The sequence below is a fragment of the Coptis chinensis genome, chromosome 8, assembly GCF_015680905.1.
Source record: "Coptis chinensis isolate HL-2020 chromosome 8, ASM1568090v1, whole genome shotgun sequence".
Lineage (NCBI taxonomy): Eukaryota > Viridiplantae > Streptophyta > Magnoliopsida > Ranunculales > Ranunculaceae > Coptis > Coptis chinensis.
Window position 1 is genome coordinate 35,640,958 of NC_141463.1, and position 72,089 is coordinate 35,713,046.

At 38.6% G+C, this 72,089-nt stretch overlaps 3 protein-coding genes and 1 pseudogene across 5 annotated transcripts in view; 3 read left to right on the plus strand and 1 right to left on the minus strand.

Moving 5' to 3' along the window:
* The first annotated feature begins 30,050 nt into the window (after nucleotides 1–30,050).
* LOC147481300 (arginase 1, mitochondrial-like) lies at nucleotides 30,051–34,129 on the plus strand. 3 transcript variants are annotated; one of them, XM_086581118.1, is made up of 7 exons: nucleotides 30,051–30,380; nucleotides 30,472–30,644; nucleotides 30,713–30,872; nucleotides 30,941–31,074; nucleotides 31,823–32,032; nucleotides 32,789–32,899; nucleotides 33,498–34,129. In XM_086581118.1, exons 2-7 carry the CDS (start codon nucleotides 30,498–30,500, stop codon nucleotides 33,756–33,758), a joined length of 1,023 nt encoding a protein of 340 aa, XP_086437244.1. In that variant the 5' UTR covers nucleotides 30,051–30,380; nucleotides 30,472–30,497; the 3' UTR covers nucleotides 33,759–34,129. The 3 variants fall into 3 exon arrangements, with proteins under 3 accessions (XP_086437244.1, XP_086437245.1, XP_086437243.1); XM_086581119.1 differs by lacking the exon at nucleotides 30,051–30,380 and having other exon boundaries at nucleotides 30,387–30,644; nucleotides 33,470–34,129; XM_086581117.1 differs by lacking the exon at nucleotides 30,051–30,380 and having other exon boundaries at nucleotides 30,387–30,644.
* Nucleotides 34,130–34,516: 387 nt separating this feature from the next.
* LOC147481301 (general transcription and DNA repair factor IIH helicase/translocase subunit XPB1 pseudogene) lies at nucleotides 34,517–36,258 on the minus strand (annotated as a pseudogene).
* Nucleotides 36,259–41,812: 5,554 nt separating this feature from the next.
* On the plus strand, nucleotides 41,813–42,271 carry LOC147481302 (uncharacterized). Its single transcript, XM_086578894.1, has one exon. It carries the CDS (start codon nucleotides 41,813–41,815, stop codon nucleotides 42,269–42,271), a length of 459 nt encoding a protein of 152 aa, XP_086435020.1.
* Nucleotides 42,272–60,392: 18,121 nt separating this feature from the next.
* LOC147481303 (uncharacterized) overlaps nucleotides 60,393–72,089 on the plus strand; it is a 21,486-nt gene continuing 9,789 nt past the window's right edge. The window contains exons 1-4 of the mRNA XM_086578895.1: nucleotides 60,393–60,431; nucleotides 60,476–60,784; nucleotides 68,126–68,200; nucleotides 68,274–68,820. Of these exons, the coding sequence (XP_086435021.1) occupies nucleotides 60,393–60,431; nucleotides 60,476–60,784; nucleotides 68,126–68,200; nucleotides 68,274–68,820 (970 nt within the window). The remainder of the gene's footprint in view (nucleotides 60,432–60,475; nucleotides 60,785–68,125; nucleotides 68,201–68,273; nucleotides 68,821–72,089) is intronic.

A 72,089-nucleotide genomic window follows, 5' to 3' on the forward strand; every position in this document is an offset into this window, starting at 1 on the left:
TTCAAACACAAAGAAACCACCCACCCCTTCATCATAAATTGACTTGTTCGATCAATTGAGATTTCCCTTCGACCGCCAAAAACAAGGGAAGAAAGACGATCCAAAGATCAATCATCAACCAACCAAAAGGTACAAACAAAAAAGATAAAAGCATGGAAATACCAATTTTGCAGCAGTTGATGTTTGTAATCTGCGACCGCTGTTATCAACCGCCACTTCACCGCAATTATTCTCAACAACTCCACCACTGGTGTTCCAAACATTTTGCAGTTGAGAACCCCCAACAGACTCATTTTCCAATGAACTTATGCTTAAGACTTCATTGGGCAGGTCTTCTCCCTCTTCACGTTCTTTTCAATTTCAACAACATTCTTCTCTGGCAATTTGCCGAGATAAATCATTATCATTAGAAAGTTTTGTCTTTTGGGTCCTGGGCTTCTTAGTAAAGGGTAGAATCTTCAAACGGACTTGTGTGTGGTCCTCGCCTGCTTCACTAGAGGTTCATGTCGTGGTGACTACAGGTTTAGTTGATGGTTGCCTCTTCCTCGCCGATTCAGTATTGCCCAAAACTTGCTTGGTGTCCGATTTTTCTTTTTGCTTGGTGAGACTTCTCCCTCTTGGAACCTTCTTTGCCGACGATTCTGCAAACGCATCATCACCACAAATCCTCCGGTACCACGCTTTGCCCTTTCAGTTCCCTCAACTACCACACAGTCCAAGAGCCTTTGCTTGAAAGCTCCCATAACATCTCCTCAGCTTTTCGCTTAATCACCGTCATTACAAGATGAGATTCATGCCAACATACATCACTCGATACTTATTCGAGATCGATGGGACCAAAGAAACAGAGGAAGATAAAACATTACCTCTCGCTTTGCATTGCTTGATGAAAAAAAATGTCCGTGAGGAACCTCCGGTTATCGCCAGCCTTCTCTCTCAGAACAAACAACCCAATCAAAAACACTTTTAATAGAAACAAACAAGGGATCGATCCGCATACTAACAAAACAAATTTACAACTTAACCTGAATCGCATCTCTCAGACTCTCATTGCTTGCACATTCCGTGGAACTTGTAAGTCATTCACCACATGAACTTTTCTCATGTTCTTCAAACCGGGTCCCACTTATCGTCTCCGCATGGTTTTCCTTGCAACTTTAACCCACCCTAGAAACCAGGGAAAACGCTCCTATCCAATCGGTATGCATCCAAAGAGGGAACGGAAGGAATATCCACAAGGTGAAAGCAAGTGCACACCCGCCTAGGGTGTGTGTAAACGGCTTCTCCCCGAAAACTTTTAAACCGCTTCTCCATTTCAGTGTTTAGATGCTCCACACCAGCTTTAATGCCTTCGAAGTAAGATAGCCCCATGGAAATGCATCAAACTGTTCCAAAACTTGTGCAATGTCGACATGAAGTACACTAACTCCGCTCGTAGACTTTGAATAAAAAGCCCCACCACAAACAATCTGTCAGCGGTATATGTCATTCCTAGTCGCCTTATTCCTCCAGATCGACTTTGTCTTAGCTAACATCCGTGTCGGGCCAAAATCTCCGTTAGCAAAACATCGCCACAAAGAATCGCTACCAAGTTTGGTTGTCCCAAATACCTTAACCGAAGGCGCGAGGGCACCGCTTGAATCCATCCGAAATACCAAGGTCGGTCGATCAGGACAAACCCAAGAAGAAGGGGCCACGTCCCACTCCTTGAAAGTTAAGTATACCTCTTTTAATTTGTAAGTCGCTGGTAAAATCCTCTTTGCAACACTTCCACAATCGATTGCAAAGGGCAAGCATAGTATACCTTTTATCACAATGGATCTATCAGATATTAATATCTAGAAGAAAACCAAAAGGTGATTTCCTGAAATCAACCCTTTCATCTATATCAAATGTCGAAAACAACTTATCCTCGAAAGCATTTTCGACAAAGATCGACCGGTAACCTTGATACCACCTCGAGAGGTCGACCGCCTTCAACTTTTTAGGCTTATATTTATACACATCTTTCTTCATCCTAGAAAAAAAATAACATAAAACATAATAACATTTTTCTTCCTAATTAGCCAACAGTTTCACCAATCTGAAATAGTAAACATTGTTTCCCCAATCAAAATACCTTCTCTACCTCTACCAATAACTACAATAAGATATCTCATGATCAAATGTAATTACCAAATTCGACAATGAAAATAACTAAAGCAAAGACTGCCTTATGTGTGTTGTATCACCGTGTGGCGATATTTATCTATATCTATGGAACAACCTTGTACCAAAACTTAACCTAAAACGTAAAGAAATAATTGAAAACTTGACATGAAAGAGTTATTTACCTCCGGTGGATGTATGTTATAATGATCTATCCTCTCAAATTGAAAGTTTTTTTCAAATTGAGAAGACAGATCATTATAACCTAACACCCACCGATAGCCAACTCTATCATAACCTTCCTTTCAAATATTTTTCCCTTATTATATTTGTCGATGCTAAACCTTTTACCCAAACTTAACCTAAAACGTAAGGAAATAACACTACACATTTGTTCAAGAAAAAAAAAATATGGGAAAATGGTGAAAATATAAGGGTTCCAAAATATAATTGCACAAATACTTAATACAATCACGCCAAATTAAAATAAAAACTTGAAGTGTACCTTCCACCGCAGATGCAAATCGGGTATACAATTTCGCTTTCAATTTAGGGTTTGAGTCCGGTGTTTCATTAGGGTTTCAATTTAGGGTTTTGGAAAATTGAAGAGAGAAAGCCTCAAATAAGGGTTTTCGGGTTGGAGAGAGAAAAGGTCCTTTTGGACATTTGGAGAGAGAATATGCGAATCGTTTGGGACTTAATCCAAGTCGTTTGGGATGGTGTGGCCAAGTCGTTTGGGACTTAGTCCAAACGACCTAGCCGGGTCGTTCATATCGCAATTGAACTATGAACAGTGATTGTTCATAGTTAGGTAGCTATGAACTCTCACTGTTCATAGCTACCTAACTATGAACAATGAGTGTTCATAGTCCATACTGAACGTATATGAACAATCCGTATATGAACAATCAATGTCTCAAACGACATATAATTTAGGGTCTTTTAACTAAATGGCCGTTGAGCTATGAACAATGAGTGTTCATAGTCCATACTGTACGTACTATGAACAATGATTGTTCATAGTCCATAATGTACCTACTAGAGTATGAACAAAGCGTGTTCATCCCTATTGGAGCTATGAACAATGGATGTTCATATCTCATGACTACGAACAATCATTGTTCATAGTCCAATTGTGGTATGAACATAGAATATTCATAGTTCATGACTATGGACATTGATTGTTCATAGTACAGTATGGACAATGAACAATCACTGTTCATAGTCCAATTACGATATGTACAAAGAATGTTCATAGCTGATGACTATGAACAATCATTGTTCAGAGTCCAATTGTTTAAATTTTGGAACAACGTGATTTCAATTTTCCAAAATTTAAATCCGATTTAAATGACAGAAATTTGGGTTGAAATGTTGGTTGAAAAGTTGGCTTCAATTTTCATTTGGAAAAGCAACTGTTTTCCACATTCGACAAAGATGAAACCAAACATTTCAAAAAGTTTCCATTTGGTTTTCTCCTTGATATGAATTCAGTTGATGTGGAAGGCGGTGAGAAAACTCATTTGGTTACCCACCCAAATTTGATTGTTGAGGTTTTGGAAAAGAAGATTTTGGCAATGACTTTCAACATTGGAAACCGATATTTGACCGTGGAGGAGTGAGTCGAGGCCAAGATTCTCATATATATCGCTTGTTATGAAAGACAAATAAAAAAATCCGTATATTTGTATATCAGTTGTTATGAAAGTGTAATATCATAATACAAATAGGTTGTTGAAGTAGGTAATAAGCATTACCACTGACACAGAAACCAGATAAACCTACAAAGAATAAATTCCGAAGGTAACATGAACATCAATGCTTGCATAAACTAGAAAGATTGATGTCACCCTAAATATATGTAGTACATTACAAGATATTACTTAATTTTAAATAAAAATATAAGCTCCGATAAATATAACATGAATGGTGACATCAACTATGGGTTAAACCGAAGTTGCGTGGAAGTCCGACATGAATGGGAGAATGGAGGATTGCCGGTTAGTTGGGATTTTTTGACAAATACCAACTTCTCTAGACTGAAATCATACCAAAGGATCTTGCCGCTAGATTCAAAAACCTGCAATATTTTTTCGTGTGGAGTAGGTCGACGAAATACGGTGTGACGGTAATTGTAGTGGTAGTATGGGGCCCGGTATCCAAGGGAGGATGCTCGAAGCCGACGACGAAAAGGTATTGAGGCGCCACAGAGGATCAATGCTAAGGCACATGGTCGCAGACGAAACCCTACATGCGGGAGAGAATGAGACCGCGAGATGGAGGGATGTGGAGGGCCCTGGATGGAGTAAGAAACCGATATAAAGAGAAAGAGGAAGAGGAGAGAGAGGAGGAAGAAAAAAAAAAAACGAGAGAGAGGGAGAGAGCGCCATCGAGAAGAGAGGGGGAATAGTGCTTTAAGATCTAGTGAATAGTGACAGCAAATAAAGGCGTAAGGGTGAGGGCAACCGAATTGGTGCAGCCGATCCAAAATATAAAGTGAATTTGAATAAAGTTAGAACATTATTGAGATTTGCGGTAATGTGGTTGTAACAAATGGTGTTGTCTGTGGGGACCCGATTTCAAACTTCTAGCCGTCAAGTTCTAATAACACTCACTACTATTCACTACTATTCGAGCCGTCATGTCCAATATTCAGTGATCAAAACCCATCAAAACTAGCCCAAACACTCACCTGGGCGTGATGATCAGCAAAATCCACTACCCCATCTTCCATTTCCATAATCAAAGCAGGCATTTCATACCCATCTTCACTTTAAACCTTTTTAATAAATCCAAGCAATTTGTTTTAAACCGTGTTGACCAATTTAAATTTTACAAGATGAGCCGGTTATGTCAATTTATGTGGAAACCGGTTGAGTTTATTTAGATGTATGGGGTGAACTTGAGATTATGAAGAAAATGGAAGTGAGATATCACGGAAAGCCGTGGCGAAAGGGTCGCTGGTGGCTTCGACAGTGGGTTTGAGTCAAGTCAAAGCGGAATCGGGGCTTATGTTTTCAGTGTGAACAGTGGGTACCGCCGGTGTCGTGATAAGATTGAGGCATAATTGAGTTTGGAGCCCGAGAAGAGTATTGTTGGGAATTTCGGGGATGTATTGAGTTTGGAGTGAAGCGTATGGGTGATCTAGACATTAAACCATTTCAATAGCACGTTATCGAAAATATCCTTCTATATTGCCGATGACAAAAGCAGCTCAACTTTGTTCTTTATGGCAAGCTTGTTTGGAGACTCTAATTGGTATCCGTTTAAAAGTTGTTCAACTGCGATGCGAGGATGAGGAAGAGAACATGAGTTAGTAATCGATGAAGAGGATAAGAAGTTGAATGGTCATGGTCTCAACGAAGATTTTTTCTCACGAGGTCTCAATAATCGGGTGTACTTCTCTGAAGGAGCGAATGAATATAATCCTAGTGAGTGGATTATGTGGTAGAGGAGCTATGGAACTTCAAGAAAACCATAAAGCATCTTCGAAGGAGGCTATCACTTTGTTCTGCCGAAGATGTTGCCTAACTAGCAAACTTGATGGTGGAATAGAATTCCTTTATCTCGATCAAGCCGCCGTAGTTCACCATCAAGTTTGCTAGTTAGGCAACATCTTCAAAGAACAAAGTGATAGCCTCCTTCGTGAGATGCTTTATGGTTTTCCTTGAAGTTCCATAGCCCTCTACCACATAACCACCACTAGATTACATTCATTCAGCTCCTTCGCAGAAGTACACCCGATTTTGTAGACCCTCGAGCCAAAATCTTCGCTTAAGACCATTCATTTCTTATCCTCTTCATCGATTACTAACTCATGTTCCTCTTCCTCATCCGTACCGCAGTGAACAACTTTAAACGGATACCAATTAGAGTCTCCCAAACGAGCTTGCCATAAAGAACAAAGTTGAGCTGCTTTGTCATCAGCAATATTAGAAGGATATTAGAAAAATAGATTCAATATTCGGTTGAGATATATTGGGTATTTCCATCTCGGTGTACCCAAAAAACGATATATATATATATATATATATATCGGCAATTATTTTGGCCGGTTCAATTACATACCCTTCTATCAAGTAGACTATGAACGAGGCAATCTTCATAGCTCATCGAGCTCCAAGTGCAAACGAAGTCGCCCAGGAGCCGTTGAGTTGAGCTCGAACTATTAGTAGCATCGACGAAGTCGAGTCGAAGCCTCAAACTCAATATTAAGCTCGAAGTCTAACTCAAGTCAAGCTTCTGCATGTGTGAGTCGATCGAGTTTCAGTATAGCAAAACTCGACTCGGGTACTCGGGTAGCTCGATGACCAGCCCTACCGAATATTCTTTGTTCATACCACAATTGGACTATGAACAATGATTGTTCGTAGTCATGAGCTATGAACATTCTTTGTTCATATCGCAATTGAACTATGAACAGTGATTGTTCATAGTTAGGTAGCTATGAACTATCACTGTTCATAGCTACCTAACTATGAACAATGAGTGTTCATACTCCATACTGAACGTATATGAACAATCAATGTTCATAGTCATGAACTATGGCCATACGAGGCAATAATTCATAAAATATCGATATCGGTTTGCTAAAAAACCGGCTTATGTCATATTTCGCGAGCAAGTGACTACTATAACATAATATATATATTATACGTAAAAGTTATGGCACTCCCTGTGACATAATACATTGACTTTTCATATTCGGAACTCTACTGCATGGGAGGCTGACAAGAAGAGGATAAACAAATTTGGTTACAAATAAATTGTCGGGATAATATAGCCTAGGTATAATTGTTTAAACCACTCACCGCTTCGACGTATTACACATCATACCAGTCAAAATTTTGTTTTGTATGTCGATGTATCGGATATATTGTCTATTATATTGGAAATACAAATCAATATATCACCAAAGTCAACAATATTCGGGTCAAAGCCAACAATATCTGCTAAAGCCAAAAATTATATCAGATATATCGGTCGATATATATCGTTATATCTAAAATTGCAAAATATATCGGAAAAAATAGATTCAATATTGTTGAGATATATTGGGTATTTCCATCTCGGTGTACCCAAAACAATATATATGAGAATAACCTTGCTTTCCCTCAACTGAGTCAACGGCTATGAAACGGTAGTCGCGATAACATAGCTTCATAACCACCAGCTACACTACATTGTGGCATACATACAATACAGTGGTCTCACTTAAAATTTACCCACCACTCCAAGTTTTGAAACCAAAATGTAACATGCAGTAATGTTTACTCTTAAATATAAGGATCCGTAATTATAATTGCATTTGGGAAGTACATTATACGCATACTTAAAAGTTTAAACAAATATTTTCGTTGTCAGCATCATCACGGTTGGACTATTAACATTCAGTGTTCATACTCCATGTGGACTATGAATCCCGAATGTTCTTACTCTTGTTGAACTATGAATATTCAGTGTTCATACTCCTAGTGGACTATGAACATTCAGTGTTCATACTCCTAGTGTTCATACGTCTTTGCACCTGAACAGAGGAGGGTTGTCATTCGACTCCCTAACTAGTCGAAAGCAATCTAATATCGGTCGGGGAGCAATCAATGAAGAGAGTGGTACGATATATGCTAATGACTAAACGAGAACATAATCAATTTTTTTGTTTGTAGCAGTCCTAATCAAATAGCAGACATAATGAAATAGCCTAATCAATTGTAGAGGTTTGGTGTTTAGGGGACAACGACCTGATGACTTGGTACGAACTGGTGGAACACGACCTGATGTGTGGACACGTGTACTGGGTGTAGAACGGAGGGTACTTACACAGCCCCCTTTTATCCGTTCTTTGGACAGCTGTTGTGGAAAAAAGGAAGGGTAAAATAAAGTTTTGGAACACGTGTTGGACAGCTGGTTTGTTTAATTAGGTTTTGAAAAATGTGCGGCGGTTTGTGGGCGAGTTATCATTGCTGTCATGGGAATGCGAAAGGTTTTGTCAGTTTTCGAGGTTTGTGCAACATTCACTGTTCATAGTCCAACAAGAGTATGAACATTCACTGTTCATAATTCAATGGTATGAACAATGAATGTTCATAGTCAAACAAGAGTATGAACATTCATTTTTCGTAGTCCAATAGGATTATTGATGTAGAGAAGAACTTATAAGTTGTAGATTTTCACAACCTACACTAAAGCCCTGCTGATTTCTTGTGAAATACCGTGGATTAATGGCTTCAAGGTTTGTGGATTCACACACAAGGAATACCTAATATTATTAACTCTAACCAAAACGAAAAACCCTAATAATGGACTACCAAATTTTTGTATAGGCGGAATACCCTAATTACCACAAAACTCGAAATTTTCCAAAAATGGAAAGTTTTGGGATAACCACATATTAAGAAACTACTAATCAAAATAGAACTAACCTTAACCCACCAAATCGAAAACGGACTCTCCTATCAAAAGATATAGAAAAAACAAAACTTTCCTAAAACGGCAAAAAACGCGATTTTGAAGGCCTAAACGATGGATGCTTCACGCGGGGTTATGCTTATTTTGACGTTTCCAATCAAATATGGCCGCTGCGTCCATGTCTTTCCGACTTTGTTTCCGCTTTTCAGTTAATTATTGACATATGCATCATATGCCAAGTTCATTGACATATGCATTGGCAAACTGTACTGCGTCAACTATGAACACTGAATGTTCATAGTCCAACAAGAGTATGAACATTCAGTGTAAATAGTCCACTAGGAGTATGAACACTGAATGTTCATGGGTCAATTTGAGATACCCCCCTGCTTTGAGCCACTAGGAGTATGAACACTTAAATTCCACTATGTAGTATGGAGGACAATAGAGTAGCATTGAAGATAAGATAAGAGAGTGAAGATAAGATAAGGGTATAGCCATAAAATATATTTCAACCCGTTACAAATTTTTGGCGAGAACAACAAATTCTAAGAACATTCAACAAGCATTAAAAATGTCATAACTAAATCAAAATGAAAGAGAGATGAACCTACTCTAAAGCCTACGATGGTTGGCAATGAAATTTCTAGTGGAGGAGTTGTCAACAATGGGAATTGGTGGCACTTCGTTACATTTTCTTTTTCGGTTTTGGGTGCTTGATCCTCCTGGTGTTCGTGGAGGCATATTTAAAATGACGGTTTAGAACATTGATAGTTAGGGTTTAATGATAATTGTAATCTCCATGAAGTCATTGCTACATATGATATCCCAAACTTTATAAAAATGTTATAAGAGAATGTTTGAAAACAAAAAGTTTGTGCAAAACGTGATTAAGAAACATTTGTCGAGATTAAGATGTGTATTGACAGTTTGGACTCGGGTTGCTTTCGTTCCATTGCCAATTCACTAAATTAATGCAAGTTCAAACAAGTGCCAAAATTAGCTATAAAAAGCAGATTCAGAGTACAACTGCAGAGCATCATAAACATACTCTAACTTGTGTTTACAAGAGAAAAAAAAATATCTTTGCATTTCTTGATGACAGAATATCCTTGCTAGTTCGCCATCCCGAATTCTTATTACTTAATTAAGATAGCTTGTTCTAGAACCCATCAGTCCCTCGTTCACTTTGTGCTTGTAAAGGCAGCACCGGTGTTCTTTTGTCACAACACAAGTGATAAAGCTCACCGCCCGGCTTCGATACGCCTTTGGTTCCTACCTTAAACCGACAAAGCACTTACCATATTCTTGCATTTTAATGCTATTTATAGAGCACTTAACAAAAACTAGTTAATACCATTTCTGACATATTCTAATACATTCTGCAATTTATGACAGTATATACACATACACAAAATAGATATTAAAGCCAAAAAACCCCGTCAGTACAAGGATAGTTACGAAAGGTCTAAATCCATAACATTTTTGGAACCCTTTTTATACCACTTCACGATCCTTGGTTCGATTATAGTTGCCCAATCCCAAGCTTCTGTCCATGCAAATGACTCCCACCCTGGAGCAAGTGGCAGAATAGGACTATCATCTTCAAGCACGAGTTTCACAAAATGTGTGCCTCCTCCAATGTGGCCTATTGCCGCTATCCGACACGAAGTTGGATCAGAGCGAGTCCACAAAGGAAAGTATGACATACATTCTTTCTCTCCAATGACGACAAGGACACACTGAAAAGTATTAGCGGCTAAAAATCCCATTGAAGGAAGTTCAAACCATTCTTTGGGGTTCATCGTATAATTATGTGTACTGCAGGCAACATCTATTCCTCCAAGGCTCCATGGAAGCCGAAAAATCCTAGTCTACTTCATTAACACTCAAACTCACAAAGCATTATAATTAGTAAAGTATGCCATTAAAAACGCTTCACAAAAAATTAGTATATACAAATAATTGTCTATATCAATATGTTTGACATACATGATAGTATGTCATATGAATAGTCATATCCAAGAGTATGTCATGAGTATCAAATCATACTCCTGTGGTTAGATTCTTTATAAAATCCCATGGAATATTGGTGAATTCAATGGAACCATTATGTTTCGACCGCCGTGATCCCAAATTCAACTCTGTAAGGCCTACCCGAAAGCAGATAAAATGCTTTATCTCAAGATCAAGTATGTTGAATTGTTTGATTCAAAAGTTTGAAATGGAGAAGGTTGAACGACTTGGACTTGGCATTTTATGATGAACGATCGAAGCAAGGCCCGGTGGCCGCAAAAGGATATCTTCAACGGTCTCTTTATGAGGAAGGCATATTGGTATTTAACATTGCCCTCGAATCTTGGACGAGGATTGGGCTACCGCAGACTAAATCCCCACAAAAGTCGCATAAACCGTTGTTTAGTTTAATGGTACTATTGGCTATTATGTTCAGGTTCCTTGGGGTGAGGAGAACAATGCTAATCGAAATTAGAATTTAGGGTTTTACATGATTACGACAACGGGTTGTGGAGTGAACCAAGGACGATTCGCTGGACAAATTGTATTCACTATTCACTACATTACCGTTACCCATTTTTCAGTTGACCTTCCCACAAAAAAATATTGCAGTTTTTGAATGCAACGCGGTATCCTTCGAAACGATTTCAGTGAAGAGAAGTTGTTATTTGTCAAAAGAATCCCAAATCCATCGGCAATCACTCCATTCTCCCATTCATGTCGGACATCAATCTTTCTAGTTTATTATCGATTCTCGTTTCTTACGCTTGTTCTTTAAATAAACAATGTAGCCGTATAATGCCAATGTAAAACGGTTATAATCAAATTAAACGAGAACATAATCAATTTGTTTGTTTGTAGCAATCCTAATCAAACAGCAACTATAATGAAATAGCCTAATCAATTGTACAGGTTTGGTGTTTGGGGACAACGACGATGACTTGGTACTTAACCAGTGGAACACGATTTGATGTGTGGAACGGTAATCGGTGTAGAAACAGAAGTACTTACACAAGCTCCTTTATTTTAGGGCTAAATCCATCGTGGGCGATATGTATGGTAATCACATCTGGGGCCACTCATCCACAGGTGGGTTGTGTGTGTATTGCATCATCGGTAATGATCCAAGGCCCTCACATCCTCGCCGCGATACATCTTGAGAGACCATGATGCAACTGTGATGCAATACACCGCCATCCTTGTGTGAGTGGGTCTGTGATGAGAGGGCGCACGATACATCTCGCGCACAGTAGATTTAGCCTAAAATAAAGCCAAAATAAAGTTTTGGAACACGTGTTGGACAGGTTTGTGGGCGAGTTATCATTGCTGTCATGGGAATGCGAAAGGTTTTGTCAGTTGTCGAGGTTTGTGCAGGTAAGGGTTTTTGCCTTTACGGTTTGTGAAAGGTTTTCGTCCCTTCATTCTTCAATCAAAGGAAAGGAAAGAGCTAGAAAGAAAGAAATTTTTCCATCCTTTGCTATCAGGTCGCGCCGGCTTTTAATAAAAATTTCTTTCTTCTTCTTTTATTTTGCAATGTCAATGACCGGTGATAGTTCGAGGGAAGTTTATGTTGATCAGTGGATTGAGAGAACTTTGAGTGATGAAGATGTTAGGGTTCGTGAGTGGAGGTGAGGCTTCATCGCGCCTTTGCCATTGGTACTAATCGTGCAAGTCCTCATCCTACGAGGAGGAACCAAAGGTATATTCACAATAATTTTAGATCTTCCCAACTCCTCGATTAAATCAAGAATCAAAAATTCCGTGAAATTTTCTTCCATTAACCAACGCAGATTTCCCCACTAGCCCTCCGACCGCGGATAATTTCTCGCAAAATTTCCTTCCAAATCACCGTAAATTTCACTCCTCTCTCTCTCCAGTCTCCACCACGCCACCAAACTTAAGTAATATATCATTTTGGAAATCATTTTATTTTGGAGCATTTGTACATCTTTATAGAGCTTTAGTCCGGGCTATTAAATCGCTGAGTACTCCCTCGAAAGTAATCGGTGAAAGTACCGCGAACTCACCGCTTAGCCGACCCGACTAACAATTTAATCCCCTATCACAATCGGCTCAAAACTCCTCAAGTACCTACCGACAGGGCCCGATTAGTCGAAAGTAATTGTGTTCACTATTTCAATGTTAAACATTGAACTCAACATTTTGTCGATTCGACCAACCCTCGATTCGTAAAGTTCTACACTTTAATCATATTTATTTTAGTTGATTGAGGTTTTAATTGTTTATTGATTGATTGGGTTCTTAATTGGCTTCATTATGTTGGTATTTCAAAGTTAAATATATTTAATAATTATTTGTAAAGAAATAGTGTTATGAAAAATCATGCAATTAATCCCTAATCGACATATACCTATTTCACTACCGCTTCTTCAAGCTTAGTAAATGATTTAACCGCGATTTTTTTAGTAGAGGTAGGGTGGTTGATTGGTACCTCGCAGAGTTATAAAACTTTTTATTTCAGGTTTAATATGGCCTTGACAAATCGAAGCGGAAATGGTCTGAACTTTCAAGAAAGAAATCAACGATCAAGGCCGTTTCTAGGTAGTCTAGGTACGAGGCGCATTCTTTCTTGAATCAATATATCGATAGAGGCAAAAGAAGAGCGCCCGAATGGAAGCAGAGCCATCAGGATTCCTCCCCAAATGCAGAAAGGATCAACTTAGTAGATGAAGAATTAGTCGCTTGGGCCATGGTAAGGATCAAAATGGGTCCCCTTTTCGGTTGTCATTTTGGTTTATGGATTATGAAGAGGATAAATGAACTATAACGCATTCTTAGTTGGTAACTTGGTAAACACATGTATTGTTGGCGCCATTTTTTATGTCGTACTCACCGCCGTATTAAGGTTATCAACCGACGATTAAGTAAATATGTCTTTTATTTAGAAAGAAGGCAAAAGGTGATGAACAATGTTCAAGTCCCATCAACTAATGCTAAGAGGAATCGACAACGCGATCAACAATCAATCCAATGCTAGGAAACCGCGAAAAATCACCGGAGAGGGTATGGAAGAGGCAATTCATGGCATGGAAACCGCATAGCTGGAAAGTGGTCGTAATATGAAGAAACAAATTATGGGTTCTAGTGTTGAACATACGAAGAAGCTAAAAAGATCATTCTTTGAATTAGAAAAAATGTGCCCGACCTAGATAGCATTACTTTCATTAAAGCTTTAGAGCCCCTTGATGATGACAAAAAGCAAGGGTGTTTATGGTGTTAAGGCCGAGAGGCGTAGGAATGGTTGCTATATCATCTAGCCAAAAAATGATTTGGAATGTGGGAACTAAAGTGGTGATCCATTTTGTGTTTGTTATCGAAACCGCATATCTTTTCAGGGGGTCATTCGGTGCTTTAGTTAGTTTTTTGCCTATAAATTTAGAATGTGGATACCGGATGCTAATGTGATTATCCATCAGATATGGTGCCTAAAATGTATATTTTGTTCGATCATTAGTTGCTTTGGTTGTTTATGAGTCCCATTTAGATGACTGTGGACCCCAATTTGTTATAGAGACTCCCAAAAACAATTATTATAAGTGTGCCATTGGTTTCAAAATCTAAAAAAATAATTATTAGTATGCCATTGGTCCCCAAAATCAATTTGAAACCCCAAACTTAAACGAGGCTTAGTCGTTTGGACTGACTAAGTCCCAAACGACTTGACCACACCGTTTGGGACTTAGTCCAAAACACCCCGCCGCCACCGGTTAAGAGCCCAAAAACGAACTTTTATATTTTTTAAAGTTCAAATCCCAAATGACATGGTTACATCGTTTTGGACTAAGTCCAAATGGTGTGGCCATATCGCTGGAGACTTAGTCCAAACGGTGTGGCCATATCGTTGGAGACTTAGTCCAACCGGTGTGGCCATATCGTTGGGGATTTTTCTAAGTCCCAACAGTGTGGCCATTTTTTTCTAGTTCAAATCCCAAACAACATGGCCACATTTTTTGGACTCGATCCGCACGGTATGGCCATGTCGTTTGGGATTTGAACTTTGGAAAAATTTAAAGTTTTCGGGTTCTTGACTTCCTGGGGTAATTGGTCGTTTGACTAAAGTCCAAAACAAGTCGTTTGGGATTTAGTCCAAACGACTTGGCTCCGATCGCTTGTACCGAAGTCTCAAACGACTTGACCACACCGTTTGGGACTTAGTCCAAACGACCGGGCCCGGTCGTTTGTACTAAGTCTCGCACGACTTGGCCAAGTCGCTTGGTATCTGAATCCCAAACGACCTCCAGCCGGTCATTTAAGTTTGGGGTTTTCAATTCAACTTTTCGGGGACCAATGGCATACTTGTAATAATTGTTTTTTTAGATTTTTGAGACCAATGGCACACTTGTAATAATAGTTTTTTGTGGAGTCCCGCCCAACACAAATTGGGGTCCGTATAACAAATACTTTAGATTTTAGAATGTGGGGACAACCGACAAAGAGTGATGATCCATTTTGTCCATGTTGTGAAAATGTCAATTTTGTTAAGGATAATTTCATGAGGATTTGATTACTCATTAGGTGCTTTGGTTTTTATAACTATGTAATTATTTGGAGATACTCATGACTTAATGAAGTTAGAATTTATTTTGGATTTGGTACTTTGTTGTTATGTTTCTCTGAAAAGACCTCAAAGAAACCATCTAAAAGTTTTCTAACTCTCTCACAAAGGAAAATGTCATATCTAACTTTCTGTGACGAAAAGTCATTTTTCTCTAAATTAGATGCCATTACATCTCTCTCATCTCTCTCTCTTTCTCTCTCCACTCTTTCTCTCTCTCTCTTCCTAAGAATCATATGAAACTTAAATTTGATGCAACTAACAAAGATTTCATTGCAACCTTTTCGGAGTTCCATACTTTTCTTTTTTAAGGGAAAACGAAAATTTGAACCAATTAACAAAATCCATATTCAACCAACACTTATATTTTGGAATTATTTATAGTTATTTATAATCATCCACTTATCAGAAAAAGCTAGGATCATCATCATCAAGTAAAAATAGATCATCATATTTATCATCACTATCCAAAATGCTATTGTGTTAGCTATTGTATTGGACTCCACCCTACTAGAAAATTTTTCTAACTCGCACTATTCATTGACGCCAAGGCAACATTCATTCTCCAAGGCTCCAAGGGAGCCGCGAAAATCTCAAAACTCACAAAGCATTATACATAGTAAAGTATGTGATTAAAATTCACTAAAAATTAGTATAGACAATGCAAATGTATATATATATCATTCTCGTTTGACATACATGATAGTATGTCATCCGAATAGTCATCCAATAAAGTATGTCATAAGTAACTTGACTTAGAAGGTACTATGTTTCATAACGTTATATGTGATTATAAAGAACATACATAGTATCTACATACCCAACGCTTGTTTTAATGTATTATGTAAAAATAATTAATGGAGCGATAATTAAGAGGATAATTAATTGTTAGATCTTAATGTCTGCGTAGTTTATATGGGCTTATAAATAAGAGTAATACTTCGTCACACTCCAGAACTATGATCAATCACCGTTCATAGTCCAATTGTGATGTGAACAAAGAATGTTCATAGCTCATAATATGATTAACTCTTAATATCACTGTTCATAGTCCAATTGTGGTAACTCTTAATATGATTAACTCAAAACCAAAACTGAAAACTCTAATACAGACTACCAGCCTTTATATAGGCGAAAATTCCTCGATTACCACAAAACTTGAAAATTTTCAAAAATGGAAAGTTTTGGGATAACCACATATTAAGAAACTACTAATCAAAAATATAACTAACACACGGTGGCCAAAAAAAAACGGACTCTCCTATCAAAAAGATATAGCAAAAAACAAAACTTTCCTAAAACGGCAAAAAACGTGATTTATGAGAATTTCTAAACGATGGATTTAAGGCCGAGAGGGTGGTGCCCCACGCAAAGCAGTGGGTTATGCTTATTTTGACGTTTTCTGATCAAATATGGCCGCGTCCATGTCTTCCTCGGACTTTGTTGCCCGCTTTTTCCGGGTTCATTGACATATGCCAAGTTCATTGACATATGCATTGGTAAACCAGTCTTGCATTACATATGCCAAGTTCAATGACATATGCATTGGCTAATGCATCATCAATGGTTGTTCACATGAACAATGAGTGTTCATAGGTCATGTTAAGATATGAACAATGAGTGTTCATAGCTCATATTGGGGTTTGAACAGTGATTGTTCATACCCCAAATAGGTAAGAACAACCACAAAGATAATCACTTTCATATATCAAGTAAGAGGGTCGGAAAAATACCAAAATGCACAAAGCATGTGCACCCTTCTAACACATATCATAGATTATGTATTAACCTACAAACCAAGCAACCTAGCAACCAAAAATACTTTACATTTCACAAATTACGTCTTATTTTTCTCTTGGACAATTTCGAAGTCTTATTTTCCACAGTTTCTACACATTCTTCTAGGATTGTTTAGGGCTATTTCTCTTGGGGATTTCCATCTCTCTCGCTTTCTTCTTCCTCCCTTTGTTTGAGAAATGTTGGGATTCAAAATCAATATCTGAAATAAAGATTTGAAGTCAAAATATATATTATATATATATTTTATCAAATTAAACATTATAATAAATCAAATAACATTAAACACTAAACCTATATCAAATTAAACATTAATATCACAATCATAACCCCGTGGTGAGGTATCAAAAGAAAGACTCTTCAACTTCATTATATTCGCTCTTCCTTCGCTCGAAGCTATATTCAACGTTGAGACACGCTTTAGCCATTTTATCCATCTTTTCTATAAAATATGAATAAGCCTCAACACTACTCCCCGCATCGTAAGCCACTTGAGAAGCAACCTTGATACAATGAGCCACTCTCGAAAAGTTCATGGTTTTCATGGCCGCCACTAATCCAAGATGAAACTCCGGCCTATCGTGTGTGTGCTTTTGCATCCACCGCTTCAAAAGAAAAAATGCCTTGGAATCTCTTCGATTTAACGCTTGAAAAATCTTTAACATGTGACCACAAAGTAACCCCATAAACTGAAAATACTTACATTCACGGTCTCCCTAAGGTTCCTCTATTGAAACTCACTTTCCAAACGGACTTCTTCTCGGGGTCTCGAATTTCACCATGTAGCTTCCGGGTTCCATTGTTGACAATCTCGCGTCCCCATCAATTTTGTACTCCATCTTTGCCTTCTCTAATTGCTCCTTAAATATATTGAATGCATTAATCGTGATAGACCTTCGCAAAGCATGCATAAGGAGGAAAGCATCTTTTAGCCACAATTCGCGGAACTATGCTCATGGTCATGTAATCAAAGATCTCTTTCATTCCTAGCAATCAAAGCCAAAGATCTCTCATTACCATGTATAAACTCCATCAAGATAGTGCTCGAATTTACTTAATTGGTCGTAACGAGAATTCATCGATTCACTCCTCCGGTCCCTATGCATACCCAAGCAAAAATGTGTCATTGAGATAACAAGGAACCCATTTCTCCCCGATATTATACATTTCTCACAACCAAGGATTTGCGCACAACTCATTCTTCTCTATTATTGTACATCGTCTTCTTTCAAAACCAGCAATCTTATAATGAGGAGAGACCCTAGCAAAAGGCCGAAGCAATGGTGGGAGAATAGACCCAATTTTGTTTATAGGTTAGAGAATCAACACTCTACTTATTTCAGATTTATTTCTTAAAATTTAGGAAATGTATGTTGGAGTGGTCTACCCAGGCCCTCACAAAATGTATATGTTTTTTTCTTTGCTATCTAATACATACAATTACCCCTTTTAGCAAAAAAAACGAGGGAGAGAAATAGTGTTATTGAATTAGGTTACCGGTGTCTCAATTTTAGTAAAGGATAGCTTCTCTTGAAATTTCTGCATAATATGCCAAAGACGATGAACGATGACGAAAGTATCGGGGAACACTTTTTGCAATGGCTGCAAGTCATCGCTCTATCCCCGTAAGTGATGATTGGTTGCATGACGACCACCCATGGCTGCAAGCCAGGCCTTAAACAACCATATGAATGTATCTTCTCGTCTCATCAAGTAACGGTAGCGCGAAGCAACCAAATAAGCGAATCGGTTTGCATGCTGATTGACTCAAGTAAAGGGGCAAAAGGCATAGAGTATGCATTAAATGCGTTATGTGGTATCAAAGAGACAACATCCCAAATACTCATCTTCGCACTTTCGAGACCTCCCATCAACCCAGAAAAAAGTTCTATCGCAGTCCCATTTTTGATCTAGATTAATAGCGTAGTAAAACTGGGGATTCTCGGCACTCTTACGATAAAATATTTAAGCCGCGGCGGTTGCATCACCTTCTTTAGGCATCTTTCTAGTCAAACCATAATGATGGTTCCAAAGCAATCCTTATTTGTAATGCTAACCCAACTTCTTCCCCACTAAAAATAACCGGCAACTTTACCGGGTAAACCGTGGTTCACCAAAAATCCTAGCTCATCGTAGTAAAGTATGCCATTAAAAACGCTTCACTAAAAATTAGTATAAACAAATAATTGTCTATATCATTATGTTGATGATAGTATGTCATCGAATAGTCCATAGCCAAGAAAGTATGTCATAAGTAACACCCTTACGAAGGTATTATGTAAAAATAATGATGTATGTGATTATAAATAACATACATAGTATAGTATGTCATGGAAAATATCATAGCATACCGTCATATAACAAAGTACATACCCAACGCGTACTAATGTATTATGTAAAATAATTGTAAATATGCTTTTAATTAACATACATAGTATAGTATGTTATGCAAAATTTCATAGAGTACAGAGTCACGTGGTCTACTACCGGTACATAAGAATTAAGGATAGTTTTATAAACAGAAAGTATATCATACTTTATGCCAAATATATGCAACTAGAAATGGCATTGTGGAAGCATCGACATATGCAGATGAGATGTCAACGATTGAGTTTTACCTTTATAAAGTATGTCACTTAAAGTAAGTGACATACCGACCAAATCGATTTTGTAAGAAGTGACATAACATATAAGTATGACGGTTATAGTGTCATATCTACTCGCAGAGCTTATATAACGACATTATATGGGCTGTAATTGAATAAGCTATGCACAACACTATATAACAAAGAAAGTTTATATAACGACAATGTATAAGTCTGTCCAACAAAGAGTATGAACATTCGTTGTTCATAGTCCGACAAGAGTATGAACATTCATTGTTCATAGTCCAACAAGAGTATGAACATTCATCGTTCATAATTCAATGGTATGAACACTGAATGTTCATGGGTCAATTTGAGATACCCCCCTGTTTGAGCCACTAGGAGTATGAACACTTAAAGTCCACTATGTAGTATGGAGGACAATAGAGTAGCATTGAAGATAAGATAAGAGAGTGAAGATAAGATAAGGGTATAAAATATATTTCGACCAGTTATAAAATTTTGGCAGAGAACAACAAATTCTAAGAACATTCAACTAGTATACTGCATGGCAGTGGGGAGTGGAGCTGAGCGGGGAGAGAGAGTTGGGTGAAGGAGAAAGGGTATGAGGGGGCTTAAGAAAAAATGAGAGAGAAGTTGAGGACAGAGACAGAAACCAACCAACTTGGTTTTGTCCGCACCCTTCGCTAAGATCGTTAGCTCTACCTTTCGACAAAGCATGAAAAAATGTCATAACTAAATCAAAATGAAAGAGAGATGAACCTACTCTAAGCCCCACGATGGTTGGCAATGAAATTTCTAGTGGAGGAGTTGTCAACAATGGAATTGGTGGCACTTCGTTACATTTTTCTTTTTCGGGTTTGGGTGCTTGATCCTCCCGTGTTCGGTGGAGGCATGTTTAAAATGACGGTTTAGAACATTGATAGTTAGGGTTTAATGATAATTGTAATCTCCATGAAGTCATTGCTACATATGATATCCCAAACTTTATAAAAAATGTTATAAGAGAATGTTTGAAAACAAAAGTTTGTGCAAAAGCGTGATTAAGAAACATTTGTCGAGATTAAGATGTGTATTGGACTCGGTTGCTCGTTCCATTGCCAATTCACTAAATTAATGCAAGTTCAAACAAGTGCCAAAATTAGTTATAAAAGCAGGATTCATAGTACAATCGCAGAGCATCATAAACATACTCGACTTGTGTTTACAAAGAAAAAAAAAATCTCTTTGCATTTTCATTGATGACGGGGAATATCCTTGCTAGTTCGCCAGTCCCGAATTCTTATTACTTAATTAAGATAGCTTGTTCTAGAACCTATCACCCTCGTTCACTTTGTGCTGTAAAAGGCAAACTAGTGTTCTTTTGTCACAACACAAGTGATAAAGCTCACCGACCTGAAGCTCGATACGCCTTTGGTTCCTACCTTAAACCGACAAAGCACTTACCATATTCTTGCATTTTAATGCTATTTACAGAGCACTTAACAAAAACTAGTTAATACCATTTCTGACATATTCTAATACATTCGCAATTTATGACAAGATATATACATACACAAAATAGATATTAATGCCAAAACCCCTCGGTCAAGACAAGGATAGTTACGAAAGGTCTAAATCCATAACATTTTTTGGAACCCTTTTATACCACTTCACGATCCTTGGTTCCATTATAGTTGCCCAATCCCAAGCTTCTGTCCATGCAAATGACTCCCACCCTGGAGCAAGTGGCGGAATAGGACTATCATCTTCAAGCACGAAGTTTCACAAAATGTGTGCCTCCTCAATGTGGCCTATTGCCGCTTATCACGGACACGAAGTTGGATCAAGAGCAGTCCACAAAGGAAAGTATGACATACATTCTTTCTCCAATGACGACAAGGACACACCGAAAAGTATTAGCGGCTAAAAATCCCATTGAAGGAAGTTCAAACCATTCTTTGGGGTTCATCGTATATGGAACTCGTACATCGTAGATTTGTCTTGATCGCTTTTTTCGTTCTTCTCCACCCATCATTGAAGTATAATCTGCCTCATGGGAAATCAACTCTGTCAACATAAGAGCCCTCACAGTAATCCATGCATCACCTCCATTAGACCCTAAGCATCGATGCAAAAAAGGCTTAAATCCACAATGTCCATTCGGTTCAACATCTTGCCAATCCACAATGAAGTCTCAGATCAATGGATTTAAGTCACGTAGCCCATCATCCCATTTAGACCCAATTTCGGGTAAATCTACAAACACTTGAATATGAGTTCTTCTTGGTTTCTTTTGCATGGTACCAACTTCTTGGCTTTACTATTCTTGCTTTCTTCGGTTACAATTTGTTCCTCAACCGTTTTGTGCATACTTTCGAAAGGCGAAGGCTCTCTCTTTGTGTCCCTTTTATCTTTACAAGTCTTCACACCAATTTTATTCCAGGTGGCCTACCCCCACATTGGTGTTGACGGAGGCTCTCGCCTGAAAGTTGCCTTTGGATCACCTAGTTCTACACACTTTTTCAAGCATCAAAACCTTTTTGTTCATCGAGGAGCGTAATCAAACTTCTTCCGAATCTGTGCAAGCTCGGCTGAATATCAAAGTTAGGAAGATCAATCGGAGTGCTACTAAAAGTCGTCTCCACCAGGGTGTATCAAAGATAAAGGGGATGCTTCCCCTACCAATTAGAACAATTTCACATAACTCATGCGCACAAGGAAGCCCATACATACCTTTTGTAAACACAACGACAACGAATTTCATCTCGTCCCCAACTCTAACGGACCTTATTAGCTCTTTTGCTATCAAATCCAATGCATCTCTAGAAATGTACCCTCTAAGTTGCACATGTGTTTTGTTTGTAACGATGATCCCGAGATTCAAGCTCCTATTAAAGAACTTTCAATTTACGTCACTTGGTTTGTCGAGATTATTAATCAAATTAAAGTTTCTCGAAGTTACCATTATTGCTAGAACATGAAATGCCTCTTCAAAGAGGAATGCATACTTTCAATTAGGTTCTTGCTTTCGAAGTACCAAAATGCATATGGAGATCTATCAAGCCGAGACAAACCTTTCTTTGTGCCCGAAAAGCCACCGGGTCTTCTATGTATTCCACAACACCATAATGATCTCCGTATTTTCAAGTTTAAAACAACGTGGGTGTTCCAAGTACTCAACTTCAAGACGAAATGTTATGTTGTTTGAACATAAACATAAATTGTTCATACTCAACAAATTTCTCAAATGTTTTTTGGCCTTTGTCTCGATGTTCCTCCGATGTGAACTTCGACACAAGAAGTGTGACTTCAGGAAACATTATAGCTATCGTGATTCATAAGTGCCAACTCACAATCGGTCGTAATTATCTTTTACGTAAGTAGCTTTGTAGTCCGAATATCACGCAACCTCTTCAAAACCCATAGGTAAGAACCTTCTTTCTCAATCTCCAAATACCCAAAAGCAATACAGAATGTCTTCATCGTGGATGTGAACCCAACAACTTCAAACAATGGCATCTTGAAGACATTCGTCTTGTACGTGCAATCCATGACAATGACCTCGGAAAAACACTTTGCCAAATGAATTGATTGGGGATGTGCAAACAACAAATCTCTACATTCACCTATTACTGGATTATCCCTATGAAACTCTGTGTACCCAAATTCTTCTAAATTTCTTAGAAATTCTTGCATTTGGTTTCTTCCACTCAACCGAACCAACTGATTCTTGTGACGATAATTGTATAAAGTGCTTTTGTTTGACAAATTATTGTCATCTCTGTTTCAAGAGGGTAAAATTTCAGCGGTTTAACACCACTCAAAGACAAATCCGAACAATCAATTTTTCTTGACTTTTAACCTTCAGAGCCTAATGCACGACCAATAAGATGCTCCCCTAATAGTATGATTATGAGTTCCACACATAACACTCAAGATCCATCCACCTTCGTTTCGTAATTCCCCTTTCAACACAAATGGATGACCACATTTCTTGAATGGATTGCCTATATTCTTTGGTTTTTTTGTTCAATATTTTCGGCTTTACGGATGGTCTAAATTTTCCCTCCTTCGCATGAACTCAAGAAAACTCTAGGTCTTACGCCCAAGTCGAATTATCGGACCTTGATATCACAACCACAACTCCAAAAATATACTAAGTATCGAACACCATCGGATCAACGAGTGACGATCTTGAAGACCTGCGTAAACCCTTGATCTTAGATACTATTGACGAAAATTGTTTTTGCTAAGTTCTTGATAAAATAAATAAAATATACAAGCTTTCAAATTACATTATTACCTCAATTGTTGTAAATGATTGGTCATATCGGGATAGCTAATTTCAACATTGTTGTAAAGTTCATCATCGAATAATAATTTGAAAGTAGTGTTAAAGTGACTCCATGTCACTTTTAACACTAATCAAAGTTATCATTTTGATTTTGGCGGAGAATTTATCTTGAGCGTTGCTTCCAAAGACATGAGTCCATTCTTAAAGTGAAAATTTGGTGGGAATAACAACAATTTTGTGGGTGACTCAAGACTAACCTAAGAGAACAACAGAGGGAGGGGGAGAAATTTCAGAGAGCATGAGTGGTAGGAGTGTTCATGGAGTAGTAAGTACGGTGAAGAGCTCGTTTGAATTACAATGGGGTGTGGAGAGAGTTATTTAAGGTTATAATGGTCATATTAACAAAAATGGGGTGTGGAGAGTTTGAGAGTTATTTAAGGTTATAATGGTCATATTAACAAAAAATGGGGGTGGTGAGAGAGAGAGCAACACCAGTTTTTTGGAATAAATTTGTGTGTAGAGACAATCGAGTGTGACGAGTATTACTCATAAGTTAATATTTCATAGAGTACAGAGTACGTGACCTACTACCCGGTATTGCATTGTAAAAAGCATGGATATATGTTATAAAAAATGTCATATAGGATGTAGTATATCATACTTTATGGATGGTATAATAAAACAATTGTTTAAGAGGATAGTATGTCAATAAGAGTTTTATACGTTGGGTCTCATGTTTAGCAATCACAATTAGATATATGTCATACTTGAATATTATGTTACTTTTTATAATATATGCTAGTATGAGTTTTATACTGATTGGTAGTATGTCATAAGTTCTACAATCAGCGATATATATGATACTATATGTCATACTCAAATGTTATGTGAATCGATGATAGATATGACACTATATATGTCATACCGAATGTTATGTCGGTTTTTATAATATATTCGTTTGGTAGTAGAACATAAGAATCACGAGATAGATATAACACTATATTTGTCATACTAGAATGTTATGTTAACATATGACATATTCCTCTGCAAGCTCCAACCTTCGTTATGTTCATAGTCCAATTGTGGTATGAACAAAGAATGTTCATAGCTCACTACTATGAACAATCATTGTTCATAGTCAATTGTGGTATGAACACTCATTATTCATAGCTCAACACTCATTGTTCATAGCATTGAGTGTTCATAGCTACCGAACTATGAACAATCATTTTGTTCATAGCTACCGAACTATGAACAATCATTGTTCATAGTCGAATTGTGGTATGAACAAAGAATATTCATAGCTCATGACTATGAACATTGATTGTTAAGTAATGCGCATGATACGTAAAACATACCGAAAGTAGAATTGTTCATAGTTCGGTAGCTATGAATAATGAGATGTTCATGGTCCCTTTCTCCCCCGCATTACAATCAAGAATTGGTTTCTTAATCTCATTCGTAATTAGTACTAATCGGGCAAGTCCTCATCATACGAGGAGGAACCAAAGAAGTATATTCACAATAATTTTAGATCTTCCGACCTCCTAGGAGTTATGTCATATAATTTTAGATACTCATCGATAGATATGACACTATATATGTCATATTCGAATGTTATGTCACTTTTATAATATATGTCAATTAGAGTTTTATACGTTTTGTAGTATACTACAATCACATAGATATGACACTATATTTGTCATACCAGAATGTTATGTTACTGTTTATGGCATATTCCTCCTGTTGTAGCAAACGAAACGAGATCCATTTATTTATGAACGACATATGTCTGGCGATGGTCTTGTCTTATGGTGAGGGACAACCCCAACATCCCAACAATAAGAAACAACATAATATACAAACAATGCTTGTCAATATAGGCATTATAGAATATTGCTCTATTTCATTGATTAAACCAAAGAAAATAAGAAAATAACACCATAGATACCGCTACAAAATAATTTAGAAGCCAATCTTGAAATCTTCACCATTGTGCGATATTACAAAATGCTTACAAAAATCTTGTTAGAAGATTAGCAACAACTGCTCTAAAGCTTAGCAAACATTGTACTCCTCTTTCCTAACGCCAACCATCCGTAATACAGGGAAAAAGACTCTCCGTCGTCACTATAAAACTTTCCAACATTGAATTTCTCCGAAACCTTCCTCCTCCCAACCTCATCCACGGAAACGCTTATAAGTTCAACAGAGAAAAATAGTCACTCTAATGGTACAATCTAAGTTTAGTTTACTCCCTACTAGAAAAATTACGCCGGTAAAAATTGTGTCATACCTTCCAAATCGGACACCTACACTTTGTGTGCTCGTAGATCGACACTTGCTACATTGCTTGGTCTTTTCGAGATCCTCCCGCTTCATTACCAACTTCCACTTCGCCACCAAACAAGCAACATTACTTTGAACCCCATGAAAATAACAAACAAGAAACATTTTCTTGCATTTATAAAAAGAAGATAACGCTAAAAAATTATCACTTACATCCAAGATCTCTATTTAACCCGTCATCATCCTCACTCACATCGGCAACTCCTGCGGCAAAGACTTTCGACATAGTTGCACTTAGCACTTGGACACGAAAAGCGATTGCACCACAAGAAAGATATTGACGAATACAAATCAGAATCAACAAACTTTTGTAACTATTTAATGTTAACGGACAAAGTGAAATATGGCAACGGTATAAGAAACTTACCCCATCGTTTGGATGCAAAAGTGGACATGTGGGCCTTGTGTGCCCGACGATACCACAAATTGGCCACACTTCTTTTTCTTGTCTCATTCGACCTTTCAATCTACTACGTTTATCGCGGCCTACCCTTCGATTTTACGTGTGGTGGATCATTAACAAATGGACGATGGCGGTTTTAGGTGGGGTGAAAGGCATCTCTACCTCGGCGGTGCCTTTAGAAGACAGAATGCCATCCATTATACCACTTTACGGTGGAATATAAGGCATTTCAAAGGGAACTTGTGGACTGCCGCCGGAAGCTCTAGAAAAAGATGATAACATGGATTTAAAACTTCATTTTTTTGGTTTGTTTGAGAGGCCCACAAACATATCTTCTTGCATTTCCCTATAAGCTCACCGCGTGGACGAATAATGGAAGCGACTTTAAGAAAAACTTGGATCGTTATTTGGAATGACAGATTTAGCAACTCGTGTCCATCTCCTTAAAAACAGCTCGAGGTATTTCACGAAGGTCCTCGTGTTTGTAAACCGAAATGATATGTCTACATGGAAATCTAAACGAATGAAATAGCCCACATGAACATCTAGCATCCCGCTTCAAAAGGTTGTATTCCACACTCGTCTTTTTTGCTGTTCGGATGACTGATGGATGGTGTATACGAATATTATCACCCACATCACGTTTATCTTCTACGGTGTACATCGATTCCTCTTGTAAGCGCTTCATAAAAAAGAAAAGCATTTCGAGTATAGATGGATTCTGCACGCTTTGCATATTCAATCAAGTGACTACCAATGAAAGGCTTCGTTAGCGGTCCTTACCTTCTTCTTCGTGCTCTCGGTGACGGATATTTGTAGCGCCAATTCCATTTTCCCAAATAGCTCAAACAGCGCATCCGGGCTTAACATGATGTATTATAACAGAGTTAATAGACTTCATAACGTTGGTTGCTTCGCAGAACCGCCAAAGAACTCACCATGAAGATACGATTCGCCCTAATTCGCCCGTTTCTTACGTACCTTCATCACCCATGTGTTATGACTAACTTCGTATTTTTTCCACTAGTGTCTCCACCTTTCTTTGAACTCTCCCGAGACATTTCATAAACATAATAAAATTTGAAACTCATTTGCAAATCCAGGGATTTTGACATTGGTGATGCAATTTTTCAATACGTGCCAAGAGCACGGCCCGGTGTTCGAATCCGGAAGAATAGATTTCAAAGCTTTAATCGGCCGCGTCACCATCAAGAATGATCGATTTAGGGTGTTCACCACATATTCGTCAATAAATGATTTCAATACCCACTTATAAGTGTCGTCGCACTCACTTATGATTAGAGCAAAACCAAAAACTATAGTCTGTAGGTGGTTGTTAATTCCAGCAAACACAATGATCGGCATCTGGTACTGATTGCTCCTGTACGTTGAATCAAACAACAACACATCACCAAAGCTATAGTAATCCAGGCGGGAGGTGGAATCCGCCCAAAACAGCCCAGCCAACTACCCACTCGCATTTAACTCATAGTTGTAATGAAATAAAGGATCTAACTTCACCTTGTCCTCTAAGTTGGCAAAGCGGTGTGTTGGGCCGCCATCAATCTGATGACTTCTCCTTTCTTTTCCCATTTTGTTATACAAGTCTTTTTCAGAAACCAACATTAAGGAAACCTCCAACTATATGTGCATAGTGACCCATCACTTGACATTTTCTGAACACCGACATCATTTAGGCGTAGCAAATTAAATTCCAACGCCGACTCACATTTCTATGTGACCGGAAGAAACATTGAACTTCGGATACCGCATACAAGTGGATGTGTGTGTTCCCAATAAACTCTTTCACGGTCCAAAACTTTGCTTGAATCAAAAAACAACAACAATGTAGGCTTTACAATTGAACCTAGTGGCTGTCACGGGTGTTCTTTTGGGTGTCATCGATTGGAGTTTATCGCATGTCGTTGACCTTGGGATGAACACACAAATCTCCGCTTTAATAGCAACTCCATTTGGATGAATTCTATAAACATCCTTACGAACACCGGGAAGCCAACCGATTTGGCATACTCATTATAAATAGTGTAGGCCTCGTCCGAGGTCTTGAACCGCATAGATAAAAATGTTGCTTTGTCTTCTATATAAGCCCTATATGTATCGGACTCTTCAAAGATCGCTATCACTATCTTGTCAATATTTTCATTCTCCATCGGAAACAGTTGATTCCACATCCGAGAATCACTTTCATCATACCCAAAACTTTGAAACATAGACTTCTAAGAAACTCTTCATCATCATCGAGCCTTATTCGATTCGTCATAGGACTATAGGAGCCTACCTAAATAAAGAAAAAAACTTTTTTAGTACAAAGCGACCTAAATATGAAAAATTCTAATGTACCTTAAAGAGAAGAGGAAAGATTAAATCGACTTCAATTGATTGGATGATAAACTAACCTCAATGTTCGAACGTATTCAATCCATGTAGTGTTGTTGGTTCTTTGTCACTCTTTTTTGCTCTACTTCCTTGTCAGTAAATTTTAGAGAGTGAAAAAAGTAAATGATTGACTATGAATTTAAGAAGAGGTGAAAGGGGTGAGAAGATTTGGGCGCGCAATCTAATTGAGAAGAATAGAAAATACGATAAATTGGGGATGAATGAAAATATGTGAAATGCCAACGCTACCCTTAGGTGGGCGCCGCTCACCGGTTCTGATTGGAAAATATGTGGTCAGGAATTGTGCGTAGCCATACATCACGCGCACTGAATACATGCTCATAATATATATCTAATAATTTTTTTGGCAAATAAAGAAGTAGTCCGGACCTATTCGCTATATGTCACTAGGGTTCGAGATCTCAACAGATTCTGAGATTGATCTCATCAGAGCTGTGTTAACTCACCGTCGATTCAAATCGAGATGATGTGTGTGTCTCGATACGGTGAATCTCCGAGATATGTGTGTGTGCGTCGAGATACGAGACGTGTGTGTGTGGTACAGAGATCAATCTCTGTACCCGGTTATAGAGGAACCGGACTCATGTCACTATATTTGAACATTCCAGACCGACCTACACCTGTAATACGTATTAAAACCAATTTGGTTATTCCATATAATATTTTCTTAAGTCCATTCTATGACGTCTGGTTATCGTTCGTTAAAGTTTGTGAGACGAACGATGACAAAGTCACTGAGTAACAACGAAGATGAATTAGTTGTTAAGTCTTCTGAACAAGTCCTTGTTAAAATTGATACTCGTCTGTGTGCTTGCGATTCTCCTTTACATTTCAAATGAATAACATTTTTGTGGATTTGTCCCATATCGTTAAAATTTTCAAGCGCTGAAACATTGAAATTCATTAAAGTTTAAAGGAAATACTAGGGCAGAAATATTGATGTCTCCAATTGGAGATTGATCTTCCATCGTCCGATCTTACACTTATGGATCGGGGCTGGAGCAATGAATCCTGGATCCGCAATCTATCTGACCGAAAAGTTGGTCTCGGGGACTGTGTTACACATTCTACCTCGGGTTCACTTCGTCACACTAACCAATGTTTATCCATTTCGGGCCAGGGGAGTTGTTAGCGTGGTGCGACTTTTGGTTCTCCCCTCGCGACGAATCCTCATTTATTGATCGTCCATACATGTGATGACCCATACCCCCTTGGAAAAACCACATGTCACTCAACGACTCAACTGCTTGATGTACTTGATTTTAATTGGTTAAAACAGAAAAAACCACGTGCTTCCTTTCTACGCACCAGCACCAAATAACGAGTAACGAGTCACGTCTTTGTTACTTGATTGCACCCAATCTATCTCTTTCTCTTCACCAGGTACGTCTGTGTGTTTAGATGAGCGTTTTTAGTTGTGTTCATTATATATTTGAGTAATCCAAACATGAAAATTATGTATTCTGTTTTGTAGACATTATTATTATTATTATTATTATTATGTGGAAAATAATAGGAAAGAGGGGAGTTGGTCATTTGCATAAACTAAACACAGAAGCAAATGTTCCAGCGTCGATAATAGAAAACGGTCAGCAACGTGTTATAGATGCTTCACTTACACTTATACGTGAAAGAGCTAAACTCAAGGTATGTATAATATCTAATATCTATCTTGAATTTTTATTTTCTTGAAACTGATTTATTATTGACATCAGGGGGAGCTTGTTCGGGCATTAGGTGGTGCAGTAGCATCAACATCACTCCTAGGAGTTCCTTTAGGCCACAATTCATCTTTCCTTCAAGGCCCAGCTTTTGCTCCTCCTCGAATAAGGGAAGCCATTTGGTGTGGCAGCACAAATTCTACTACGGAAGTAGGTACGTATTAAAAACTTGTTTGTTTTCTCAGTAATGCATACTGTTGAACTGATAGTTATGAAATGCAGGGAAAGAGTTGAAGGATCCAAGGGTGCTAACTGATGTTGGTGATGTCCCTGTTCAACAGATTCGAGACTGTGGTGTAGACGACGACAGATTGATGAAAATCATTTCTGATTCTGTCAAGCTAGTCATGGAACAAGTAAGTCCGGTATTTCCCCAAATAAATTTACTTAAAATCCTATATTTTAATTCACCAACTTGACTTAAAGATGTTGTACGGTTTGGATGAATCTTAGGAATCTTTTAAACAATTCAAGTACATGTATTATACTTATGGTTAGAGTAAGAAATTGATTTGTGATAGTGGTTCTAAAAGTGTGCGCTTTCTGAAATATATGGTTATGAAAGATAATTGGAGGGTTTTTTCAGTGTTTGTATTTGGGTGGTCAATCTTGTTGAATATTCTTTCAACACATTCCTTGCAATTTGAGAAAAAGGGAATCAAGCTATAAAGGTGATAAGAAATCTTGATCGCTATGAAACTCAAGTAATGCAATCTAACAGAAAGTATCCTTCTCCTACTCCCCTAGAAAGCTAATATGGTGATGCATGATTTATCATTCGTTTGAGTTGTCTCTTTTAACAAGTTTTTATATTAGTGATCCCATATAGTGCATATCAACCACATCAGGATTCACACTAGACTGTCTTGTTAGTATTATGGGTATGAGTCCCTTATGTACGGGGGCAGTTCCTTTCTGACTTCCTTAACTTTTTCTTACCCTTATGATAGGTGTCATCTCTCTCTGTTAGTATAGCATCACTTTTGCTTTAGATTTTGACTCGCTCTTGATCCAATTGTGAATGTTCTGAAAATAAGATTTTTAACGTTGTAATGGAAAATATGGAACAGTCATGGCTTTTAACTTGTTTTGATTCTTCTTTAGGATCCATTGCGCCCATTAGTTTTGGGTGGCGACCACTCAATATCTTATCCTGTTGTAAGAGCCGTATCTGAGAAGCTTGGTGGACCTGTGGATATTCTTCACTTAGATGCTCACCCTGATATTTATCATTGCTTTGAAGGAAACAAATATTCACACGCTTCTTCTTTTGCCCGAATAATGGAGGGTGGCTATGCAAGACGGCTCCTACAAGTAAATCCTTACATTCAAAATTCACTCTTTCAATATCTGTAGGCCTGTAGCTATTGACATATGTATTTCTACTGCAACCTATAGAATCTATAACAACTATTACATGTCTAATACTGCAACTTTATCAAAAGCAGGGGTTAGTTATAGATTTATATTTCTTACTTGTATTTCATTGCAGTCCGCACTACATCTCTCTTAAGTTAGCTTGGCATTACATGTGTTTTCCTCATGGAGGATAGAAATTTCGATTTGTAAATATATTATGCTTTTAGAGATTCAGTAAGTTCGTCATACTGCTGAAGAACATTTTGTCCTTACAAATCTTTTATGCAGTGGGTAAATCCTTCCTGTAACATTCTTTTTTGCCTCGATACTAAGAGCTCCAAAAACTAAGTGTTGATTGAAATGTGAGAGGTTTTGTTTTTGTCAAGTCACAATCTATTTCTGGTGTTTGATGAACTTTACAGCTCAGCGAAGTCTGTTTGGATTGAGTTTTTGCAAAAATTTAGATATTTGTTTTGCAGAACGTAGTGGGCCCTGTGAATGAATTGTTTGAGGACCTTCGCTGAGCACATCCTATTACATACTTTCATATTTGAATTTCTTTTGATAGATTGCCGAAGTAGGGATGCTGATAAGAACTTATGATTTGATTTTGGTCATTGTGTACACAACATGAGCTTTTTGGCTTACTGTATTAGGGGCAGACCACATGATGGTTATATGAACCTTTCAACTTCTATTTTTGTTTTCTAGGTTGGTATCAGGTCAATAACTAGTGAAGGACATGAACAAGGGAAAATATTTGGGGTGGAGCAATATGAAATGCGAACTTTTTCGAGGGACCGTCATGCTTTGGAGAATCTGGTATTTGTTTAATACTGAATCAAGTGTGTCCTACATGAGCTTCAATTGAAAGAAAAAAAAATCGATTAATATTATGTATGCCGTTTAAGTTTTTTATATTTCTAATTACGAGGATTATATTTGAACAAAATACTATTGCATTGTCTAATATATTGTATTGGTGATCAGTGTATCTCTCTCCCCCTCTTAATTCTAATTTTGGAAAACGAGTTGAGTTAATGTGATGATGAGATCTTTAGTGGATGACATCATTAAACATCAGAACACAGAAATGTTGGTGTTTAAGTGACAAAAAGATTAAGAAATGAATGTATGCTGTATGTATCTGACTCTTTTAGTTTCTTGATGTTAAATATATACATTCTTAATTTCTAATTGATTGATCAAACCTCTGTATCTATGTCTCTTAAATATGATGTTTGGAAAAGGAGTTGATTTGATGCGATTATGAGATCCTACTAGGTAACATTGTTAATTAGCAGAACACAAAAATATAGGTGTCTAATTGACAAATAGATGTGTGAAATGAATATGTATGCCTAAGAAGACAATGTCTTATATGAAATGTAGTCTCACATGATTATGCACTGCTGGACAGAAACTAGGGGAAGGCGTAAAAGGTGTATACATTTCTTTGGATATTGATTGTCTCGATCCTGCATTTGCTCCTGGGGTGTCACATATTGAGCCAGGAGGTCTCTCTTTCCGTGATGTCCTGAACATCATCCACAACCTCCAAGGTGATGTTGTAGGTGCAGATGTTGTTGAGTTCAACCCACAACGAGACACAGTTGATGGAATGACTGCAATGGTTGCTGCAAAGCTTGTCAGAGAATTGACTTGCAAAATATCAAAATGATCCACGCTGCAGACTACATGAACTTCAGTTGCTACCTGCATCTATTTCTTCTGGTGGATAGACAGTTTGGCATCCTACATCTGGTTTAGATTAAATTGTTTTTCAAGTTTCTCTGAAGGAATAGTAGACATTCACAACCATGAATCTCTTAATATCTTAATTTTGAACTATTGTGGAACAAGTCACTGACATTACTATTCTTCTGGATCTGTCTCTCAAATCTCTCCAGATTTTATAGTTTAGCTGTCCCTTACCACATTAAAGCAGCACAGTACCAGTAGCATCAGTTGCAATGTTGTTATGTCCTTGGAGATTTCAGCTGGAATAACATAGTGAGTCTGAGGTACGATAAATAAAGTTCCATTTCTTGACATATTGTTTATAACATGATCATGAATCCTGACCGGAAAGTTATCAAGTAGTAATAAGTGTTACAGTGTTACCTAACTGTCTTTTTCTGAATAATGCAATGGCTATTTTGATTAGTTCCCCCTCTTGAATTTCAGAAATTTGAATCTCTAAATTAATCTGTTGGTGTTAATTGATCTGACTTAAACTTTGAAGAGAGAATGTTGGGGTCTAACATCATGAAAGTTCCTTTAGTGAGAAAATTTGTAGAACATTATGTACATAGGTAAATACAGGGCCTGAAGTTCCTTCTAGTGATATAATTGTTGAATGCAACATACATATAGTACATGACCTGACGTTTCTGTTAGTGATGCAATTGTTGATACAATACATACTTAGTACAGGCCCTAGGCAAATCGCTTTTTGAACAAAGCATGTCGCTTGGATGGACCCTTAGCCTTACTTTTGACTTTACCCCGCGTTGACTGTTGGTTATATCGTCTGCATCTTCTAATAGCTCAGAACCAACCTTATCATCACGTGCAGTCATCACCTTATGGAGAAGTGCCATTTGCTCATCACGCCTGCTATAGCTCAAATCCGGCCCTGAATCAGCTGGAGGTAAGTTTGTGGGGATCTTAAAGCTATACCCTTGCTCCACCAAGAATTGTTGCCTTTTGGTAGAGTAGTACATCTCCTCTGTATCTGTAGATACAAGGGAGTAGAAAAAAGCATTGTACTCTTCTTTCCCTACAGCCACCTGTCCATGAGGCCGATCCTTTGCTCTCAAAACACGTCCCAGTCTTTGGGCTTCCTGTCGTCTTGAACCAGCATGCGAAGAAATCTGGATTATAACATTTGCTTCAGGAATATCTATGGAATTATCCCCCACCTTTGAAAGGAAGACGGTGTTAACATCTGTACTGTTCTCGAATTTATCCAGAACTATTTTTCTATCATCGTGGCAGGTAGCACCATATATCATAGGTTTATGAAGCTTTATCGCATACTCGGTCAGTGCAAAAAGTTTATCAGAGAAAACAATAATCTTATGCCCACGCTGTTGTTCGTGATACCGTATCGGAAACTCACAAGCCCTGAACTTATTTGGATTCATTGCTTAAAAGTGCATGCTTTTTCTTTGAATTTTCTTTCTTCGAGTACTCTTCCATGAACTCCTTTGTCATTGGACACCGTACTTCGGTACATTGAACATTAACAATGAACCCACACTTAACCAGATCCAACCAATTTGTTTCATATAATTTGGGACCAATGAGGAAGTTGAGATCACTTATACGATGATCTTCTCTCACAAGTGTAGCAGTGAGGCCGAGTTTGCAATGAGATTTGGTTATGCTGATGACTTTTCGGAACACTTGTGCAGGAACCACATGCACCTCGTCCATGATAAGCAACCCCCATTCTCTATTTCTTATCTCTTCAATGAGCTTCTCAGACTCTTTAGATCGTATACCACCAAAAGCAACCATGTTATAAGTGGTCACAACAATGCCTGCATTACGGTGAAGATCTTCTTTATCATCAGCCGTAAAACGACATACTTCATCTTCTTGAATGGTAGACCAAAACTTCAACTGTTCGGTCCATTGGTCCACAGAAACAGCACTTGTAGCGATTAGGCAAAGGCAGCTTTTACGACATGCTGCAGAGACACCAACTAGCGACTTTCCTGCTCCACAAGGCAGTACAATAATGCCAGATCTCGCTCTCCCAGTACCAAACATTTTACTAAGGCTCTCTTCTTGGTATGGTTGTGCCTGTATTTGAGGCTTAAGTTCAATTTTGAGATCTGGATTAACTGTGTCATTTCTAAAGTCGTATTCTTCCAACATTGGAAAATTCAGGTTACTTGGTAAACAGCGTTCCTTGACAGTGTCGACCCGAGAGGGATCAATTTCAAAAGAATGCACTTCTTTCTCTACAGCTGCCAACTCAATTCCGTTATGCACCTCATGAGGAACACCCAGCACTGCACGAAGTATGACTTCGTCCCCAAGCAATGTCTTCAACAACACTGGAAAAGTGGATTCGACCAAAATACCGGTTCTTCTTGAACACTAGTTTCACCTTACCGTAATTAGAAGTAGAAAGCATGGATGAAGTCAATAATCTTCTTGGGTAACATTTGTTAGAAGAATGGATTTGCACAAATCTATTGAAATATGAATGAGTAATTTGTCTCCCAAGTTATCCTACATGGATTTTTCTTGAAATAGTATGTAAAGTGAGAATTTTTTTTTCGAAAGGGTGCACTGGTTCGAAACAGTGCATTATGCCAAAAATATACGACCTTTCGAAATGTGTACTGGTTTGAAACAGTGCATCATGCCGAAAAGGTGTGACCTTTCGAAATAGGCACTGGTTCGAAACAGTACTTTATGCCAAAATGGTGTGTTCTTTCGAAACATGTGACTTTTCAAAGAGTTGCTTATTTTTTCCCAAGAGTCACTGTGTTGTTTGGACCACTCACCTATAAAGTAGTGGATGAATTTGGAGAGAAAGACACACCAGATCACACAGAGTTCTAATCTTTCCCTTCTCCCTCTGTTTTTAGTCAAATATTATGTTGTGTTCGCTGATTCTATAGAATTGAAGTGGTAGCTTCTATAGAAGGAAATCCGTTCTATCTTGGGAGACAGTTTTCCATCAACCTTCAAGCATCGTGAGGAAAAAAATCTGTCTTAAGGACATATTGTATCTACACTAGGTTCGGATTTAACTAAGAAGTACAAGACATTTACAAGACAAAATGTTTATATAGTTTGGTAATTGGTAAAGATTAATTACAATTAAGTTGTATATTCCTAACAACATTGTCTTACATAATTTGTTCAAACCACTAATAATGGTTTCACTTTCAATACCTGTATCAGCCTAATTCATGACCATCAAGATGACATGTATTATGGACCGATGCAGCATAATGTAAGAGGGAAAAGGAGCACAAGATCTAGTTTGCGAAATACAGAAGAGCTGCGGAATCCGGAAGGGCATGGGAGTCAGCAGAACGTCAATGACCCAAAAGGAGGCAGAATAGTGAAAGAGGAAGCAGGAGCACGATAGCAATGCCACGATACGTAAAGAGACAGTTGGACAAGTAGCAATCGTGGGACGAGATAGGAGAGCAGTTGGAGAAAAGGGAGCGGTTAGAAGATATATAAAGAGGAGGTGAATAGAGAAAAAGAGGAGGGAAAAGGGGAGAGAGAGAAAAAAAAACACGAGTAATCTTCAAGGTTGTAATATCAGATAATACATTTGGTGCTGTCTGTGGGGAGAGAGAGGCTACGATCAAGTGGTAATAAGAAAAAGTTATAGGATAGCAACAATAGCTAAGAAAGTAAGAGGGAGACCCAAAAAGGTGAGGGTGGACGGCGTTGGAGAAGAAACCGTGAGTGTAGAGATGGAAGAGATGGAGGAGGAAATTCAAGATGCAGTGGGGGAAGCAACCAGACTGTTGCAGGAGGAGATAGTAAGGCTGAGAAATGAGAATGATAGTTTGAGAAGAGAAAGAGAAACCACATAGGGAGAGGAGGAGATAAGAGAGCCGGAGAATAGCGAGATGGAAGGCCAGCATGAAGAAGCGCTGCATAGGCCAAGAGGCTATCTGGGGGAAGGCATCACATTGGAGGTGGTCCAAGCGATGATTGAAAAGGACAGAGAAGCAAATCGTGTGGCGAAAAGGGAGAGTCAAGGGGTGGCGAAGAAAGTGGTGGCAGGGCTTAATCAGAATCCTTTGCAGATGCAGTCTAGAACTCTGAGGTACCCAAGAGGTTCGCGCAACCAAGATTCGAGAGATACTACGGGAAGGGTGATCCTGCGGACCACTTGCACCATTTCAGGCAGCAGATGCCGCTGTGGCAAGAGAACAAATATGATGGACTCCGTTGCATGATGTTTCCCGCCTGCCTGAAAGGGGGAGCTTCGGACTGGTATTATCGGTTGGCGTCACAAAGTATAAGTAAGTTTGAGGAGTTGGAACAGGCATTCGTAGACCATTTTATTCATCAGAAAAGGAGGGTAGTGGATATCACGGATCTCTTTAACGTCAAACAAAAATCCACCGAAACGCTTAGGGAATTCCTGTCTAGATTCAAGGAAGAGATGTTGAGGGTGGAAAGTCTGGATGAGCACACCACAGTCATAGCTTTCCAACATGGGTTGAAGCCAGGAACTAAAGTCCACGAGTCTGTATCCAAAATTGAAGTCACTACGTTATATGCGTTATATTCGAAAGTCGAGAAGTACATACGTTATGAGGACATGTTACAGAGAAATGCCAAGGAACCCAGGAAGGCAGAGAAATCAGTACAGAGTGTAGGACAAGATGACCGAAAGGACAGAGATAAGACTGCGACAAGAGAGGGGGGATCTTACAGGGAAGAGACCCACAAATCAAAGAGAGGCAGAAACCAAGTTAGGAGGGACATCCGAGAAAGAAGACCATACCGCGACATAGATTCCACACCGTTGAATAAACCGTTGGAAGAAATCTTGCCGCTAATTAAAGGGCTGTAGTATTACGAAGGTCTATGAAACATGCTTAGGGAATTAGAGGGGAAGCCGTTTTGCGCATATCACCATATCAGAAATCACACAACCAATGAGTGTTTTGCGTTGCAGTGGCTGGTCGAGAGAATGATAGAAAAGGATTGTTAAGGGAATTTGTCAAGGAGGTACACCCAGTTGAAAGAGCACCAGCTGTGGCCAGGATCCTGGGTACAATCAATGTCATCTTTAGTGGAGAAACATTGGGGAGGAATGCTCACAGGGACATAGTAAGAAGGACCGCCAGTTTACAGCATATAAATGAGGTTTCAAGTGTTGCGCGACCAGTTCCATGGGCCACCATGGGAGACGGGAGGATATAGTGCACCCCAAAGGATCTAGAAGCAGTAATCTCGCCTCATGAAGATGCATTGGTTATTACAGTAGCAGTGGGTAATTACATGGTGAAGAGGGTATTGATCATAGTTATCAGACCTAACCCGGACACTGACCCGATGGAGGTAGTGGGTCACTGGGTTATTGGTTCAACCAGTGGGTTATTGGTTCAACCAGTGGGTCACTAAACATATATAATTAATAATTATATTTATTATTTGTAATATATTATGTAAAAATTTGATGGCTAAATATCATGAAATTGTGAGTAGCGTAGTGGTTTTTTTTGTCAGTTCCCACCCAAGAGACCAAAGTTCAAACCCAGCCAATGTGTTTTGTTTGTAACAAAGAATTAAATTAAAATCATGAATTATCACAACCAATAGTTGGGGTGAAGTGGTTGTGCTACTTTCCCTCTCTCTTTTAACCTAAGTTCGGAAACCCAGCTAGACCGTCCGGGTTTAAGTGGTTTAATTGAAAACCGAACGAGTTAACCGGTTTCGGCCGCCTCACAGTACAATGCAATCTTGGGAAGAAGATGGATTCACGAGATGAAGGCGATTCCATCCACGTACTATCGGGTGATCCGCTTCCCAACTAATGGGGGAGCGTATGAGATAAGAGGAGACCAGGTTGCGGCTCAAAACATTCACCAGGTGGTGGTTAGAAAATTGGTCTGCGCACTAGAGAAGGGAACGCAAGGGGAGAGCGAGCCCCTAGCATAACAATTACAGTCTGCGATCTCAAACGAGGAGTTGCTTGTAGGGGGAAAGACAATGGATGAAACTGAGTCTGTGAACGTAGGCAAGGAGGAAGAAGAGAAACTGGTGTCTATTGGGGCTGAGTTACCAGAGGGTTGGAAGGGAAAGTTGGTTGTCTTGTTAATAGAGAACAACGATGTTTTTGCGTGGTCGATTGAGGATCTGGTAGGACCAAGGCCCAAAATATCGATATCGATCAATATATCGGTGTACCCAAAAACCGATATATATCGGATATATCGGATATATCCTTTATTTTGGTGACCATTCCAAACTATTTAAAATATCGAAATATTGGATATATCGGACATATAATATCGAAAATATATCGGAAATATATTGGAAATATCGGATTTATATTAAAAAATAGTCAAAAAGTCAACCGATATATATCGTAAATATCGGATATATCGATTATATCGGCGATATAAAGTTTTATATCAGAAATTTCGATATATATCGGAAAAAAAGGGTTCTATATTCGGTAGATATATGTCGGAAATATCGATGTCGGTGTACCAAAATACCGATATATATCGGCGATATTTTGGTCCATGGGTAGGACTAGATCCGGAGTTTGCATGTCACAGGCTGCACATGCGAGAGGGTGCAAAACCCGTCAGGCAAAAGATGAGAGGGGTAAGGCCGTAGTATGCGCAAGGAATAAAAGAGGAGGTACAGAACTTGAAAGCGGTCGGAATAATCTGCGAATGCAAGTTTATAGAATGGCTCTCAAACATAGTCGCGGTTCCTAAGAAAAATGGGAAAGTGAAAATGTGCGTCGATTTCATAGATGTCAACCAGCAGTGCCCGAAGGATTGTTACCCAATGCTGCGGATAGACGAGTTGGTAGACCGAACGACCGAGTTTAAGTTTTACTCTTTCATGGACGCCTCGATGGGGTATAATCAAGTGGTAATGTACGGACCAAACCAGGAAAAGACCACGTTTATAGTAGAAGGAGGAGTGTATTGTTATACTCGAATGCCTTTTGGACTGAAGAATGCAGGGGCAACTTTTCAGAGAATAGGGGAGAAGATGTTTGAGTGCAAAATCAGAAGGGGTATGGAAATCTACATAGATGATATGGTAGAAAAGAGTATGACCGAAGATGAACATCTTGAGGGATTGAGGGAAATCTTTGCGATACTACAGAAACATAAGATAATGTTGAACCCTGAGAAGTGCACATTTGGGGTGATATCTGGAAAGTTTTTGGGTTATATCGTTACATACTGCAGAATCGAAGCAAACCCAGACTAGATCAGGGCGTTGTTGGAAATGCAGTCACCACAGAATGTGAAGGAGGTTCAGAGGTTAGCTGGGAGAATCACAGCTCTCAACAGGTTCATTTTCCAAGTCCTCGGACAAGTGTAGATGTATCTACTCTTAAGGAAGACAACTGACTTCCAGTGGACTAATGCTTGCGAACGAGCTTTCCAAGAGTTGAAGGTTTATTTAGGAAAGGCTCCTATCCTGTCACAACTAGGGCAAGGGGAAAAGTTGTATCTATACTTGGGGGTGTCAGAATACGCAATCAGCTCGGTGTTGATAAGGGTGGTGGACAAGGCAGAGAGGTCGGTGTACTTCTAGAGTAAAACCATGTTAGATGCAGAAACCAGATACAACAAGATCGAGAAATTTGCGTTGGCCTTGGTGTTCTCAGCGTTGAAATTGAAGCCTTACTTCGATGCTCACTCTGTTGTCGTGGTGACCAACTTGCCACTCAAACAGGCCTTGAAGGCTGACAAATCCGGGAGAATGTTGAAATGGGCAGTGGTGCTAAGTGCTTATGACATTGAGTACCAGATCAGGACAGTGGAAAAGGCACAAGCTATGGCAGAGTTCCCCATCGAGGACCCTAATTGGGGGGAAGAGATGATCATGGAACGGGAGGGAGACGTCAGCCATGACCTTTTAGACCATTGGGACATGAGGAATGGATAGAGAGTTTTCGCAGATGGGTCCGCTACTGATTTCGGGAACGGAATTGGAGTGGTATTGGTTATGCCAGAGAATAATTGTCTAGAATTGTCGATGAAGTTGGGTTTTGCGGCTTCTAACAGCGAATCAAAGTATGAAGCGGTGATAGCTGGGCTGGAATTGGCCACCGATCTGGGTGTGAGAGAACTGACAGTCTACTCCGATTATAACTTAGTGATTTGTCAAATGAACGGAGAATTTGCTGGCCGATACCCCAGGATGGCGAAGTATTTGGAGGTATTGCAGAGAAAGGCTAGCAAGTTTGGTAAGATCCGATTCGCTCATCTAAGCCACGGTGAAAACAGACATGCTGATGCATTGGCATATGTTGCCATGGTACTTCCTGGATCCGAAGGCAGATCAATTGAGGTCAGGGTGCTGAGCAAGCCAAGTACATCCGAGAATGAGGAGGTTTGGGTGACCGTGGAGGAAGAGCCAGGATGGATAGAACCCATAAAGAATTTCTTGTCAGGGATAGAGATCGAGGACAAACGAGAAAAAAGGAGAATGTAGCAGGTATCCCAAAGATACACTTTCGTGGATGGGGACCTGTACAGACGAAACAGTAGCGGACCATTGTTGAGATGTTTGGGGTCACGATAGGTGCAAGAGATCTTGGGGGAGATTTATGAGGGGGACTGTGGGAGCCATTCGGTAGGAATAACGATTGCGCATCGTTTGTTATCACAGGGGTATTTCTGGCCACACATGAAGAGAAACGCAACCGAGTATGCCAAGAGGTGTGAGAAGTGCCAAAGATTTGTGTCGCTGATACATGCTCCAGCTAAGCCCTTGCATAAGGTGTCGAGTCCTTGGCCGTTTGCCATGTGGGCGGTCGATATTGTAGGACCGCTACTTATGGCAAGTGGTAAACGACGGTATATGCTCGCCGCGACTGATTATTTTACCAAATGGGTAGAGGGCATGGCGCTCCAACAGATTAAGGAGGAACTAGTCAAGAAATTTCTGTGGGAGAATATAATATGCAGATTTGGGCTGCTGCAAACCATAATCGTTGATAATGGGACTCAGTTTACAGGGGGGAAGGTGCGAGATTTTCTCCAAGCGTTCAAAGTAAAACAAGGATTCGCGACTCCTTACAACCCCGAGGGGAATGGGCAGGCAGAATCCTCCAACAAAACAATCATGGATAATCAAAAGAAAAAACTGGAGGATAAAAAGTGGTCTTGGGCGGACGAGTTAAACTAGGTGTTGTGGGCATACCAAACCACGCCGCGAATATCTACTCGCGAGTCACCGTTTGCGATAGCGTATGGGGTAGAGGCGGTGATTCCAGTAGAGATGGTGGTGGCCACAACTAGAACAAGAGTGGTGGAGGAAGGAGTTAATGAGACCATATTAGCTGCGGAGTTGAATCTTACAGAGGAAAGGAGAGACATAGCGCGATTAGACTGGAGGAATACCACAGGAGATTGCAAAGACAATATGATAAGAAAGTAAAGCCACGGTAGTTTCAGGTTGGGGATCGCATTACTGAGGCACGTAACCCCGACAACCAGAAAGGAGATAGATGGAAAACTAGGGCCTAACTGGGAGGGGCCCTACATCGTGGTAGAAAAAGGAAGTGCAGGAACCTATCAACTACAGACGCCACAGGGAAAAGACATCGCAAGGCCCTGTAACATCAGAATGTTGAAGAGGTTCTATGAGTGACACCTTGTACAGTATTTAAATCAAAGCAAATTCAGCGGCCTCTAGAAATGTAGTGACATTTTATGATAATGTTTGTGTTACATATGTTATCAATGAATAGAGTGCAACTTTTGTCCAAATGTCGTATTACATTAATGGCTGCAAATGCGCAGAGAAATTGACTAAGGGCGATGAGGTCCAAAGCCAACTTGGGGGGGCAACCGCTGCCCTAACTAGCCTCACTGGTGGCAAAGACATCAGTGTGGGGAGCCCTTCGAGGACAATAAGGTCGGATCCAACTTAGGGGACGATGGGAGGTCCGAGCCTTCCACGGACGATGAGGTCGAATACAACTGGGGCAACAACTGGCTGCCCCAAGTAGCCTCATGGCTAACAAAGACAAATTGGGGGAGCTTTCATGACGGCGAGGTCGAAACCAACTTGGGGGCAAATTGAGGTCCCCCAAGTAGTGTCACGGTAGAAAGTTAAACAAAATAAGGATTATCGAGTCAGAACGATAGCAGTGATTGGTGAAAAACTTTATGCAACATGGCAAAACAATTTTCCAATGAGATAACAAATTGCAGCAAACATACTGGTTAAGTAGCAAAATATATGTGAATGCCCGCTGGGAGCACTTAGAAATACGGGACACAGAGTATACATACAAAAGTTTGAAAGCAAAACATGTTCAAATCAAGTACAGGGAAATTATCTCCAGACTATTGCTCATCGGCCGTCTCTTTTGGATTATGTTCCTCATCTGCTTCCTTTTGGGGCGAGCCCTCAGATATTTCCACCACCGCATCATTTGTCACCAGGACAGTGTTGAGATCTCCTTCAGGTGGCGGAGTGAAGGCAGCGGAGGGGTCAACAACAGGGGTAGAGGCGGAGGAGGGCAAGGGGAGGAGTCTCCTAGCAGCGGTGAGATCGGCCAGCTGACGTTGGAGCTCCCTGGCAATCTTCTTTTTAGCCAGCGATTAGAAGTGATCAGAAGCGACCTTCAGCGATTGGTCAAATGAGGCCTGAGCAGCGGCCTCACTTGCTGCTTTCTCACTCTCCACCTTGGCCTGAAGGTCAGACATTTGTTGACGGAAAGTCTCCTCCGCATTCTGGAGCGCTTTGTGCGATTTTATAGCTGCGAGACGTGAGTCATCGCGATCTTTCTCCAGATGGGCATACCGCGCTTTCCAGCCTTCATGCCCATTAATCTCCTTCTTCACCACATCCAGGGTGTCCAGAGAGTTGGTTAGGCCGCGGATGACGTAGCCTATATCCAAGCTCAGCTGAACACAAAAGGGCCGTTAAATATGTTACCAGTAAAAAGCACCAAGGCAAGAGGGGATAGAGGCACACCTTTTCCTAGCTAGTGCAGATAGCAGCACGGTGAGCAGCAAAGGTCCCAGAGTTGCCATAGGCCTAGTCTCGAGGAAGATGGGGGCTGAAAAATAGCGTGGCAGCCACCGCAGCGTTGTCCAAGGCCGAGTCTCGGGTGGTGACCACACGATCCCTAGCCTTGAAGTCAGGACACCAGACTTCGGGTCCAACCAGTGCGAGCTCCTTGCCTGGGCGACGGGTAGGAGCCACTGGCTGCGGTAATATGGGTGTTGGGGCAGCGGAAGTCCCTGTAGTTTTGCATCTCTTAGCGGGTAGGCTCTTTGTCGTAGCGTCAGTAGGCTCCTCTTCTTCATCGATGTCCCATAGTTTCAGCTTGGTGACATCCATGTCTGGAGATTGCAGAGGGGAGCCGGCGACTTCAAAATCGTCCTCCTAATTAGCGATGGAAGAGAAAGGGGCGGGGGCACCTGGTGGGCTGGCCGAAGAGTTGTCCTCGGTGGGAGGCTGTGATTGAGTGGCTGCAGCTCGTTTGGCACCAGTTGGGAGTGAGAGATCTTCTTGGTGTAATCCCTCTTCTTGGTCTTGGGGAAGCTTTGGGCAACCTTTCTTTGGGAGGAGGCAGACGGTAGAAGGGGCCATAGTACTTGCCGAAGTCTTTGAGAGATGGGTCCAAAAGGAGAGGGATGCCTTTTTTTGGATCGATACCTAGAATGTCGCACTGGTCACTTCCTAGTTCGCAGAGCTTCTGGAAGATCTCTGAAGAGACACCGGCGTATATTTGAGAGTGTGAGTCCGGTCTCCAACCTGTACCCAAGAAAGTTACATGGTGTTAGCAGTGATTAAGAAGAAACATAGGCTGACCGACTACACTTACCGCTCTGGAGAAAATGTAAATGCCTTAGAGAAACTTTAGGAGGTATATCCGCAGACAGAAAGCTCCCAGACACATACAATGGATAGTGGTGCCACACTTTGTCGGAAGTAGTGATGCGGAGAACAAATGACTTCTTTAGCGGACGACTACAGAACGATTGGTAGCCTACACTCCCAAATTTGGTGCTCTTCTTTATGTAATAGTGGGCGATTATGTCAAGGAGTTGGATTTTGGGGGAGTTGGTTTTGTTATAGAAGTTAGCGGCATACATAACACGCCAGAAATTACCAATACCTTGGCATGGCGGAATGTTGAAATTATTGCATACTTCCACATCTAGCAGGGACAAGGGAAAGCATAGATCGACCACTATTTGACCTATCGTAATGACCAGATTCCCCGGCCGAGGCTTGACTAGGTGAGGGAAGTGAGTAATTCCAGACACATGTTCTAAAACCACGTCGTCAGGGATGTCATAAGCCGCCTTGACCGCAGCTAAATTGGGTTTGCGATAATATGAGGGAGGCGGAGGGAGTTTAAACGGTCTCCCAGAGGTGGAGGGGACAGCGGTAGGGCCATCTGAGTTCAAAGCCGCGGACTCAGATCTATCTGCAATAGGGCTATTAGACCTAGAAGAAGGGGACTGATAAAATGTAAAACGATAGTTTTACCTACGAATAAGCGATTAAACTCAATGCAAGTAAAACTAAATTATTTTCTACTGAGGGTTTTATCAAAGTTTTCTACTCTCGAATGCTATCGCAATAGAGTTGGAGTAGAGAATTCGTTCCACTCCTAGTTCTTTAGAATTAACGTTTTCTAAGATTATCGGTCCTACAAAAATTAATGAGAGTAACAATGGGAATTATACTACGATGCAATTATACTAACAAGATATGATTTTATACGACTACGGAATACTAGATTGATACTATGATAAGGAATTAGGGTTGATTCCACCTCAACTCGACTTAATTTACTAACGAAGAACTGTCGTAATCCAAATTGAAATGCTTTCGCATAACAAATTGGTAATTCTAATCCCTAATTATTCATGGCAATCTCTACCAAATAATAACTAGCATGTGAAGCTATCAAACCCATTCTCATGGTGGACTAATTACTTTCTAGAATTGAATAGATTATTATGACGATTTCTAAGCTAACAAAAAATCAAGCTTCATCAAGGCTTCTTCAACCCTCTAATGGAGGTTTAGTCTTGAATCATTATGCTATCATTTCTATAAGAATTTAAACAAGACATGATATAAAGATTATAAATTTACTTATTTGAATTGAAACTAGTAATGATAATTAACTAAATCTATGAATTGAAACTAAAATGATTGAATGAAATGAAACTAGATTATGAAGAACTAACTAACTTTATTGATCTAATGAATAAATAACTATGATTCAATAACTGAATTTAAAACAAGATAGTAAAAACTAATTAATTAATGGAGTCTAAATCTAGATCTAAAACCATATGCTAATGGCTACCTAAAACTGGAATGCTTAAGAGTTCAGTCTTGTCCCTTGAAATGGAGGAGACAAGTCCACTTTTTGTACATGGGCTGAGGAGCCATGTTTTAGGACCGGAAAATCAAGCCCAAAACCCAATTTCTTCAGTCCATAGAGGCCTTTTCCAGCTGGATTTTGCTTCAACAGACTTTTCGTCCACTTCTGCTTCTTTGATTGCATCAAGACTTGGACCAGTGGAAATATTTTTCCGAGCCGGTCGTTTTGACATAAGGTAGGCCCAATTCCAAGGTCTGAGTCCAAAGATACGGTCTTTGGAAGTTATGCTGACTTTTGTGCGCTGATTCTGCCCGCGTTGACTTTGACTTTTCAGCTTTGACCGGGCTTTAAAAAGGTTTTTTCTCCTTGAATCTTGGCCTTTAATCATAGAACTTCTTAGCAACCAACCTTTGCTCCTTTATCTCGCCAAAGTGACACATTTCTGCACATAATTGACTCCAATGCTTGAAATACATAAAAACACGTAATCAACATTAACTCTTATTTATTATTCGCATAATTGGTCTAAAAATATCATTGTTAAGGGGTTAAAACTACAGTTTTAGGCTCTTATTAGGGACCCAGATCTAATGGATGTGACGGCGGATGAGCTCGCCGACTCAAAAGCCGACATAGTGCAAACAGTATGAAAGGTGGAGATCGAAATGGTGATGGATCTAAAAGTGACAAGTGTGAGGAACCCAAGGGTCCCTAGAGAACATCAAACAATGTATGGAAAATATTTTAGAGAAGAGAAGGAAGAAACAAACTTGGCTTACGATGTAGCAGCAGGTAAAAGGAAAGGAGGCGTTGCAAACTTGGGCGAGAGCAAGGGAGATATCACCGGGAAGAAGGAGAGGAGTGGGAAGAAACTGAATAGAGAAGAATGAAGGAGAGGTTGAGGTTGAAGGAGAATGTATGAAGAAACGAAGTGGAGTTGGAGAGAAAAGGAAGAGTTTGAACGGGATTCGAAGTGCCAGGAGTACCTAGGTAATTTCTAGGGTGCGAAAGCCAAAGAGTCAGAATTGAGAGGACAGAGGGTGAGCGACACGTGGAGAGTGAAAAACGAGGAGTCAGGTTCTGCAGGCAATCATGGTAGGGGATGGAGGCGTGTGGAGCACGTGAACAAAGTTAGAGTGACACATGTCAATTAGAAGAGGACACACGTTGGCATGCTAAGGACACAACAATCATGTACCGTGGATCTAGTTGGTGAAGAGTATCTTGGCCCCCAAACTAGATTTCTAGGGGGTCCAAGGGCCGAGAGGGGGCATCTGTATCAGCCTAATTCATGACCATCAAGATGACATGTCTTCTGGACCGAGGCAGCATAATGTAGGAGGGAGAAGGAGCACAGGATCCAGTTCGCGAAATACAGAAGGGCCGCGAAATCTGGAAGGGCATGGGGGGATAGAACGTCAGTGATCCAAAAAGAGGCATAATAGTGAAAGAGGGAGCGGGAGCACGGTAGCAATGCCACGATACCTAAAGAGATAGTTAGACAAGTAGCAATCGTGGGACGAGATAGGAGATCATGGGATAGGAGAGCGGTTGGAGAAGAGGGAGCGGTTGGAAGATATATAAAGAGGAGGTGAAGAGAGAAAAAGAGGAGGGAAAAGGGGAGAGAGAGAAAAAAAAACACGAGTAATCTTCAAGGTTGTAATATTAGATAATACAATACCAACGGACATTGCAGCAATGAGCGAATGAGGAGTTAAGTTGTACTCGGGCATTGCTCCCTATTTGCAAATGGGTTCTGCGATTGTGAGTAGAAAATCATATGCTTGCTTGTACAATGGAAAGCTAGTCTTAAGCATGATTTACCATAAGGACAAACCCATAATGGATGATTAACATGATCGGGTTTGAACTCTAGCTTAGTGAAATCACTATTTTTTCTTTCAACGACACTGGTGTCTAGGGTGCAGATAGTGGTAGGTTTTCCATGATCAACTTCCTTAGAAAGTTTCTGTTTCTTGCTTGGGAGGCCACTCCTTTCACCCATTAATTACATAAGTCTCTTGTGTGATGAGAGAGAGAGAACAATAAACCAAAAACTTGGCTTCGATTCTCCACTTATTTGTTCTCTAAAAGAATATCTAAAATTTTTGAACACACACCACAGAAGGGTGGGAAACTGGGAATGGTTAATTAACTCTGTTTCTAAATAGGGGCGCGGTATTGGCACCCCACTTTATGGGATTGACACCTTTTTGGCAAAAAATAAAAGAATAATGGTTATTCCTTATATGTATTTTTACACCCCACATGCCTGATAGTTCTACGGCATCGGGTTTCTGTGAGATCTCATATCCCATGGCAGGCAGTTGCCGTGAGATCGCACAATCCACGGCATCGGGTTGCCGCGAGATCCCATATCCCACGACAGGCAGTTGCCACGGAACATTTTTTTTTTGTTTTTTTTTTTTTTTTCATTTCAAATTTTGCGTATTGAACAAATACGACATATGTATACCTCATTTTCTTCTTTAAAGTTTCTTTATACACTCCAAGAACAACACCATAACCATGACAAAAAAAATGTACAATCGAGACGTAATTTTGCTATATCGCGGCAAATATTTTCAAATGCTATGAGAAAAACTTGTGATCAAATTAATGAATAAGAGTTTTGATAATTAACACAAGCAAAGACTCCATTTTAGTGAACACAACCATCTTGCGGCAAGTGTTTTTTATGTGATTCCATAAAGTGCGGTGCCAATACCTTTGAATTGGTCGGTGCCAATTCCATAAAGTGGGGTGTCAATACCGCGACCCTTCTAAATAAACGTTTGGGCTTGTTGCGTATCTTGATCTAGCTAATTTAGTACATAGCTTCTTAATATAAAAGGACTAACCGACTAAGTCGTGGCGTCAAATCCTAACTCGATGTGGGACTATCACTTTTCTAAAGTGTTTAGCTTGTATTTATTCTTACCACATTTGTTCTAGCACTTCTATTCTTTAATTCGTATATGCTCTACATTTCTACAATGTCCACAGGCCAAAGATATGTACGTACCAATAGTTACTGAATTGAACCAGTTGGAGTATCATTAGAATTATCAGTATATGTCTACAAATGGTGTAGACCGGATCACTACCACACTATCACCATCTCCAAATGTGGGCAGTCTCTCCCCACAACGGAGATGTTGGGGTCTCCACTGAACGGGCGTTCCTTCAACAATGTCACCAATGGAATGCAACGGCACTGCTGGGTTAGGCACATCTATTAAATGAATGGTTAATCTGAATAAAAGAATACATATATGCCAAGTACAACTTTATTACTGTGGTCATTCTCTTTGAAGAAGCATTTTCTACTTCACTAGACCATTTAACAGAAATAGTTAGATAGAGAAACGAATTCAGTATACAGAGTTAGTATGAAGGAAAGAAGGCTATTGACTGGCCTATAGCCTTCATAATGAAAACAGTAACCTTGGTCAGATGAATTATCTGAGCTTTATCTTGACATATGAGTTGGACAGTATAGGATATTTCATTCAAATCTAAGAATCCTCCACAAATTACATGGCCCTTATAAATGTTAAGGCTCTATTTGGCCATGTGAAATTCGGTAGTACTCGACCGTGTTTAGGATTTAGAAAACAAGTGGTGGATACTCCAAAAGTAATTACTCTAGAAACTATTTGGTCCTTTTTACTTTAGAGGGATTGTCTCATACTGCTTTTCATTGTTTTTTTTTTCCAACTCTCCCAATGGAATAAAAATCCCCCAAAATATAAAAAAAAAAACACACAAATCAACCAAAGAAAACCCATATTAGTAACTTTAAAAAGAAAATTCAAACTTCAATTCAACATAATTTCATGGAAGAATAAAAACGGTGGCCTATCGATCGGAATGGAGACGGTGAAGAAGAAGAAGTCATAGACCGTTTATGTTTTTTTTGTTGTTGCTTACTCCTCTTGTTTATGATATCTAATTTTAATTTGGAAAGGTGAATGGAAGAATTTGTGAGAGAATAAAATAAGGGGGTGAAGAAGAAGGTTCCATCTTTTGAGTGTATAACACTATAACTCGAATGAATAATAAAATGATGTTTTCTCTCTCCTGTATTTTTCTCGTGTATTACGGTATCTCACCTAAACCCAAAGATCCACTATACACGTTTTTTCTAGTTTCACAATCTATCCCGTTTATACCCTACTCATTAGTTGTGGCCCCAATTCATAAAATGAACCGGACCAAACACTAAGACCTAGTATACAGGGCCTTATTCCTTCTATAGGTTGGGCAATTCATGCTACCAAACAGGGCCTAAGGGAAATCCTCACTGCATAGCTACATGACGTTATCGTTTGTGAAGAAGGATAACTTTTTTTCCTTTTTACTATTGACGTAATAGCATATATACAAAACATGGCTAAAGTTGAAAAATGCTTTCATTTAAATGATATTTTGCAAACAAAGAACAAAAGAACGTGTTGTTGATGTTGATATTTGTTTTTTTGATTTGCATTGCGTTCTGTCTCTCTATGAATTTGTAGAGCCTTCCAATTAGCAACTATGTTTTGTTTCAATTCAGTTTTTTTTAACCTTTAACTCTAAAAATATTTGCAACTATGTTTTGAGGTTATTTCATTACATTTGCATCCAATTTTTGATTTTCCGTTAATTATTCTTTGAGGTTAATTCAATGCAGTTTCATAGAGTTTTCGATTTTCTGTTAATTATTCTTTGAGGTTAGTTCGATGCAGTTTCATACAATTTTCGATTTCCCGCTAATTATTCTTTGAGGTTAGTTTGATGCAGTTTCATACAGTTTTCGATTTCCCGTTAATTATTCTTTGAAGTTAGTTCGATGCAGTTTCATACAATTTTTGATTTCCCACTAATTATTCTTTAAGGTTCGTTTAATGCATTTGTATCCAGTTTCTAATTTCCAGTTAATTATCTAGTTCGATGCATTTGCATCAAGTTTCTGATTTTCGGTTAATTATTCTTTGATAAAGAAATTTAAAAGTAGAGATAGTGGAATAGTGAAAAGTGGCCCGTAATCCGTGATTTCAAAGCTGCCTACCAAATTACCTTTACGTGTGTAACCTATTTCCAAAGTGGAGATCTATTAAGAGTTCATGGCCAATGTAGCATATCACTTCATAAAATAAACTTAGTAAATATTTTTACATCTTAGCATTTTATATGTTCTCTGCGTGCTATGTTTACTACTTGATGGATTTGTAGGAGAAAGAGTTATAGGAAGTAAGGTTATGAATCTTAGATTGCTAACAGTTATCAACAAATGTTTCACTCTTAAAGTATTAGTTCATGCATTGAAGAAAGCAAATATGTATCAACGTTGGTCACTTGTCTACTTTTATCCTAGGCCACCTCAGTGTTTATGATGTCCATGTTGGCGGCATATACGTCCTTCTTTGCCATGTGTTAACCTGGATTATGCATACATTGAACTACAATTTCTTAAAATACATACATTATCCAACAATACTTATCAGTCTAAACTTCTACAACTTATATTGTATTACAGAAAGCCATACACAGGATTATCTTTCCAATTCTGCCATAGGAGTATATTTGGATATGATCTTATTCTCTGTGTAACATTAAGGTGGTCTTAGTTATAGGAATGCAATCTGCAATTATGCATACCCTTCAATTTAGTCATTTAGATGGGAGATGTGTGCTATAGGCAATTACCTATATGGAAAAAAAATAAATACATTATGCTTTCAGAGGAGCCAATAAAGTGCAGCATTTAGAAACATATGAACTAACAAAGTTTGTGTACATTGATATTAGAAGAAAACAATACTACAGATTGAGGAACGGAAAACTAAGATCATTAAGGATTAACTAGTATTGAAGAATGCATAAATACCTTGGTGCAATGTGATAACAGGACTCTGAAGTTATCGATGACTGATAGGCCTTCTCACCAACAATCCGATAAAGTGAAAAATCAGTTAGCTTTGGTTCACAATCCATATCAAGAAGTATGTTGCTTGATTTAAAATTTCCGTTAAGTAAATGCGGAACATAATCCTTATGTAGGAAAGCCAAACCTTGAGCGGCACCAAGAGCTATTTGCAACCTAACACACCACTCCTATTCTTGAATTTTCTACTGTTTAGGTTTGCTACTATTCTTGCATTTGATAAAAAAAAAAGTTAGGCACTCATAACAAGGGTTTCATATATCAACTCATAGGAATATCATCTGACATTGTGACTTAAGATGTGATCAAAGGTTGGTTCAGAGACCACTAGCACCATCTCAAACCAACTCTTAATCATGTATTCCTAGTCCACATATTAAGCTTCAATTCATTGGTGACCTTGCCCTGACGCTAGGAGGAGTGGAGTAAGGGCATATTCAAGTTGAGCATCTTAAGTGTAGGCCCTTATCTTGAGTTTCGTTTAAGGCCTTAAGTGTAGTAAGGGCATATTCAAGTTAAGAACCTTAAGTGTAGCTGTGTGGGGACTGACGAAGTTCGGATAAGTGTCAGGTTTTGTGTAAGTTACTAAGGAAAAATCACCACACAATTCGGTGTGAGATAGAGAAATGGGCATAACTTCCTCTTTATGAGATCGGTTTTGAACGCCGTTAAGTTCCTTGCATTGGAAACTAGATTACAGTGTCTTTCCAGTGATATGAGGCACTACACTTGGTTCTTATGCATTTGGTTTAGTATAGTAGCTTACATCTTTTGACAGAAGTTAAAAAATTGAAAGTTTGTGGTGCATTAAGCAAATCGGGTATACCTTCCTTTTTAGAGGTCGGTTTTACACGCTGTTTCTTGCGTTGGAAACTAGATTATAGTGGATTTCTGGTGATGTAAGTCACTACACTTGGTTCTTATGTATTTGGTTCAGTAACTTATATCTTTGGACGGAAGTCACAAATTGGTAGTTTTGTGGTGAAATCATAAAATCGGTATAACTTTCCCTCTGGGGGTCAGTTGTACGTGCAAGCCATTTCATGTGCCAAAAACTATATTCAGCTGTCTTTCCAATAATATATGGTACTACACCTATCACTTCTCTATCTGTTTCAGTTTTTTAAGTCTTTAGGATGCAGTGAAATAGTGGACAGTTTGAACAGATGTTGGAGAAACATGCGTTAACGTCCTCCCTTAAGGTCTGTTTTGTGAGCTGTTTCGATCTTGTGTTAGAAACTTGAGTCAGTTACCTTTTTGAAGGTTCATGGCACTGCAAAAAGTTATCCTTGTGATATATCAGGTATTAAATCTTTTATGTGACTATGGACTGAACTTTGGACTCAGACGGTTAGGACATAAGGCCCCTATCTTGTTTGTGTTATTCATATTTTTCACTGGTGATTAGATATGTTGTTTTTAAAGCATGCTCATTGTGTACTTTCAATAATTTAAGACCTCCTTGCTCTATTTCTACTAGTTGTATTTAACATTTACTCTGTGTATTGCTCTATTTTTACTAGCGGTATTTAACATTTATGCTTTGTATCATGTATTACTACTACATCGAGATAATGTTCATTTTCTTTACCCTCTTTTACTGTTAATTTCTTAATTTATCATTCATCCATATTCACCATATCATACCCCTAAAAACCCAATAGGAGGGGTGCAAGTAGCCTTACGGCTAGTGGTTAACACCCCTAGTGACGGTGCTAAAAGCCCCAACCACATCACCAACTAAAGATCCATTTGTGTTTACACTTGTGGGGAGGTTTGAAGGTGTGGAACCAAGCCTTATTAGATGCATAAACCGAACCTCATATGCATGCATACTTGCATAGTCCTATGGAGTTACTTTTATTATTTCACAATATTCATTTATTTATATAACTATATAAAATTAGTCATTTTATTAATAAATATACAATGCGAAGAAAAAAAACAAATTTTCTATCTATTAGTAATCAACATTTGTGTCATACAAAATCAAAACAATTAGATTGAATGAGTAAAATCAATATAGATAGATTTGTCTAATATTTGTAAGGGTGGGATTTGAGCAGAGCAGCTTAGGCTCGGCTCGAGCTCATTCATTTAATTAATGAGCCAAGCTTGAGCCTATATTATAGTTTGTTTAACAAACGAGCTATAATGAAGCTCGGCTCGATAAGCTCAAGTATTATCATCGTAGTGTAAAATAATCGAGCTGTTCGGGCTCGACTCGCTAAAAGCTCGGCTCGGACTCATTCATATATTATATGAGCCAAACTTGAGTTTCATTATATTATGTGAGTGTATGCGAACGTTCTTGAGTTCGGTTTGGTGAGAATGTCCGTCCCCTACCAAAAACATTTTCTCACGAATTTTCTCTCCCCTCTCTCTCGGTTCATTTTCCTTCTCTCTAATATTTCATCTCACCATTCAATAACTCCTATGACTTACCATTGTTAAGAATGCTGCCCACGCTAAACCCAACGTGTGTGAATTGAATCGGTTTCTTCTCGTGAGAAATCTTGCCCCGCTTTCTCACTGGAAATTGTGTGATGATCAGTCCTCAAATATGCATTTTTATCATCTTATGATGCTTCAATTTAGTTGAATTAAATGATCAATAATGTAGAAAACTCATGTTCTTATTATATTTTTAGGATACAAGCTTATTTTGGACCAAGTACCTCAAAAGACGTGTTCTAGAGCCAAAAGAAGCCTAAAAGGGACCTTATGGGACAATGAAGTAGTAGTATAGTGGTGAGTATGTATTGGGTTTAATGAGTTGAAGTTCATCCTAAATCTTAAGATGGGAAAAATGGTGATGAGTAAAAACAATAAAATTTTCAACTTTTCTTATTCATTGTTCTATATCTAAAGAGGTATTGAAAAACAAGTTACTTATGAAGGGAAAAACATTGAAAATATTGTAGTTGATGTGAGATTAAAATATGAAGTGAAAAGAGAGGAAAGAAGATAACTTTATCACCTAATCAAACTCATTTGATGTCTTCAAATGAGTGTAACTTGTGTTCTTGAGATTTAAATGACAAAGAAGTTTAGGAACAAGTTTGAATGAAATGACAAGATTGAAAGCAAGTATTGAATGCAATGAAAAACTTGAAAACAAAGAAAAACAAATAGATTGAAATAAAAGAAATAACAAGACAAGAAAATAAATTGCAATAATGTAAATCTACCTAAGAAAGCACGATAAAATTTGATTTTAATTTTTGGGTTGTCAAACCAAAAGTTGGATAATGCTTTCTCTCTCTACTTTTTCCTTTTATCCTCATACTTTTTACAATAACTGATTTGCCCTCTCCCTCTACAATTAAGACACCTCACACATTTGCTTTTTACTTTTCCTTTTTCCTTTATGCTTTTGTTTTTCTTCTTTTTCTTGAGTAAGCTAGGGTTTGAGCAAGACTACTTTTGAGACAAGGTCATCCATATCCAATTTTCTGAGTTAAGGACATAATTTTCAATCTTCTGGGTTTGAGTCCTTGACCATTGACTTTGACTTTTTCAATACTTTTTTATACAAGCTCGAGTCTTTATAAGAAACATTAATAGAGCTCCTTTTGGCACTAAAAGTGATATGAAATGGCTTGTAACCTGGAAAAGACAGTAAAAACTATGAGTTGTCTGTTTATTAAAGGAGCTTGAGAATTTTCTACATGTCTCCAAAAAATATCTTGAAAAGGATGAAAGTGGACGAGCAAAACTTGCTCTCTTGGTTTCCTTATCGATAGATACTTAAATATTGGTGATCAAAAAAATGAACAAGTAGCAGTGGGGCGTGCCAATTCGATCAACTTAGCAATTGTAGGACATATTCTTCTTCCAAATAACACAAACAAGATTGATGCCTCTTTATGCAAAATTATTCAAAAAATTAGAAGTAGGAGCGTCACTATAGTACCTATGATATTAGCGGAACTTCTGATAGGTTTGACCAATTGTGTCAGAAATAAACATACAAAGCTTTTTGGATACATTCCACTTCTTCAAGTTTGGGCATATGAGCACTTATCAAACTCCTTAGTGCAATTGAAAAGTGTTGATGTTTGAAGATATAATCTTGTCAAGACAAACATTCATAAGTGTCCTTGTACAATTTCAAAGGATACAGAAACATGGTACGCAAGCTTAAATTCTTTAAAGATTGCGGACATAAAGTGGAAATGTGATTGGCTAATGTGTGAAGGAAATATCTATATCTACATTTTCCTTGTCGACAAATTAACGTCTTGTACTTGTTGGGCTTCATGGTTCAACTCCATATGTGCCACTTCGAGTACTTCGTCAATTTGGGTGTGTTCATCCATTCAATCCAACCACTAGTGATCGTAAAGCTAACCATGTTGATTTTACCTCATACTCCGTGAAGAAAGAAACTAGCCATGCCAAGACATGGAATCAAAGTCATCAATCTTTTGCTAAGTTTGTTCAAAACAATACTTCTACCATAAGTGAAGTAAATCAACTTGGTCCAAAGCATTGTAGAGAATTTGAAGGAGACCGAGAAAACACAGGTACCAAGATGTGCGATTATAATAATGCAAGAAGGGGGAAAACTGAATCTCTTGGCCATGGTCACATTATACCTCCACCTCCACCTAAGATATTGAATGATTGAGAATCAGGGTTTGTTTATGTCAAATGCATGTAAGTTCAACTTTTGACATTATATATTCATATTTATTTGGAAATGTAGTTTAATTACTTTAAATTGGGAAAAAAATAAATTCTGAAAGGACTAACAAGAAATAAGAACCAACTTTACTCTACCCTTTTAAACAATTTAGAAAATAGAAGTTAACAAGTCGTTATGTAGATTACATGTTTACTTTAAAGAGTTCTTTGTATAAAGATATATATATTCATGGAGCTAACCATTATCTTTTGTCTTTACAGGTGCAATTTTTTGGTTCTAGGTCTTTATGTTTTATTATAAATATTTCTGCTGCAAGAGGTATGTCTTCGTTTATTTTTGTTCTAATTTTAATCCTTGGACAACTATTTACTTGGTCTCTAACTAACATGATTGTGTGTTCTTGTCGAGCTGTGTATTAAGTCGAATTTGTTCTACTTTTAGAAGTACCACTTACCTGACTTATAACTAGCGTGTTGTACTATGTAGTGTCTTAATTAGATTCGTCCATTTATTGTTTGCTTAAAACATATAATTTCTTATAACAATGCATTTTTGTTTAGTTCTTTTTAATGCAAAATTATTAGTAATTTGGTTCCGCACATGAGTCCGTCTTATGGTTCTTACTAGTACTCACTTCATGTAATTCACAATTGAATCCGTCTCTCTATATATTTTTATAGCATGCAAAATAATACTATTTTGAGTTGAGAGAAGAAGCTATAGTGACTTGTTATTTCTTGGTTCAAGGTCTTTTTTTCTAAGAAATATTCGAGTAACACCGAGGCTTGGAGAAAGTTCTTTGTCTATCAGTTGGGGCATGTGTTATGCTTCGTTCAAACCATGCCACTGCAAATGGTCTGGTTTATGGTGCAATGAGCACTGTTGTGGATATTATTTATGGAAATGGTTGCAAATCACCAGAAGACATACCTCTTGCTATTATGGTTGATTTTGACAACTATCGTGGTGCTAGGTTCCGTCCAGATTCAAATATAATACCAAACACTCCACAAACATCTCATTGGAAGTCCAATGATGCATCATGCCAATGCACTCAGGTTCCTATTGTATTGTGTTGGGCTATAACAATTCACAAAAGTCAGGGGCTCACTCTCGACCGGGTTGTGGTAGATATTGGTGAAAGGGAAAGCCTCAGTTTGACTAGCTTTTGTTGCGTTGTCACGTACAAGAAAGTTGTGTGATCTAACATTTAGCCATATGTTCTCTTTGGAGAGACTACACAAGATTGGAAAATGTGTTGGTCTTAGAGGTCGATTGCAAGAGGAGAATCGCTTGTTCCACTTGTCTGCTTCAAGCATATTTTGAAATCATCTTCTTTTTGGGAAATCTAATCATTGAAATGTTTATTTTTTCTTTATCTTAGTATGTAATATTCATATTTGTAACTTCATTTTTCTTTATTTTGTTTGCGAATTTATTTCATCAAGATGTTTTATATTTCTAATGAATGAATGTCTAATGTCATTATCATGTTTAATTTTGTTATTTGGATTTATGTAGGTTCTTCCACAAGTAATGTATAGGAGGACATTTTTTTTATAGTTGTTGCAGATGGATTTTGTCACTTCAGCTATTGGCTTTTATATTATAGTTATTTGGAGTTTGGAGTTTTGCTAACCCTACCCTCTATGTCTTTTGAGTTGAGTTGAGCAGTTTGTAAAGTAAATAACTGTGTAACTTGTTATATGTATAGTATTTTAGAACCTTTGGGATGTTGTTACTTTGGTTATTCAAATACATGTTTTTATATATGACATGTTTTATGATTTAATATTGAAAATGTAGAGGAGACGTCGTCGAAATTTTCATTCGTAAAATATGTGTTATGATTTTTCTATGTGGAGAATGTAATATTTGCTTCTAAAGTAAATAATTGTGTAACTTGTTATATGTATAGTGTTTTAAAACCTTTGGGATATTACTTTAGTTTTCTGATGGTGTTGTATATATGTATTTTTGGTTCTTCAAATAGACAAATAACAAAAGACAAAACATGTTTCTTTAATTGGAATGACATGTTTTGTGATTTAATGTTGAAAATGTAGAGAAGATTTTGCCGAAAATTCCATTCTTATCCATTTGAGAATGTAATATTGCTTTAAAATTAAATATATGTTGATAGGATATTATGTGACTTAGCTCCAAACATAAAAGGGCTCCATTGGCCATAGAGTTGCATCATAAAACATGACTAATTAACGGGGGAAATTACCACAAATACTGGCTTCTTTCATTATTGTTGGGATAATGGTCTACTTCTTCACATTTACCGCACATGTAGTTATTGATATATAGAAAAATCATAGTATATATTTCTGTGTATGTGCTAGTGTTATACATGTTAATACACGACTGTTGGTTCAAGTACACAATAAAATAACCGTAGCAAAAAGATTCAATCAAAGACAAATTATATAGTCTATTTTCCTTAATTTATCTGTCTAATTAACAAAAAATTAATAAAGTAGTGGAAATAAATAAATATAATATATATAAAAAAGAGAGCCAAATAAATGATATGATACGCTCACGCCACACTGCAATACAGTATATTACTGGTAACTTGTTTGGCACGTTATGCCTCCTGTATCTTCGGGGTTTTAGTTGTGAAATATTTGTCACAACTTTGAGTATGCTGCTCGAAACAATGATGGAGGAGAACAAGGGGAAAAAAGCTGTGCAAGAAGTAACCAATCTCCATACTTTATCATCATCTAAACGAAACCCCAGTTCTTCAACAACTACACCCAAGTTCGTCCAAAGAAGAATAATAAACTTGCCTATGTTGTCAAAACTCCACCATTAGTCAGAGTAAAGCCCCAAGACGAAGATGAACAAGTGGAAAGAGGAGGAGGGGAGGAGGAATCAAAAGTCAAAAGTTGTACTAGTACTAATAGTGCTAATGGTCCCACTGAGGAAGGGGATAATAATGACGTTAACGGTGTTGCGAGTCGATTAGAGGAGCTAAGTTTACTTACTCAAGAACCTGAGCTGTCAGAGGAGCAACTCACAATTAACAACCAGTTACAGGAAGACGAGGTAATGAAAAGATTTCACTTTGGTAATATATTACTATAAAAGGATTACCTTTTGTTTTTTTAAGGATTTGTTAGATATTGATGTAATGTTGGCATGAGGTGACTTCGAGAAGTTACATGTAATAGCTGAACTGACTTACAATAGAACAAATTTGTTCAAGCATACGATTGACCTCTTATTAGAAGCAGTCTTGCTTTTGATGAAAGTAGCATTGTTTCTGTAGTTAGGCTTTTTATTTTTTTTATTTATGTTTTTCTTTGTTTTATTTTAATTCAAGATTTGTGAATATTGAACAGGACAATCAGTAGATAACTTCTCCTTACCAAAAACAAAAGATATTAAGTAGATGAGCTATTGAGAGGACAAAAGGGGTTAGTTAATGCTGCCTCTTATTTCTAAATAAAGGTTCAAGCTTTGATTTTTTTTTCCAGTGTTAGTTCATTCAGTTTTTGGTTTGACTCTAAGCACACACTGGACCTTAATTATCCTTGAAACTAAGAGTAGAGAATATTAAAAGTTTCGTGTTAGGTAGGGTATTTGTCCTATATAAAGGCTGACAATCTATATTAAGAGTAGAGAATATTAAGAGTTTCTTCTCTTGCTTGCCTTAGTTTTGGTATTCTTTGTGTGTGAATCAACAAACTTTTAAGCCATTAATCCCTGGTATTTCTTAAAAAATCAACAGGCTTTAGTTTAGGTGTGTTAAATTGACAATTTCTCCATAAGCTCGAACTTATGTGAATGATCAATTCTATTAACATATTAGAGTAGGCTTGGGGGCACTCATATATGTCAATACTCCCTCTCAGCAGGACATGCTGGAAATACACAGGTAGAACTAGCCATGCAGCCCGACCTGTGGCCGGGCCTGTTATTCTTAAACCCATCATGTCTGGGCCTATATTTAAGGGAAGCACTTGGAAGTTTAACATATCCATATCCAATAAGTAATCCATATCCATATCTATTAACTAATACATATCCATATCTATTAACTAATACATATCCATATCCATATCCAATAACTAATACATATCAATTAACTAATCCATTGTTTTTAGAATTTGTTTTTTTATCCCATGCATTACATTTGAAATAATGAAATAATGCGTAGCTTTGTTTTTTGTTTTAGCATAACACATGAAAAGACAATTTTAATTTATATTAAATTAGAGAGCAGGCCAAATTCAGGGTTAGTTTGGTAAGAAGGCAAGTAATTATATTTCAAATATGGACTATTTTAAAAACTTTGCTGATGTGGCTCACTATGAGCATCTTGGGAGAAACGGATATTAATATAGGTAGGATGACTAAACATATTCACCTAGTAGGAGTTGAACACAGGTAGAAGGACTGGACATCTTCATCTAACAGGAGTTAAATGTTAAATTGCCAATTTCTCCACACATGGTACCAGAGGTTCTGATACTATGTTAAATTGCCAATTTCTCCATAAGCTCGAACTTATGTGAAAGGTTAATCCTATTTATATATTATGTGAGAGTCTTGGGTGTTGGAAATGTGAATGAATTTGTGTCCTCATGGGTTTGAACCCATGACCTTTTGTATCTACTACACTCTAATGTGGGGGGCTTTAGTCCCACATTGGTTACTAAACTTAAGACTCTTAAGTTTATATTGGTTATTGTCCTTATGGAGGGATAGTGTAGAGAGATATAAGGAGGTGCTGGCCACACAAGGCCTCCTTGGTTTGGGGGTTTCGGGAGGTGGGAGCTCGAGAAAACCTTAGTGCTTGCGTGTGCCCACACACGTAGCCTTGAGGGTGCAAATCCACCCAATTGGGCTGGCGTGGAGTGCGAAGATCTTGGGCTTGTTTTTGCGTTTTTTGGTCTTCTTTCCAAAATGTCTTTCCTTGATTCGAAGTCAAACAATAAAGGCAATAGCACGAAGTTGCGATTTTCAGATCTATAAAACTAAGGTCTCTCTGTTTTTAGAAAATACGAAAAACACAACATTATTTTCCTCCGATTAAAACTGGTCCGGAGTATCTTTGAGAGTTCTGTAGAAATTTGGTCATTGGTGGTGACACGCTTCATCCATTTGTTGTATCTGGGAGGCGTTTGAGGGTGGCAGCTACCATCCGTGGCGTTTTTAGTCTTAAGGAAATTGTGCCGAAAGCACAATCCTCGATGATAAGTTTTACTTCCTTTCTTATTCTTGTTTTTCGATACTAGATTCATACAATCTTAAGGCGAAAAACCCGATTGTCTAATAACGATCTGTTATTATCTAGTATTGTGCTATTTGTTTTTTATCTTGCTAAGATGGAGAAACCTAGTGGTAAAGCCCACATCAAGCCTGAAATTTTTGATGGCAGAAATTTTGTTACCGGATGAAAATGAGATTTTATCGACTACTCGAACTGGTTGAATGGATTTCGATTGAGAAACCCATTTACAATGAAAATGAAGATGAACACAGTCGATTACGGTGGTGTGGACAGATGGGAAAAGAAAGATTATTTATGTAGAAATTATATACTTGATTGTCTTTCCCTTGATTTGTATGATGTTTTATTTGTGTAATACATCGTTTAGAAATGTGTGGAGTTTACTTGATAAAAGTATGCTCACGAAGATGCAGGTTCTAAGAAGTTTCTTGTAGGAAAGTTTTACGGAATTCAAGATGGAAGATGGGAAATCTGTTGTTTCTCAATGCAAATAATTATTCATGAGATTTTTGCGGGGAAGGTTATAAAATCTGCAAAGGCTTCGGGTTGCTTCCATCATTGAGAAACTCCCTTCCTTGTGGAAGGAGTACAAAAAAATCTCAAACATAAGAAGAAAGAGATGACACTAGAAGATCGATCGTCCAACCTTCGGATCGAGGAGGATAAGGAGGGAAGGTGAAATCAATGTGGAGACTTGAGAAATGAAGGCTAAGGCTAACTTTGGGTGGAAGGTACTTGCGCTAGTTCTTCTAATTCTAAATCAACTAAATTCCCGTCAAAAAGAAACCATATCACGAACAAGAATAAGCAGTCCCAACCTCACTTTAAAAAGAAACCTTACAATCCTGAAATTCATTGCTATGTAATGCGGATCTCGAGGTCATATAGCCCGGTTGTAAATTCAAAAAGGTCCGAATGATGGGAAGAAAGACAAGGCACAAGCAAATGTAGTTCGGGATGGTAACTTACTGTTGGGTTCTTGAGGTTAACTTGGTGAGTAACATGATTTGGTGGGTAGACAATTGGGGCTACCAAACACATCTGTGGCACTAAAAAGTGCATTTCGTCCTTCACTCCTGCGGGAGAAGGAGAAAATTCATGGGTAACTCATCTGCTTCTAGAGTTGAAGGAAAAGGGACATTAATTTGAAGTTCACTACGAAATGTTCTTAATTTGAAGGATGTTCTTTATGTTCACGATATTAGGAAAAATCTGGTTTTGGTTCCCTTTTAAGTAAGAAGGGGTTCAAACTTGTCTTTGAGTCGGACAAATTTGTTCGACTAAGGGGAACCTTTGTGGGTAAAGGTTATTTAGATGAAGGCTTGTTTAAGCTCAATGTAACTGATTTTGATTTAAATAAAGCATCTACTTCTTCTTATATGGTTGAGTCATTTGATCGTGGCATAGTAGACTTGGACACGTTAATAATGTTTCAATTATGATGCATCTAGGTAACATATCCAAGAATACTATTTCTGAAAATAAGAGATGTGAAGTATGTGTAGAATCTAAATATGCTAGGAAACCTTTCAAAAAAGAAAGAAAGAAAACGAGTTGTTGGCATTGATTCACTTGACCTATGTGATCTTAAAGGTTACATGACTAGAGGAGGTAATAAATATTTTGTTACATTCATTGATGATGCTTCACGTTTCATCATATTTATCTTCTTAAGAGTAAGGATGATAGCTTAGCTAAATTTATTTCCTTTAAAACTGAAGTTGAGAACCAGTTAGACAAGAAAATAAAAATAGTTAGGTCTGATAGAGGAGGTGAATATACTGGTCCTTTCAATAAATTTTGTGAAAATAATGGTATTGTACATGAGACCACTGCCCCTTATGCTCCCCAATCAAAAAGATATGATCAATTCAATGATCAATAGCTCTGGGGCTTCTATGAACCTATGGGGGAGGCTTTGCTAACGGCTGTTATATTGAATAAGATACCTTTTAAAGACACGAGATAAAACTCCATATGAGATGTGGAAAAATAGGACACCGACTTATAGATTCTTTAAAGTGTGGGGTGTTTGGCTAAGGTATCTATACCAACACCCAAGAGGACTAAACTTGGCCCTAAAACTGTAGATTGTGTCTTTATTGGGTATGCTTGGAATAGCAAAGTGCCCTACAGGTTTTTAGTTTTCAAATCTAAAAATAGATTTGTTGATGATAATACCATTATTGAGTCTAGGGATCTTTGTCTTTTTGAGGATAAATTCCCATTTATTGAGAGATCGGGAGGGACTCGAAGTTCTTACACTTGCTCCTAGAGTTTGAAGATGAAATTGAACTTCGGGGAGGAGCAAGAGACCTAGGACTAACACCTCTTTTGGACCTGATTTCCTTACTTTCTTAGTAGAGGAGGATCCTCGAGACCTATTCAGAGGCCATGTCATCTTCGATTGATTTTTTGGGAGAGGCCATTCTAAGTGAATATGAGTCCATTATAACCAATAACACTTGGGAGCTGGTTGAGTTGCCCCCGGTTTGTAAAACTATTGGGAATAAATGGTTATTTAGAAAGAAACTTAAATGAGATGGATCTATTGATAAATATAAAGCGAGATTAGTAGCAAAAGGCTATAAACAGAGAGAAGGGTTTGATTTCTTTGATACTTACTCTCTGTGACAAGGATTACATCTATCGAGAATGTTAATAGCCTTTGCTTTCTCTCGTAATCTCGTAATTCACCAAATGGACGTTAAAAGCGGCATTTCTAAATGGGGAATTACAAGAGGAGATATATATATGGATCAGCCAGAAGGGTTTGTCTTAGAAGGCCTTGAGAGAAAAGTTTGTAGGCTAAAGAAATCTCTTTATGGTCTCAAACAAGCTCCTAAACAGTGGCATGAGAAATTTGATAGTGTGCTAATCTCTAATGGTTTTAATATTAATGAGGCAGATAAATGCATTTATTGCAAATTTGAGGAACAATCTGGTGTAATTATCTGTTTATATGTGGATGACATGTTGATCATTGGAACCAGTTTAGAGACCGTCAATAAGACTAAATCTTTTTTGAGTAAGCATTTTGACATGAAAGATTTGGGTATTGCTGATGTCATTCTTGGCATTAAGATTGTGTATAATTCTGATGGAATTACTTTGTCTCAATCTCATTATGTAGAAAATGCTTAAAAGATTTAAATTTGTGTACACGAGAACACCATATGATCCTAGTATACATTTGACAAAAAATACTGGATTAGGTGTATCTCCTTTAGAGTTTTCTAGGGTTATAGGTAGTCTCATGTATCTTATGAACTGCACTAGACCCGACATAGCTTACGCCGTAAGCAAACTTAGTAGATACACCATAAATCCCAGCAATGAGCATTGGGATGCTCTTATCAGGGTATTGAGATATTTGAAATATACTTCAAATTATGGTGTTCATTATGGAGATATCGGTACATGGCTTGAGGGTATGATGATACCAATTGGATTCTTGATTCTCGGGGAATCTAAATCCACTAGTGGTTATGTGTTCACTATGGCGGGGGTGCGGTGTCTTGGAAATCATCTAAGCAAACTTGCATTGCCCGTTCCACTATGGAATCTGAGTTTATAGCTTTAGACAAAGCTAGTGAGGAAGCAAGTGGATCGGGAATTTTTGATGGATATCCCGCTTTGGCCTAAACTGTTCCACTGTCTCTATTCTTTGATAGCCAAGCTGCTATCTTGAGGGCCAAAAATACTTCCTATAATGGGAAATCTCGACATATTAAATCCGAAGACATAACAACTTGTCGACAGTTGTTAAGAGATGGGATCATAGCTATTGACTTTGTGAGGTCGAAAAGAAAATTTAGGCGATCCTTTAAACTAAAGAGCCTAGCTAGAGTTGGTTTTAGTACATCGAGGGGATGGGGCTAAAGTCTATTAAAGACTAATTGCCTATTTAATTAAATCACCGATAAGCGACACCCAACCTTCGTGAATGGAGATCCCAGGATCAAGGTTCAATGGGGAAACAAGTTATCTGCGTGATTTGTGGGGGTACTACACCTAGAGTGAAAACTCTGTACCTATCCCTATGATGTAGTAGTACCTGCTGTATCTTTTAAAGGATGAGTGAATACTCTTAATGCTTTCTATAGCTGGTTTTCCAGTGGGGTGTAAAGATCTGATTACACTCTCGATAGAGGCACCTATATGAGTGAGGAAGTAGAAGCCGCTTCCTATGAGAACTTATAGGCTTGTTCTCTAGAGCACTCATGAAACCTGGGAAGCTCATGGCTATACGAGCACAACTGAGGGAACTCTATGATGATTTTTTGAAGTTATGTGTGTTACTGTTGACTAGGCTTACATATAGGTTGAGCAGTTCAAGACTAAGGTCACCGGTCAACTAGTAATCCCGACAGACAAACACCAGCGAAGGTTCAAGTCGTATGACACCTTGACCCATTCATAACTTCTTCATACTCGGACATTCTTGTTTTGTTTTTCTTTTCTTCGTTTCTTAATAATTCCATTCATGTGGGGATTGTTGGAAATGTGAATGAATTTGTGTCCTCATGGGTTTGAACCCATGACCTTTTATATCTACTACACTCTAATGTGGGGGCTTTAGTCCCATTGGTTACTAAACTTAAGACTCTTAAGTTTATATTGGTTTGTGTCCTTATGGAGGGATAGTGTAGAGAGATATAAGGAGGTGCTCGCGCGCACACAAGGCCTCCTTGGTTTGGGGGCTCTCGGGAGGTGGGAGCTCCAGAAAACCTTAGTGCACGTCGCGCGCAGGGGGGGTGCAAATCCACCCAATTGGGCTTCGCGTGGGTGCGAGTCCGTCATGCCCCAGGCATTCCTCACCACATGCCTTATTTTTTTTTTTTGTAGCGGAAAAAAAAGGTCCCTCCATGAAACATGGGGACTGAGAAAGATCTCATTGTTGGTGAGAGATGATGTTATATTAGAAATCCGATTTTAGAACTATTCAAAGTTCCATCCGTGGAGCAACCAGTCACTGTTTGTTAGCTTGACTGGCTTATCAATTGTAATATGGTTTTAGTTATGTGTTATTGAAAGACATGGTATAATTTACAATTATTTGTTTACTGTATGCATGCTATTCAGTCATCAGTTTTCATTCAAATGCATAAGCATGGAAACCATTCTGATCTCAAAGTTGTGCTTTGCAGTTATTGGCCATGGAGGCCATATATGGGGACAATCTAACTATCGGTAGCGCTGATGGAGGCCATAAATCTTTTCAGGTTTGGTGATAACCAACAACTCTACATCACTATACAAATACTACAATCCAACATTTGTTTTATTTTTTTGCAGATCCATGTACATATTGAAACCCTTGATGAACTTACTATCTCCGCAAAGCTTTATTCATTGAAAGAAAATGTCAAATCTGGAGGAAAATCCACAAGCCCAAGAGCCCCAACTCAACATTCAGATGAATTCCTTTATACTTTTGCAGTTCAACATCTTCCTCCGATTGTGTTGACATGTTTATTACCCAAGTCGTATCCGAGCCATCAACCTCCATATTTTACAATATCCGTTCAATGGTTGAACTCTTTGAGAATTTCCAATCTTTGCTGCATGTTGGATTCTTTTTGGACAGATACACCTGGCCAGGAGGTTATATACCAATGGGTGGACTGGTTACACAGTTCTTCTCTTTCTTATCTAGGATTTGATAAGGAAATAACTCTTGGTCCCTATAACATGCCAGATGCTGGAGACAGGCATGCTTTTTCAGGAAATGTATTGCCAGAAGTTGATATTCCATCAATGATGAAATATAACGATGATAAGTGCCATGAGATTTTTAATGAAAGTTTGCAGGAGTGCTGCATCTGTTTTAGTGAGCATGCAGGTAACTCTCTCTCTCTCTCTCTCTCTCTCTCTCTCTCTCTCTTCCTTGGTGGGATTAACAAATAGAAAAGAAGAATTGTTAAAGAAAAAATAAACAGCAGAGAATATTCTTCTTGCGCCATATTATTGAACACACATGCACATACAGTTCATTTTCTTGTGTTCAAACTACACACGTCGTGACATCTATAAATGCATGTACTAAAAAGATTTGTATATCTATACTTGTAAGTGAAATACCATACACACCCACTTGCTTTTTAGCTTGCATACAGGTATACTAATACTTTTCGACACATAAATAGATGGTAAATACTCATACATGAACTTGGTCTAGAACAGATTCTGCTCCAATATGCGTGAAATTTGTGTATATTTCTGGACTGCACCTGTTCTCAACTGATGTCTGTCTGAACAGATTCAGAGCATGTTTGTTTGTTTTTTTGCTAAAGGTAACTTGTATTAAGCAAAAAGTGGGGTTACAGGAACAATTACAAGTGATCAGAGATCTTATATCATATAGAGTGGAAGCACTGCTGTGCAAGTCCCCTCAATACATTTTAAGAATCAAATCTGAAGTATGTAGAGTTAGGGTCTTCAATCCTCGAGATAAAGTCTGCTCGAGAGTTCCACCATTGTTTTACCCCTTTGGGTAATGAAGCTCCTTTCCTAGCACAAGAGTCGGCTGAGAAATTCGTTTCTCGCCATGTAGATGAAATGAGAAGCCACTCCATTTTGTGCCGTGCCTGTTCCCAAGCAGCCTTGCACTGCCAATGGACTTTATTTGTGTTGAAAGCTGCTGCCGCTGAAGAGGAGTCTGTTTGAATCCAAAGCCTGGTCCAGCCGAGCTCTATTGCCTTTGTTATGCATTCAACAATTGCCTTGCATTCTGTGACATAGCATGTACACACCCCTAGTCCTCCTATCAGAGTACCGTGTACCACCCCATTGTTGTCCCTGAATATAACTCCCCACCCTGCCAGCCCAGGATTTCCTCTACTCGAGCCATCTGTGTTTGCTTTCAAAATGTTTGGAGGAGGGGGAAGCCAGTAACATTCATGTATCTTTGGAGCCTTTCTTGGTTGAGATTGAAGTCCCAATATGTGGAGAGTAGCAAGATCTTGGCAAGAGTTACTCATGTGACCTTCAGAAGAGTTGTAGGCCGAGTGAATTGCCAATTTTATTTGGGACTAAACCTTGACATGACTTGGAGTTCCCCCATCATAAACGACTTTGTTCCTCGCTTTCCAGACAGATACCATGCATGAGATAGCAGCGGCAGACCAAATGTCCTTTAGTAATGTGCTCCAGTTTCTGCAGACATTAGTGAGATCTTGAAAGTTGGAGACGTCCCCATTAATCTGAAAGATGTCTTTCAAATGATTCCACTGTTTGAAGGCAAATGGACATGTAAAAATGATGTGCCTCTTTGACTCCTCATTTTTTTGACATAGGCAGCACCTTGAAGCAAGCTTGAAGTTTCTTACTCTTAGATTATCATCCGTGTGCATGACACCCTGTAGGATCTTCCAGCCCACCCTCTGCTATCCTTGGTTGAGTTTTTGACTTCCATAGAAATTGTGCCTAAGGGGGCTTAGGCATTTTCTTTCTGATTGCTTCAAAGGCTGTGCAGACCTTGAAGTTGCCGTCGATGGAAGGTTGCCAGATCATTGAATCTGTGATTTCTGGACATGGTTGAGGGAGATGATTGACTTGAAAGCCTAGTCTGTTGAGGACCATGATCATGTCGGGTGAGAAGCTCCACTGGTCTCCATTAATGCAATCACTGAGTTTTGCATTCTTATCTGCCCAAAGGGAGGTAGCACTACCTTCTATTCTATCACAAATGGCTTTATTCCCAAGCCAATTATCCTTCCACAATCGAATGTCGCGACCATTGCCAATGCACCAACCAGTATGGACTTTCATTTCCTTTAGAGCCCACTTTACTCCAGTCCAAACAGTGGATGACTTACTTGAGGACCAATCACCATTCCTTGCTGTGTATGTCCCCCTCATAAAATTAGCCCAGTCATTGTCTTCGTTAAGAAAGCTCCAGGCCATCTTCATGATCATGGAGAGATTGATGTCCTTTAGCCTACGAAGCCCAAGCCCACTTTCTTCCAAGGGTTTGCAAGTTTTCTCCCACGCCAGTCATAAGTTTCCTGCTCGACGGGATACCATACCACACAAAGTTTCTGATAATAGTTTCGCACTCTCGAATCACAGCTTGTGGCCACTTGTACAAGGCCATGTTGTATATAGGGATGCTGCCCAATACATGTCTTGCTAGTACCACCCGTCCCTTGAAAGACAACATCTTCCCAGCCCAGCTAGCTGCTCGAGCTCTAATGTTTTTTATCATTGGCACTAGAGTTGCTCTTGAGACTCTTCCAGTGATAAGAGGGACACCAAGGTATTTTTCAGGGAGAGAGCCCTCTTTGATTCCTAGAAGATTCTGAATCTCATTTTTCCTCTGAATTTTCATTTCACTCAGAAAAATCTTACACTTCTCTTTGTTGATATGCTGGCCCGATGAGTCTTGATATCTGTCAATGAGAAGCATAAGGTGTTTAAGGAACCTTCTGTTTGCGTTACTGAAAATAAAGATGTCATCCGCGAACATTAAGTGAGTAGGACTAGAGAACTTAGAATCCATGATCATTCGCTTGAATTTTCTGTTAACAACCAACCACTCTATCCTTTTACTTAAACTATCTTCTGCGAATGCAACGAGAAGGGGAGACAGAGGGTACCCCTGTCGAAGGCCTCTCCCAGCTGAAAAAAATCCCACAGGACCTCCATTTACCATGATTGAGATGTTGTTGTTACATATGGCTTCTTTGATCCAGTCAATCCACCTTTGCACAAATCCAAATCGGGCTAAGACAGCCCATAGAAAATCCCAGTCAAGTTTATCGAAAGCTTGAGATATGTCGAGTTTTATACCAATACTTCCTCCATATCTTGTGACCTTTAGCTCATTAACCAGTTCAGAGGCTAAACCTATGGCTTGATGAGAGTTTCTTTGAGCAATAAAGCCAGACTGCTCCTTGGATATGACCCTTGCTGCAATTGGCATGAGTCTAATTGCTAGTATCTTTGTGATGACTTTGTATGCGAAGTTGGACAAGCAGATTGGTCTGAATTTGCTAAGATGGTTTGCATTTCTTTCTTTAGGCACCAGCACTAGAAAATTAGAGTTGAAGCTCTTTGTCATTCTGCTTTTTCTGAAGAAGTAGAGGACTGCATTGCTGAGATCTTGACCCA

Coding starts and splice junctions, on each gene's coding strand:
- LOC147481300 (XM_086581118.1), top strand. CDS start 30,498: ATGTGGAAAATAATAGGAAAGAGGGGAGTTGGTCATTTGCATAAACTA. Junction 31,075..31,822: donor TCAAGCTAGTCATGGAACAA/GTAAGTCCGGTA, acceptor ATTCTTCTTTAG/GATCCATTGCGCCCATTAGT. Junction 32,900..33,497: donor GTCATGCTTTGGAGAATCTG/GTATTTGTTTAA, acceptor ACTGCTGGACAG/AAACTAGGGGAAGGCGTAAA.
- LOC147481302 (XM_086578894.1), top strand. CDS start 41,813: ATGAAGTTGGGTTTTGCGGCTTCTAACAGCGAATCAAAGTATGAAGCG.